The sequence below is a fragment of the Denticeps clupeoides genome, chromosome 18 (genome assembly GCF_900700375.1).
Source record: "Denticeps clupeoides chromosome 18, fDenClu1.1, whole genome shotgun sequence".
NCBI lineage: Eukaryota > Metazoa > Chordata > Actinopteri > Clupeiformes > Denticipitidae > Denticeps > Denticeps clupeoides.
This window is the reverse complement of record NC_041724.1, coordinates 11,451,609-11,523,697: the sequence shown is the minus strand read 5'-3', so window position 1 is coordinate 11,523,697 and position 72,089 is coordinate 11,451,609. Positions and strand designations below refer to the sequence as shown.

At 42.1% G+C, this 72,089-nt stretch overlaps 1 protein-coding gene and 1 long non-coding RNA gene across 4 annotated transcripts; both read left to right on the top strand.

The window, feature by feature from the left end:
* Nucleotides 1-38,992: 38,992 nt before the first annotated feature.
* Nucleotides 38,993-43,895, top strand: LOC114768504 (uncharacterized). Its single transcript, XR_003743069.1, has 3 exons — nt 38,993-39,100; nt 43,490-43,636; nt 43,831-43,895. It is a non-coding gene; the product is annotated as an uncharacterized LOC114768504 (long non-coding RNA).
* Nucleotides 43,896-45,122: 1,227 nt separating this feature from the next.
* On the top strand, nt 45,123-58,698 carry slc7a11 (solute carrier family 7 member 11). 3 transcript variants are annotated; one of them, XM_028960835.1, is made up of 13 exons: nt 45,123-45,141; nt 48,397-48,661; nt 50,250-50,376; nt 50,640-50,755; nt 52,202-52,327; nt 52,842-52,941; nt 53,354-53,398; nt 53,506-53,629; nt 55,592-55,695; nt 56,365-56,461; nt 56,936-57,085; nt 57,603-57,780; nt 58,167-58,698. In XM_028960835.1, exons 2-13 carry the CDS (start codon nt 48,421-48,423, stop codon nt 58,220-58,222), a joined length of 1,464 nt encoding a protein of 487 aa, XP_028816668.1. In that variant the 5' UTR covers nt 45,123-45,141; nt 48,397-48,420; the 3' UTR covers nt 58,223-58,698. The 3 variants fall into 3 exon arrangements, with proteins under 3 accessions (XP_028816668.1, XP_028816667.1, XP_028816669.1); XM_028960834.1 differs by lacking the exon at nt 45,123-45,141 and adding an exon at nt 45,222-47,043; XM_028960836.1 differs by lacking the exon at nt 45,123-45,141 and having other exon boundaries at nt 48,530-48,819.
* Nucleotides 58,699-72,089: the final 13,391 nt, after the last annotated feature.

Genomic DNA, 72,089 nt, shown 5'->3' with positions numbered 1-72,089 from the left:
AAGGTTGCTGGTTCGAATCCCGATCCGCCAAGGTGCCACTGAGCAAAGCACCGTCCCCACACACTGCTCCCCGGGCGCCTGTCATGGCTACCCACTGTTCACTCAGGGTGATGGGTTAAATGCAGAGGACAAATTTCATTGTGTGCACTGTGTGCTGTGTATCACATGTGACAATCACTTTTTTTTTTTTTTTTTACCTATCAGCTCTGTCACTTGCCCGCAAACCATTTTAGAAAAAATGCTGGCTTTTGAATTTGAAAATGCTTGTGATGTTCCTTTCGTGCTAATAATAAGATGGTAGGGGAAGTGACTAATCGTCGCTTTTTGGCCTCATTGAATAGATGCACTTACGTCTGCATCTGAGAGCCACACTTGTGTGGATGTGGCTAAACTCATTTTCTTTGCAGATGAGGCACTAGATCATACTGCTTAGAGGAGATAAGAATAAACAGACAGTGAGTTGGATAACATCCTGTATTGGCCAGAAATTTCCACAGTAAATAAATATAATATTTATGTTTGTTTAGTTGGGTTTTCTTTATCTACTACTTTTAAGACTCAAGGTCATGCTTATGAGGCTGTATAGAGTTTTCTTTACAGAAATACTTGAAATATATATGGTGTCACCTTACAGTACTTGCAGATGGCACCAGACATGATACTGTATAACAAGTGTTTTGATTCGTCTTTAAATGGTGACTGTCTTAAATTTGGGGGTCACCTAGGTAAATAAATTAATGAAATGATCCCTGATACAGCAAATCACAAAAGAAATTGTGATTTTTTTTAATGTGGCCCAATCCACTTCAGAATGGAGAAGAGCTGCATATCAGCCCTTCACACCTTAGTCCATCAAGCTACAGGGCCATGGCATTCAGAGCTCTGCTAATTAATTGCTTGTTGTTGAGGACGAAATGAGTGAGAATGTTAAAACAAGGGGCTCGATAGTCATTTGTTGGGGGTTTAACTGAAGAGCCATCCCTACACAGGTTCTCAAAGGAACTGACAGGAACTGAGCTTTTAGACATGTACAGTTGGATCCAAAAGTTTACATACGCATAAAGGTACATATACCTTTTTTTTCTTACTGTCTCATATTAAATCTGTCAGGATTGACTACAGCTGTGCTTATCACCGGTGGCCAATCCTGACAGCGCTTAAATACCCTAGTTTTCCGCCCCTTCAGGAGGGACGGCATTTTCGTGGATGCTGAGCACGAACTTCATTTTCTGTTTGGTATTTGAGTTCTGGCAATCGCCACACGCCTGCGGGCAAGTTTATGTTCTTTATTTAAGTTAATTTGTTTTCGGCCACTGCGCCATTGTTTCTTTGTGTTTAGTGTTTGTTTATTAATAAAACCCCATTCCCAGCATGTCCTACTTCTGCGCTTCCTTCCCCCGTAAGTCCGCAGACGTGACAGAATGCCGTCCCTCTCAACAAAAGCGCAGAGGAAAAAAGCAGAGGAGAAGAAACGCCGCGAAGGACGCAGCCCGGCGCGACGGACGCGGGCGCCAGGGGAGAGACACGCCGCCCGTTCTGGTAGAGCGATTTCTCCCCGATAAGCCGTGGTACGCGGCGCCGCGTGATGACGTCACCCCCGGGAGACTCCGCGAAACCCGGAAGCGACAACGTCGGCGGGTGAGTGGCCGGAGCGAAGACGTTGGCGTGGACAGCAACGAGGAAGTGACGTGGGCAGAGGATGCGACCCCCACGATCTTCGGCATGTCGAGCCAGGAACTCTGTGCTCTGCTGGCCAGGCTCCCCTTGGACTGGGACGACACGGACGATGACGACGAAAGCACGGGAGAGGCGAGTTGGTCTCCGCCCATCGCACCCGTCCACGATCGTCGCGAGGTCCGTGGGGACCCACGTCACATCCAGGGGGGTGAGCGACGACCACAGCGGCGTTCCTCCAGTGAGGAGATGGGCAGGCTCCAGCCCGAATGGCCAGAGTACTGCCCATGGGAACTGATCGCGCCATGGGTCCAGCGCAGCACCAGCGCCCCCCACCTGCTGGAGAAGACGTCCACCCGCCTCCACACCACACACCCACCACCATCTCCAGCGACGTGCCCAGCCCCGTGTGGGACAGCCCAATGGCCCTGGGATCCTTCAGTGGGGCAGCAGACACTGATGAGATCAACACCATCCTCACGTGTCTGCTTGGGTCAGCATGGGGCTCCCTCTGGCAGCAGGGAGAGACAGACGGAAGGAGTTTTCCGGACTTCCTGCCGAGAATGAGGGCGGAGATTGATCGGCCAGAGCCTGAGCCAGGGATCGAACTCTGCCCCTCCACCACGTCCAGCGCCAGTCAGGATCCGGGGCAAGAAGACCCAGCATTGGTGGGCGATGAGAAGGTCGCTCCTCCAGAGATCCTGGCTGTGCCCCCTGAGGAGGTCCCGGAGAACCCAGAGAGGGAGCCAGACGACCCTCTCTTCTGTCTGTCTCTGTGTGTGTGTGTGTGTGTGTGTGGTATATGTGTCCGTATGTCGCCCCCACTTCCCCTCTTTGTGTCCACCAGATGGCGACCCAGCAGCGGAGCCGAACCCCAACGAGGGAGTTCCTAACCTGACTGCACTGGTCCAAGACGAGGTGGACAAGCCCCAAGGTACCCCTAAGTTCAGCCGGGGGGGGGTGCTCCCCCAATGAATTTTTTGGGGGGTGTAGTTTGGGTTGGGGGATCCTCCTGAGGGGAGGGTAGGTGGGGAAGCGATGGCGCTGGGTCCTCCTGTAGCCGGTGAGGAGGGTGGGCCAGGCATGGGCCTGTGTCCGCCTCCAGAGGGGTGGAGCGCCATAGAGCCCCCTGGTAGGCATGAGGACCCAGCTGGGACAGGCAGGAAGAGGGCCTGCTTGTCCCAACGGACGCAGAAGGGCTAGCCGGATGGTCTGGCAATGCCCCCCCCTTGGCACCAGGGGCGTGCAGTGAGAGGGGCTGCACGTGCCGAGAAGGCATCAGCCTGGGGTGCCTGGAACAGTCACCGGAGGCTCCGGGACAATCTCCCTGCGCGGTGCAGGGGGTGACACAAGATGTCAGAGGGGACGTGTGGAGACAGGTACGAGAGTCCGGGGCAGCCATGCGGGACCATGCCGGGGAGCCAGGCCGAGGGTCCGGGGCAGCCATGCGGAACCACGCCGGGGAGCCAGGCCTAGGGACCGGGTCCTCCGCGTTTATGTTTGTTTATTGTTTGTTATAATAAAACCCCTTCCCAGCATGTCAGACCTCTGCGCTTCCTTCCCCCGTAAGTCCGTAGTCGTGACAAAATCATACAAAACTCTTTCAGTTTTAGGCCCATTTGGATTCCCAAAATAATTTCTATTTGCTACATGTCAAAATAATGTGTGAATTTTTTTGAGATTTTTTTTTATTACTTTCTTCAAAGTCAAAAGTTTACATTAAGGTTATTATGCCTTTTGAACTATTTGGGAAAGCCCATATGATGTCATGGATTTGAAAGCGTCTGATAGGTATGTATTTAAAGTCACACCTGAACATACTGCTTACTTTTGTGACACCATGGAAATGTCTAAAGAAATCTGCCAAGACATCAGGAAGAGAATTGTGGATCTCCACAAGACTGGTTCATCCAGCAATTTCCAGATGCCTGAAGGTGCCACGTTCATCTGTTCAAACAATTATATGCAAGTAGCATGGGAATGTCCAGCCATCATACCACTCAGGAAGAGTCCAAGAGATGAACGTGTTCTGGTGTGGAATGTGCGTATCACTCCCAGAACAAAAGCAAAAGACCTTGTGAAGATGCTGGCTGAAGCTCATAAGAGTGTATCACTATCCATTGTGTACTGTCCTGGAGGCTACTCCATTACTCCAAATCGACATAAAAAAATTCCGCTTGAGTCAAATCATTCAGTTTAAAGGCAATTGTAACAAATACTAAGCAATTGTATGTAAACATTTGACTTTGAAGCAAGTAATAAAAACATCTAAAAAAAATTCTTACACATTATTTTGACATTTAGCTAATATAAATTATTTTGGAAATCCAAACGGGCCTAGAACACTACCAGTCAAACGTTCAGACGAACCAACTCATATATGTGAGGTTATGTTATAATTTTTGGTTCTACATAGTCTTACAAGCAAGCAAAAAGTTGATTGAAAAACGTTGATTATTTGAGGATTATTAATGGCAGCAGTTCACTCATACAGGGTGTGATGCCTAGCAGCTTCTATAGCCAGGTGCCACCCATTCACAGGTGTGACAGGTCCTATTCACCCACAGGTGGTACACAGTTTATACATACAAAAAAAAGTCAACATTTCAACTTGGCCTTGAATCAGGCTTGCAATGGTAGTCTAGTGGTTAACACACTTGCCTATGACCCTGAAGACAACAGTCAAAGGTTCAAACACCACTTATTATTATTATGTCCCTGAGAAAGACACTGAAGCCTGTAACTTCTGATTGTAGTCACTCTGGGTAAGGGTGTCTGCTTATTGCCAATGTAAAATGTAAATGTAAATATTCCCTGCTACAGAGAAGATTCGTTCTGAAGGGGTAGGTGTTGCAAGAATGCCCCAAAACAAGATCTTGCCAGGTTCGACAGTGTGGGAAAATGCTTTTTGTTTTCTGTTAACCATCTGAGAGGGCTTTCTGTTTGGACATTGCTGGCTCTGAGAATAACATCTTAACTTATTTTCTCACCATTTTGATGTCGCAAATAGTTCTTTACTTTGCCTTTTTGGCCTTTAATATGTGATGATATATGATTTGTGGCCACCATTTGTCTACCTGTTGCTTAATACTGTTGTGATATTGGTGCACTAAAGTGGATGGCAGTAGATCTGCACAGGCAGAATGGAAGGAAAGTGTCTCGAGCCGATTACAGACCGAATGCTGCAAGCATGTTGAATTCATCTGAAGCGCAACCTATCTCCTACAGTACAGAGCTAAAATTTACCAAGAAAGTTGCAAGATGTCGCTATATGACAACACATACTAATTTGCATTTAAATGATGTCATTCTGCCAAAAACTTTCTGTTGAGTAAGTTTGATCGTGAGAGTGGTACACAGAGATGGCGTTAACCACTGAACCCCATGACTACTGAACCCCATGGCAAGAACGATGCTTTAACAGGTCTGAGAGCAGAAGCACAAACTCTGCAATGATCAAATAGCATGCTTGGTTTGATATAACACCAAATTTCCACCAGTTCTGACTTTTGATTGATAGTGTATGTCTCGATGGGATGGGCTTAAACAGATCCTTACAGACGATACCCCACTGAAAACATAGATCCATTAGACCACCCATCTAAGATTGACAGCCCTGACCTGGTAAGATATGGGCTCTAATGGACCTTTGAAGGTAATACCTTTGTGGTATCTAGAGAAGCCCTTCTGTTGGATCAGACAGTACAGATCAGCCTGTGCTGCACACATGCATATGTGAGCCATGGCCATTTCCCACCTGGGACCACTTTTGGTAGGTCATTGGACAATTCAGCTCACAGGGTCATCCCAGAAGACCTGCAGTTCTAGTGATAGTATCAACCATCTGTTCAGAGACACTCAGATCCTTACACATCAGTTTAAAGGACAAAATGGTCACTTGTTACCTAATTCATCCCACCCAGTGCTAGGTGCCATTGTTACAAGATAATCAATGTTATTCACTTTACCTGTGAGTGGTGATAATGTTATTGCTCATGGGTGTATATATTAGAGTGCTCATGCCGTCTCCTCATTAAACAGTGCAGCGTCAGGCAGTTGTACTTCCAGTCTGCCACAAATGCCGACTGGGCGACAACACATAGCAACATTTGATGTCATGCCTAGTGTGGATGCGTATTATCTCTCCCGTTCTGTTGTTTCACGTCTTCAGCAGACACAGACATGCTGACACAGTGCGGAGGATTCTTTTTCCCCCCTCTCAGACACAGGTTCTTGCAGAGCCTTGCCGAGCTGGCTGCCACCTCTTTTAAGCCACGCTCTTTGAGATGCGTCTGGCTTCCAACACAGTCATCAGTCATCTGCTAATCCCACAGCAAAAAAATTCCGCTTTTATTTGATCCTGCTAAGCTCCTGTCAGAAACAAAACAAACAACGCAGCACCCCGACACCCCCACCCATCCCACCCCCCCTTAAAAAGTGAAGAAAACACAAGGGGCTTAAGGCATATGATTGAAAAGCTATGACATGCTAAAGACGTCTTCATATTCTCTTTGTTGGCATGCCACCACTCACAACACGAGGCTCGCTGCCTGTTCCAGTAAGAAAAAAGAAAGTGGCTTGGGCCCATTAGTCTTCAAATCTCCACCCTGGTCATGAGCAACCTGCAATCAGCAAAGAAAATGTCATGATTTACCCGTCACCCCAATCTGGATTTGGCAACAAAGACTGCCTGTGACGCAGGTCTGACCCAGTTAAATGAAGTTTTGCACTAGAATCTCATGTCTTCATGACCATGTTTACAGAAGGATCACTGGGAATATTGAATGGGATGATGACACTTTGACCAATCAAATGACTGCTAAGTGGAGCAAGCTGCTGTAAGGGGGCAATTTGACTGCCAGCATTTTGTTCCACTGTCAGTTTTGATTTGACACATTCATTCTTCTGAAGGTGGCACCAGGCAGACTGTCATCTGCCTACATTGCAGCTCAATTGCCTCATTGGATAAGATATCTGTGCATCCAGTGTCCCAGGATGGGAGTCTCAGAGAGGATCAAAGCTATCCTTACTGACCACAGAATACAGACTACCAAAATACAATCAACTGTCTGATGTGAATTGTCAGGTTTCTACTGTTTGTTGTTGAAAATGTGTGCATGTAAGGGTGCATATCGTCTCCATAGGAGGCCATTAGCAATCTTTTGACTTAAATCAGCCGCACCACTAGGTTCCAACTGGAGGCCACATTGATGAAGGGCATCATGCCTCCAGGCTGTGTACTTGGCAGGAGAATGAAAGAAATGTGCAGCAGCTGTGAGCAGAGCCAAGTTCAGCCCACTGGTGCCAAGTGTTTCTAAAAAAAATAAAAAACGTGCTTCCAGCTTCATTCAGACACTCTGTGGGTGAGAGCAAAGAAGTGACCAGCCATTATTCCAGACAGCTCTTCTCCGTTCCGAGGATCAAGCTTGATATCTCCTCTTGTAGGAAAATACAGGCCGACACCTTTGGACACCTGTCGCCTCTGGGTGGAGAGGTGTCTGGACGTTGCGGCCAAACGACTTGAGGGGGAAAAACTGCTCCCTTTCCCCTCACATCTCCACTTGCTCAGGGGAACATGAGGGGAGATTGAGATGTCTGCCTCCGGAAAGCTCTTAGGAGGAAAATCCAATCGGATTCCAATCCATCTCCCGCTTCCACTCTCTCCTTCTTGTACACCTCACGAGACGTCAGGAAGCCTTGGGGTGCGTTTGCAGCAATTCACTCACTTCACACACTGGCCCCTTCTGTCAGCTCGGCTGGCAAGTAGTAAAAATGTTTCAGGTGGAGGACTGTGATGATGTCAGTGTCTTTTTGGACAGGTTGTCTGGTTTTAAGGCATGGTAAATCTTTTATGCCGCTGGGCTTGTGTTGGGCAGAGAACAAACAAACAGGTCTATCTGAGTGAATTCAGTGTGTTTGTGTGTGTATGAATGGGACATACAGTGGACATCTAGTATTTACAATGACTCTAATCAGCCAATTCCCAGGATATTAAGCATTATCTCTAGCCGGCAATGCTATATATCATGACATCAGAGAAAAATAAAGAAACAAGCAGAACACAAATGCTGAAAAATGCATGGCATCTTAAAGAAAAAAAATGTATACTATATTTGACTCTGTACATTTTATATAGTCCAGATCATTTTTTTTTGGATTTTTGACTGATAAGGAATTCCAACAATTTCAAAGCAATTATCAGGGACTATTAACATTATCTCACCATAGCGCCAAGAAAACATTTCAGTTGTTGGATTTTATTTTTTTCCACACTGGCTGCAAAACCTCTTTATCAGAGAGTGTAAGACATGTTGTAAATAAACCACTTTGAGGTGTTTTTTTTACCGGACATTTTGTCCTTGAATACAATGCTACAAAATACCTTCTCCTTAAGATACTTCAACAACAAACTTTTGACTTTTGACTTCATATTCAACAGTTGAATAATATGTGAGGGTAGGTAGTCCTCAGTGCGACATGTTGTATCATGATGTACACACAAACATTGAAAGTGAGTTGTTTGTCATTGTAGTAAACACAGCCCACATTGCACACACAAGATGATACTATTGGGCAAAGATTTGACTGGCCAATGGCAATTCAGTATACCATCAATGGACAAGATGAACAGACCCAAACAACTACCTAGGCAATCAGATCCTAGACTGTCTACTAGTGACCAATGTGTTTGATGGGTAATGGGTGAGGACTGAGTCATTTTATATGTATGTACCCCTGTGGACTAAAAGTTACTTTGTTCTCCACCTGAATCACCATCCAGCACTGTTCTATAGTTGATCCCTGTACTACTGAACACAGGTCCTATTTTGTGTTTATCCTTTACCTTCAATCGACTACGTACATTTAATCATAATTTGAATTGCATTTATTGGCCAAGTATGTGAGCAAACAAATACATATACAAAATAAAACCTCAACAATATAGAATATTGTCTATTATCTTACATACAGAAAATACAAATATTGCAGCAATAATACATCCACCTATGTGCAGTTCTGCAAGGCTCAAACCTCGTACTAAATATTACTGTTAAAAGGTTTGTAGATTTTGTCTTTCTTTTTTTCTTTGTGCAATAACAATAACATGCTGAAACAGACCTGTTCATGAAATGGTTGACAGACTATTTATTTGTCAAAGTTTTGACCACACTTTTCAATTGTCTCATGAGGAGTTCATACTTCAGCTACTCATTGGCTGGCTGTGTTTTGAATTCATTCCAAACATTATTATACTGCCTTTAGGCAAGATTACTCTAGATCTATTGCACAGTCTAGTTCAGAATCTTGAAATCATCATATATCACCCAAAAACCAAATAATTTTATGTAGATCACTGATCACTGAACCATGTTGAGAGGCACATACAATTGGTGACCCAGCCTATTATGTCTTAAACAATCCTGGAGAGCTGTGCATATTTTGCACTTTTTGAATGCACCCTTGGACTTGGACCATGGAAATGGACAGGTGTAAGGACACCAAATGAATGCAAATTGCAACACTGGTATCAAAACAGATCCAGCACATTGTGACCATCTGTGCACATTTTTGGAACTACTTTAATTATTCCAGCAATTTTGATGCAATTACAATGTGCTCCAGATGCACCAAATTATTAGGTTAGAAGGACTTAAATCAACTCTGCTTGTCACAAATTGAGGTGGGCAAAAAAAGGTTGGTTCCTGCTCTCAGTAAACTCCAATGAGTTAAAAATGCCACTGCAATAATTCTAACTCGAACAAGAAGCTTTGAACAATTGACACAGATTCTATTCTCTCTGCATTGAACACACGTAGAACACATAGAACACACTTTGAACACATGACTGATTCCGTTCTCACTGCATTGGCTACTGGTAAAATTTCACTGACTATAAAATTATTTTATTAACATACAAAGCTCAACATATAGCACAGGATATTCCTATGGCTACCATTGTTTTTACATATTTTATATAATTATATTTCACTCTCAAGTACCTTGTATAGTTGTGTACAGCAGTCAAAAAAAGTAGGTTAAACAATGAAAGAACAATGACAGTCATCATATTCATATTGGTGCTGTAATCAGATGGGAGAGGAGATACAACATCGAGTACAGTCATCACGGGCCATGTTGGAGCACTGCATTGGACCAGCTGGAGGAACTTTGCTCTATAAGCATGAAAAAAGTGTGTGACATAATTTTGTGCTGTTCTGAGCAATGTAGCGCTGGACAACCAGGTTCCATTTGATACTCAGCAGCATGATGAGCTGATGCCGAGAGAGCTTCGTTAGACAGAGACAGGACATTAATTGGCATGTGTGCTATTTAAAATGAGACAAAAGGTTTGTGCACACTTAGTTCATGTTTTGTCAGTAGTTTATCTCTGCTAAGCATAGTGAAGCATAGTGGAGTCCTGCAAAAAGTATCTGCGTTATGTAAATAAATTAGAGGTAAATGTATTGCATTAAAATATGTTTGATCTAAGATGCCATCAGTGCTTTGAAGCTTTTACGAGTTCCAACACAATCCTTTTCCACATATTTTGTCTTTAGACTATGTGTTCTGGTTTTTCATCAAAGTGCAGAACAAGATACGCCTCAATTCTGCGTAGTCACACACCATCCACTGACAAAATTTGAACACCACTCAAGGGTTAACTATATTTCTACGCTTGAATCAGCTCAATTAGATCTGGTAGGGGTGCTTACCCAACTTGGGTAAATTTCCCCATGACAGGTCAAATAAAAAAAATGCATTTACTCATACACACACATTCTAACTTAGCTCTGATATCATGGTTGCCATACTAAAGAAGAACAAGTCCTCAGTTATTAGCACAATGGAGCTATGTGTGGCTTATGACAGGTGTAAGTGTTTTATAAGAGTGAAGAAAGACCCCCTTGTATGTTGCTGTGTGAGTTTCTGGTCAGTTGGGTGCCAACAGTGCTTTTTGAGTTGTTCCAGACAAGTTCATTTTTTTTTATGTGTTTCTACCATGCCGTACTGACCCAGATATTTTATGATGGTGGAGAACACATGGTGTTTCTGAGAGCTCACTGGAAATTGAATTTATTTTTTTAAGGGGCATGCCTTATACCCACAGGAGTCTACTGTCTGTAAATCAGAGCAGGCCCACATTTAGACACCACTATACCTACATAGACTTGTTCTGCTGGGTACAGGTCTCTGTGACTTAGGAGACTGTTGTGGGCATCTGTCATGGCTAGTTTTTTTTTTTCCACCAGCTGCATGTGGTGAGGTATTGTTGGCAAGCTGTGGTCTAATTTCACATGAATCAGCATTTGTGGTCACCATGGTCATGGACTCAACATCCAGTTGTGTCTCCTTGTGGCCCAGTTTACATTTACTACCCATACTGGAAATTAGGACCTTTTTTTCTGTAGGAATTGTAGGTTCTGACCTATGATTTGGTCACCAAAACATCTGTTGAAACACCATACATGTAGGAAACACTGTACATGGCTAAACAGAAGTTTTGGGCAAAATGATGTTGCTAGCTGTTTATTTAGCACTTATTTTTTCTAGATTCAATAATTCTAATCACTAATGTAGAAAGAGGCAGTCAAAGAAGCATTGAAGAAAAAGAAACATGACTGCACATTTTGCCTTTGAACAGAATTAATTGCAGATGTTAAGCAGCTCCGCAGTTCTGTGGGAATCAATACAAACCAGATCAGCGTCTGGCAACCACTCACTCTCCAAAACTTCGGGATCCGGCTTGCAATGTCAGAAATCAGTGAGGTATGTTGATCTGGAGAGGGAAGGGAAGGAGAGGGATAGATGCAGAGAAAGAAATACTGGGGAACAAACAGAATGGATGTTTGAGCTAAAGTGAGAATCAAATAACATGGAAGATAAACTTTGACTGAAGAGATAGCAATAAAGCATAGGAATAGCAATTGGTCACAGCAAGGTGTGTGTGTGTGTGTGTTTGTCTTTGTGTGCGTGTGTGTCGGGGGTACGTAACTTCACTCCTGTCTTTATTTAGAGAATCAATAGCGATGCCAGTGAAAGCTTACGCACTGTCGTCCCTGTAATTCCGCACTAAGTCCTCATCTGCAGAGGATAACCAGTAATTACTGCAACATAACAACTCTGAAATTGAGCGATTTCTCAAACAACCCATCAATTAACATTCTAGCACAAAGTATTTAAAAACTCTCCAGAGTTTTCTAACTTGACATGGCACAACTGCATGTTTACTTCTGTCTAGTGGATTATGAAGAAGCTCCACTTGCCAATTAAAGACCAAGTAAGTTTTGTAGATGACCCCTTACTGTAGGGTGCAAAAAAAAGGAAATGGAAATTCTTTCATAATATAATGAATGTTTTGATCAAAGGGAAAATGGGCTTTTTCAAAGCATCTTCAGCTGCAAAGCTGGAACAACCACAAGACACTGGTGAACACCACAAATCTGAAAAATGCTGAAGAGAACAGATGATTGAGGAGAACCAAGGGTTTTATCGGTTTAACATGTAATGGTGAATGTGGGTATTTTCAAATAAATGTGAGCACTATTTACATCCTCAATAGGATGCTCACATTAGACAGTCTTAATGTTATAGCAGAGTCTGGCACACACACACCAGGCAGCCAATCACATTAACTGCAAACTTAATTACCCCAGCCGAGGTCCATATTTGTGAAAGCCTTCTTTGAATAAAATAATAGTAATAATCTTCTGAAAGTTTCCGACTGCCAGAAATGACCCTTCCTTTCTGACTTCTCTACCTTGTTTCACAAAGCCTGTGTGAGTTCTGCATGCACAACTAGACAAAAGAAAATCTGCAATAAGATTTCTCCATTAAAACCTATTCACTGGGCTCGGCCCTGTGTAAGAATTAAAGAGCTGAATGCCTCCCTGGAGGAAGTGAAGTATGCTTTGGTTTTCATTAGCATGTAATCTTGCGCTTTTTCGAGTGCTCTTACACAATTCCTAATTTTCTCTATGAAATTTGCATTCATTACAGTCGAGGAGAGTCCATTTTTCACCCTGCAAGGCCGCATGGTTGTTTTTAACAAATCTTTTTTAATAGGTTACAGTTACAGCCAACGCATTTAAAAAAGATGCACACAGTATGTTTGGACTATTCTTTAAAACATTGTTCATCATGCTGATATTTAGTCTCTTTTTTTTAGCTTTCTAAGTAGCATTTCCATATATTTTGCTTTAGGGTGTAAAATAAAATTGCACAAACAACCTTTATGTTGCTGTAGAACTTTTTAATTATCTTTTATGCTGATTCCCACCACCAAGCCTTCAGGAGCTTCGTAAAAAACAATTACAAGTTTGTTTGTGTTATTCTTATCATTGGCACGGAGGAGCCTCTGGGGCCATCAAGCACTCATCCACTTCTCCCACTCTTCAAACCCCCTCACCCACCCCAACCACTGCATCTTCCTGAGGAGATAGCTGCTCATAATAATTGTCCTTCAGAGATATGTAAAGAGGTCGTTCATTGCGTAATTAACCCAGTGATTTGAACATGAGTGTTCATGATACTTTAGCAGGCATCTATACACTAGCTCAAAACCCGGTCAACTCGTAAAACCCGTCCGGATGAAATTCACAGTCCTGGAAATGTAAGTTTGTGTTGTAGTAGCCTAGTGGGTAACACACTCGCCAGAAGTCCCGGGTTCAAATCCCACTTACTACCATTGTGTCCCTGAGCAAGACACTTAACCCTAAGTGGCTCCAGGGAGACTGTCCCTGTAACTGATTGTAAGTCGCTCTGGATAAGGGCGTCTGATAAATGCTGTAAATGTGTGTACTACACCTGGGCTGGTAGTAGCCTAGTTGGTAAGGCACTCACCTGTGAGCCAGAAGACCCAGCTTCAAATCTGTTTGAAAAAAAAAAAAAAAAAAAAAAAAAAAATGTGCTGCGTTAACGTGACTCTTATCGACGATAAAAAAAATATCGCTGTTAATCTATTCACAAAGTTGGGTTGGGAGCTGGGTCTATACTACGCAAGCTATTGTGCCGGAGTCAAATGGTTACACTAGATTTATAAGTATATTTCTTTTTTCTTGTGTATTTTAGTTTCTTATTTCCTAAAGACCTTTATTTTTTATTTTGTATACCTAGCGCAGATGTATACCTAGCGGATGTATACCTGCACTGTAGGGGGGGAGAACGAGTCTTCGAACTGTGAAATTACTAGAGCTGTACTACTCGGATCCTTTTTAGGATTCGGCTCCCTCTGAGTCACTCACTAAACTGATCCGGGTGTGTGAGTCACTTGAGTCACTTGAGTGGAGCGCTATCCTGCTCTCTGATCCGGGGGCGTGAGTCACTTGAGTCAGTACGCACCCGGATCAGAGAGCGGGTTAGCGCTCCTGGCGGTTAACTTCCTCTACAACCGGACTCATGTAAGACAATATATTGGAGTTTACAATTTAGACATGGTGTAGTTAGGACTCAAAGGATTCGGTTCAATGGAGACCTCAGATTCGTGACTCATGAGTCATTTAAAGGATCCGGGTAATTAACCCGGGTGAGACATGAATCACACAGCTCTAGAAATGACCACATCACGTGTCGTGGAAACATGGATGCAGCTATTCCCTGCTTCAGGGAAAATTTATTTTTAATATTAATCTAGATTAATTTAGATTGCTATAGATTAATCTAGATTAATTCCAAACCTACAGTGAGATTAATCTAGATTAAGAAAATTAATCTATGCCCACCTCTAATATATATGTGTATATATATATACACACACACACACACACACACGCACACATGCACACACATATTTATTTTATTTTTTTTTTCAAACAGATTTTGAATATAGAACCATCATTAATTTAGCAAAAAGTTAAACCGTCACCTTAGACCATGTATTTTTATAGATCCTTATTAAGTCATCAAATTTTTATCATGTTTTTGAAAACTGATACAGTATCGCAAAAAAACTGCCTCAGTATTTTTTCTCATATCCCCAATTTTACGAACAAAACTTTTATAATCCAATACCTAAATCCTTTCTTTGGATCATTCTGCCTAGTGCAGAGCATTGGAATTGTGGTCCACATAAAGATGTGCACACAACTGTGTAAGTAGAACAGTGGCGTTCACACACTGTGATTCATTTCATGCGTACTTGTGAATCAGAGCACTTCAGCATAACAGGTCTTTTGAAGAGTATATTATCCAGGCTGTATCAACTGCGTGCGCACACACACACATAATGTTATGATTGTATGCATGTTGTGTCCTTGAGAGACACAAAGGACATTTTTCTAGTGTTGCGAACATACAATTTAAAATTGCAACCTACAATACTGCATGCGACATACGTGGGCTGGACATGTGTTTGCCCTAGTGTGTGCGTGTTTGAGTGTTTGAGTGCTTTAATGACAGCTCCCTCCACGTGGCTGCTGGCGGAGGTGCTCTTTTAGCCTTGGGCTATTTAGCGGAGTGCCGGGGTTGAGAGCAAAAGCCTGAAGTCCTGGAAAAAAAAGAAAGAAAGAAAGAAAGAAAGAAAAAACAGCCAATGAGAGGGGCAAAAAGCAATTAAAGCTCTCCAGCGCAGGAGCGATCGTGCCCCGGGCTTACATTTACCACTGAGACCGCGTGTGGGTGTAGTGAATTAGACGGATACACATGTACTCGGTCGGCAGCGTGTGCCATCTTCAAATTCCATTTCAGAGCACAATCCCTTTCATGTCGTGCTGGCCCAGCTACTGAAACGCTACTGCCTTTTTGAATTGCTTTTGGCCTTACTCCTCTTGTGACCCCCCCAATAAAAAAAAGACCTTGACTTTTTCTGTAGTGTTCCCTGAACATTTCCACTAGATTTCGCTTCTTGACTGCTTCAGAAATTATTAAAACAAAGATGCAGATGAGAAGTGAGAGTCACGTTCCCATCATGATGTGCTATGACGCTTGGGGTGAGGTGGGCAGGCAGCAAGGTGGTGGGGGGTAGTCCTCTCGCTGGAGTGACAGTCCAGGGGGGCGCTCAGCAGCGGTGGGAAAAGCACACGGTGATACAGCAATGATTGTTATTACTGTGGCGTGCTTGCAGCAAGAGGCGGTGTGCAGTAGAGTGGTCAGACGGCTCGGGTTGGCAACATCGATGGCGGATGAATCAGAAGGCAAGGCTGAACAATAATCCAGGGATGGGCGATCAGTCGGCAACATCGGGCTTCAAAAAGGAAGGCAAGCGAGGTTCAATCAAGTTTTTAGGAAGCCTTAGCAAAGAGATTAAATCTAAAATGAGCGACCACAGGTCTCGCTGTGGGCCTGGTGGTTGAACGGCGGCAGTGACATTATAAACACTGATGTTGTCAAGCGCTCGCATCCTTTCATCATCCAAACGCCAAATCTGGTTTCCTGCACCGCAGACAATGCCTACTGCTCTAGGTCCAGAGAGAGTCACAAAATAAAAAAAAAAATTTGTTCCTGGCATTGAAATCTGAAACAAAACCACTCACTTACTCACTTTCCTCAACTACCCAGACCCCGGATGGTGCATTGAACAAAAAATGAAGGAGAATGCATGGGGAAGGGTTTGGGAGGGAAGGACCTTGCGCTTAGTGTTACCAGATTTGGGAATTCATGTTATCGTATTGACCTGAGGAGTTTTATATCAGAGGATCACCCCGAATGAAAAAGAAAGGAAAAAGAAGAGGCTCGCATGATCCCATCCACATCAATGGGATGACTGTGGAGCCTGTTACATCCTTCAAGTTCCTGGGGACCCACATCTCAGAGGACCTGTCCTGGAGCATTAACACCTCCAGCCTGGTCAAGAAGGCTCACCAGCGCCTCTTCTTCTTGAGAACATTAAAAAAGAACCAGCTACCCACTACCATCCTGTTGAACTTTTACCGCTCTACAATAGAGAGCATCCTTACCAGCTGTCTCACAGTGTGGTATGGAAGCTGCACTGTTGCTGAGCGTAAGGCGATGCAGCGGGTGGTGAAAACTGCCCAGCGCATCACAGGGACTCCACTTCCATCCATTGAGGAAATCCAGAGGAAGCACTGTCTGCGTCGAGCTCGCAGTATTCTTAAGGACTCCTCCCACCCGGCCCATGAACTGTTCTCTCTCCTGCCTTCAGGCAGACCATGGACAAGAACCAGCAGACTTAGGAACAGCTTTTTTCCCAGAGTTGTTTCCTTGCTGAACTCCTCTGCCCCCCCCCATACACTCTTGATAATCACTGCACTGCACATATCACTTTGTACTGCACATATCACTTTGTACTGCACATATCACTTTATGTATATATATACAACTTAACTTATTTGAACTGTATCCTGCACTTGCTGCTTATTGCACTTCTGGTTAGACCTAAACTACATTTCGTTGCCCTGTACTTGTACATGTGTAATGACAATAAAGTTGAATCTAATCTAATCTAATCTATGGGCTCCTCCCAGTTTAAACTTTGTTCACAAAATCATTATTAAAGTTTATTTAGTTTATTTTTATCTATGTGACAGAAATAATGACAATACAAGAAATGGCAGGGTTGAGCAAGCAAGCATTATTTTTCTGTATGTTTTATTTCTTTAAATAAAATATTCTGGAACGAATGCTTGATGTGACAGTAGTGAACATGCCCCAAGCGCTATGTCATTTAAAGTGATTTAAAATTGGAAAACTCTCATAGACTCACACTCAAACCCACACCTACTTTTTTCATAACATTGCCATTAACCACTGCAGTCCACCAGTCCATAGATAAATGAAATGATCGTTGTAAGTTTCCTTTGACCTGGCATTGCTTCTTCAAGATATGGAATAAAACTCTACGCCCATTTAACATTTCCTTTCACGCAAAGACTCGTTCTTTTGAGAGTCTATTTTTGCAGTATAGTGATATGTTGTTGATCTTATTTAATTTGTAAATACAAAATCCTTGGTATTACTATGTAATGTGGCGGCTGTGCGTAGCAACATGTGTTCACGCAGTCCTCAAATATGAAATCACGTGGAGAGACGAGGCTGTGAAAGATAGAAAAAGGGGCTATGAGACGTATTGAATGTAATTTCATCACGTCTCATCCGCTGTATATTGCTCTTGCCAATAGAGACGAACTCAATAATCAGCTTTTGACTTGTTCGCTCGCTTGCTCTCTTTTTTCTGCATTAACTCTTGTTGGCAAAAAAGAAAGAAGAAAAAGAGAATGTACTTACTGAGAGATGGATGGTAATGGCTTTTAAAGGGTTATTATTGCAACATTTTACATCATTGGAAAGAGATGAAAAGTTTCTCCCCCGACAAAACTTTAAATTGTAACTGGGGTTAAAGTCAAAATGCACACAAAATATGCATCATCCACGCTGCTAAGCTGCTGTTTCAGAATTTAATATTGAAGTGGTTTTGCTAAATGCTGCACTGGGACATGAAAGACTGGTCATTGTTATTGTTTTTGTCTCTTTCTCCCCCTCTCTCTCTCTCTCTCTCTCTCTCTCTCACTCACTCCCTTCTCTCTCAACCCCATCAGCCTTGTCCAATCATTAACCTCCCCTTCCATTCAGTGTTAACCAAACGGGCCCAAAACAACACATGCCACTGCACCTTCTGAGCCGCTATTACTGGTGCCTCTATTAGCACATAGCCTTAAAAAGTACTCTCCTTAGTTAACTTTGAGATGTACAATGCAATTTTTTTTAATATAATTTTGGCTCATATAACAAATTTTTTTTAGAAAAGGATGAAACAGTTTTGTAAAAACGTGCATCCCCAGTTAGGGAGAAAAGGCCCAACTGGCACGCTGTCAGAAATGCTGTCCTCCCTTGTTCATCTGACATTAGTTGCTATTAATTGCAATTAATAATTGCACATAAATGACTGGCCAATTTATTGGTATGGGTTTGTGTGGGTAGAGTTTGCGTGCTCTCATCATGTTGCCATAGGTTTCCTCTGGGTTCTCCTCTCACCTGGATTCGAAGCCACAACCTCAGAGGTGTTAGGTCAAAGCCCTACATATTGCTTCACCAGTTGGCCGTTTTTTTTTTTTTTTTTTGCAGCAGAGTGGCACAGCAGTAGTGTACTGGGCCCATAAACCAGAGGTTGATGCATCGAAATGCTAGTTTCAGTGGTGGGGCAGTGGTGGCTTAGCGGTTAAGGAAGTGGCCCCGTAATCAAAAGGTTTCCTGTTCGAATCCCGAGCTGCCACCGTCCCCACACCCTGCTCCGCCTGTCATGGCTGCCCACTGCTCACTAAGGGTAATGGTTAAAAGCAGAGTGCTCTGCTGCAGTGTTTCACAATGACAATATTTATTTTATTATTGTCCTGTGTATGAATATTTAGTCCAGTCCTCCCTCATGTCCCTGCTGTCATGATCCAGTCCAGAAGGGGCTACTCATGAGTTTCACGTTTGTCCTGTGTAATGTTTCCTGATTGTGTTCACCTGTGTCTGATTGTATAAAGCTGCCCTGTTCATGTCTGTTCACTGTGGGGTCATTGTTACATGTTACCTGTTCACCTCTCACCGGATGTCTCCCCTGTCCTGTTCATCACGGATGAAAACCCCTGTTTCGAATGTGTCCTTCATCGTCGAGTCTTGTCATCATTTCAGATCACCTGCCTCACCAAACAGCCGTGACACCTTGTTATGCTTCTTTTAAGTGTTGCTTGTGTCTTTTTTTACCGACCATTATGCCATGTTTGCTTTTTTTTTTTTAATTCAGTGAACTTCTCTCTATGGTGTGGCATCAATGAACTGCATTTCAGAGCAGTTCCACACAGAACTCTTCTAGCCTTTTAGTAACCCTCTGACCAGCAGGTTATATGCTTTATGATATATACGAATGTGTTTTAACTTGTGTGCTGGAAAAAAAATCAAAGAGCTGGCAACTAAACACTGGGTCATTTCAAAAGAACAGACCAGCTGCAGCTGGTGGTGCTGATCTGAGGGGAAGGCAGGAAAGGGAACAGTCTTGTTCCAGTCATGTCCTCTATTCATGGAGTTTCTTTGGCTTGCCTTTGCGCAGCCGCCTCACACAGGACCCCCGATCGTGGGATCCAACTGGGGGGGCAAAGGCACTGAAGAGATTTAACTGTAGGAGGAAAAAGCGCGTCTCATCCATCACCCCACAATCAGTCTCTTTTAGGCATGAGTGATGAGCTGCGTGCAGGTTCTACAGAGAGGAGAGAGAGGCGGGGTGGGGCTGGAGTAAGAGATGAAAGAGAGGAAGACGCAACTCGCTGATGATGATCATATGTCCATGCATACGCACACACACACATACACACACAAACACCACACAAAACATGGGAGAAGGAGCATTCGCTGCTGGCATCAAAGCTGGTCAGTAGGATTTAGTTTCTGGAGTTTTACACACTCCCCCCTACACTCACATACACACAAGCCATCAGTAATTTATTATCTGGCTGCTAAAAAGCTGCTGATGCTCAGCTATCTTCTGTGTGCCGTGATTACTTTTCACACACACACACACGCACACACACACACACACACACACACACATGCTGACTGCCATCTCAAGCGTGTCCCTTAAATCACACTGTCATGGATATTTTGCCTCCTTCTGTTTCTTGGCTTCTTCTGATGACCGCCCCCTCTTTCATGCAAACCCTCAACACTGTCCAATTCATACACATTACCGCGCCCGCTGACACCACGGCTAATTGTTCATCTCTCCATTCGCTGGGACTGAGTATGCCTGCCATGTTCCCCTGCCAGCGCCTGTGTACTCGCATACGGGGGAATGGGGGGTTGGGGACGCATGTACTATGCCGGGCGACATGGTTTGTTTGTGACACTAGGTGGCACTGTGGTATTAGACAACAATCCTGTGCCTCTGTTGCCATCCTTGGCAAACTCTGCGGGTGTGTGTTTTTCGGCGTATATATAGACAGATACACATCTATCTATCTATCTATCTATCTATCTATCTATCTATCTATCTATCTATCTATCTATCTATCTATCTATCTATCTATCTATCTATCTATCTATCTATCTATACACACACACAATACAGGCCAGTTATTTTCTGTTATTTCACTTTTTTTTTTTGTTAAGTACATAACTCATAGTTAAGTACATAATTTCATAGTTTTGATGCCTTCAGTGAGAATCTACCAATGTAAATTGTAATGAAAATAAAGGAAACGCATTGAATGAGAAGGTGTGTCCAAACTTTTGCCCTGTTCTAATATATATATCAACATCATATATATCATCATCCACATCATAATATATATCCACATCATGTTCTACACCTCTATCTCTCTATCTCTCTTTCTCTCTCATATAGAGAGAGGTGGAGAAAATGATGTGGATGAAAGGGGTAAAAAGGGTTTTTTAAAGAAGGGAGCAGATGAGGAGCAAGGCAAATAGATAAACACAGTCATCACACAGGCTTAGTAAACTACAAAATAGCAGCACCTACAGAGCCTTGTACTGTACTTTCCTCTTTTAAACAAAGCAAAAAACTGCATTGTACTAGCAGCTGCTATGGCCAGTGTGAACAACAGATGGTTGCTGTGTGCTTTTGGTACTTAGTTTGAGTACAAAAACTGTGAGTGATTGTGCGCTGTGCAGTGTACCTGATGAACTCATGAAAAATGTCTCCGTCACGAGGTTTGTCTTCACTGCGCATGTGCAAAGGTTGCATCTTCGCATTCAATTACGTTGTACAGTTCGAGCCAGCGGATCATTCGGTCTGGCTGTCGGCACGGCAAGTATTTTACTGACTCAACCCTCCCTATTTCTTGGGACCGGAAACAAGAAATACACCAACACATGCATCCTGGTAATGCTTTCAACATTAATCCTATGAAATAATTTCAAATCACACTGTGTAGTGTAGTACTGATTTAATAAACATGGGTGAGAATCGTATGAAGACCGTATGAAGGTTAAATTTCAAGGTATGTAGACTTTAGGATGGCGACGCCCACTGAATCGTTGGCTATGACACAAGATACTATGGAAGAACAAGACATCATCGGCATGTGCCAGCATGTGGGAACGTAATGCAATTAATTGCACTTGTTCTTTTAATTACAAGCATTTCCCTTCCCCTTCATTGCTATTCTGTGTATCACTATTCCATAATTTGGGTTTTGCATGCTCTGCCGTTTCATGTTGCATTTTAACTGGCTAGTCAGGTAACACGCGGCCTAGTGGGTGAGGAAGCGGCCCCGTAATCAGAAGGTTGCCGGTTGGAGTCCTGAACCCCCAAGGTGCCACTGAGGCGCCACTGAGCAAAAGTACCAACCCCTCACACTGCTCCCCGGGTGCCTTTCATGGCTGCCCACTGCTCATCTAGGGTGATGGGTTAAAAGCAGTGTACTTATATTGCCCCCCTTGCAAATTGGGACTACAGTGGGAACACAAACTAGCTGGTGCCCCATCTCGACCAGTTTTACCATCTTAAGCAGGTCATGGTGAGATTTTTTTCTCCAGGAGAATATGGACCGCTACTAATAATCATTGGGGGGATTTAAAAAAAGATTCTGTTCAGCTGGCGCCACCGAAGTGAGATGTCTGGCAATACGTATCACTGCTGCGACACAGTGATTTGGCGCGGCATGTGAAATTTATAATCCCTCGTACTCTATGTGCCTGATTCAATTATTCATACCACAGCTGCTAATAAACACAGATTAACTCCCACAAAGGGACAGCGTTCGTAGGCAGGTTGCACACCAGGTCATTTATCAAATGTCTTATTTGATGCGCTGCATAACAGTTTATGACCTGTTCTGCTCACCTGGAGAATTATATGTGATGTTGTGGAGGTTTACAGGTGGAAGGTTTCCACATCCAGACCATAAGAAACCAGGCTGATATTGCTGTGTATAGGCAGTGTTTAACATTGTAACATTATTACATCATAATTTACATATATTTATATATGCTTGGCCATGGCATATCCAAGTAATACCATTTAATTCAATGAAAACATTATTTGTCCCAGGGGGGCAATTTAAAAGGCATGGAGCAGCTCACACATACAGTCCCTGTCAAAAGTCTTGTCGCTTGTGTACAAATAGACCTCAAGTGCCACTGAAATATAATTTTTTAATGGCTCATTCTATTCCCAACAGCTTTTGTAATAATGTTTCAGTGTAAAACTAAACTGTCAAAGTATTCTAATATTCAAAGCTTGGTAAAGCCCATCGAGTCAATTTTTTCAAATACATAAGTGTTGTCACCTTGTCATATGAGTGTCACCTGTGACTAATAATGGATGAATTAGGTGTCAGGTGTGTATAAAAAGAACCCCAGAACACTAGACCTTCACATCAACTGCAACTAGACCTCTGCAAACATGCCTTAGATTCACCCTGAGACTAAAGTGTTGATTATCAAGAGGCTGAAGACAAGATCCACTGCTAATGACCTTCCATGTGTCTCAGCGTCAAGTACAGAGGATAAAAAAAATTTGAAGAGACTGGAGACATTTTTGACAAGCCCATGTCAAGCAGACCCCACAAAACAACTACTCAAGATGACCGTTTGTTGGCTCGAAAATCCAAGGCCAGCCCATTTTCCACTGCAGCAGAGCTCACTGAGACCTGGTCATCTGAAATAGCCTCAATGGTTTAATCAGTGCCCAGAAGCCAAACACTGAAAGATCGTGGGAAATTTGCCAAGGACCACAGCCTGCTAAAAGGATGGACGCTGGAAATGTGGCAGAAGGTGGATTTTTCAGATTAATTTTCTGTTGAATTAAATATTGCAGGAGATCTCCTGGAGCCCGCATGGATCCGAGATTATCCCAGACAACAGTGAAGTTGGTGGAAAAATCATGGTCTGGGGTTACATCCAGTATGGGGGTGTGCGAGAGATCTGCAGGGTGGAATGCAACATAATTAGTCTGAAATACCAAGAAATCTTAGCTACCTTTTATATTCCCAACCATAAAAGAGGCCAAATTCTGCAGCAGGATGGTGCTCCATCACATACTTCCATCTCCACAAAGTTCCTCAGGCAAAGAAGATCAAGATGGGCTGGCCAGGATTGGCCAGCTCAGTCACCAGACATGAACAATATTGAGCATGTGTGGGGTAGGATGAAAGACTAAGCATGGAAGATGAAACCAAAGAATATTGATGAACTCTGGGAGGCATGCAAGACTGCTTTCTTTGCTATTCCTGATGACTTCATCAATAAATTGTATGAATCCTTGCCAAACCACATGGATGCAGTCCTTCAAGCTCATGGAAGTCATACAAGATATTAAATTTTTATCTCACAGTACCACTACTTCATTTGCTGACATATTTTTGTATTTGCAGTAAATTTGTTCAATTTCTGTATAGGCGACAAAACGTTTGTCTTGCCAAAATTTGACCTTTCTGTCTTTGTTAAATGATGAATCTATTTTTCAGTGAAACTAATTCATTTCAATGCATTAAACATCATTTGGTTGGGTTTTAGCTTTTCATATGAGCTTTTTTTTAACACCAATTGATTAATTAAAAGTCAGATTAATAGCATAATAGTGTTTCTACAAAATAAATAAGCGACAAGACTTTTGTCAGGGACTGTATAACAGTTGTTACATTAGACTCAACATATGAAACACAGTAGCAATTTTATGTATATTGCACTATGAACTATGACGTATATAATAAAGCTTTAAAGGGGTGTTGTAATGTGGTAGTAGCCTTTACTTTCTGTGTGACTTTACTTTCTAGACCTGCATGCAACAGAAAAACTGCCCCCCTGATAGTAGCAGCATGAGCAGTTTTGATTTGGGTTGAGAGGAGGTTGCTCAACCGGTGAATTCACTTCCACTGGCTCTGTGACCCCACACATCCAAGCCTTTGACAGAAATCATCATCACTTGCATCACTCAATATCACTGAGGATGGGGGTGAGGAAACTAACATCTTAATGCCTGGAATTGACCAAAACACCTAGATGACATATATATTTTGGGACTTCCAGAACAGAGCAGCTTTACATTTACCAGGCTTGATCAAAATGGGCATTTGCTATGTGGCAATTTTTTTCTGTCCTACCGGACGCCTCACATCCAATATTCCGGCCACAATCACCCTGCACTTATCTCATTGTCGTTTTAGCATGGTAAGCTCCGGGAGATGGAAAACAGATCAGGACTATCTCAGAATGTGCTTCTTTCTCCCATGTGTTACAGTGGTGCCCTGTTTCCAGAAGGCCTTGTTGCCTATGGTCACTCGTACTAAAATCCTTGCAAGTGATGCTGGTGGTTTATTCCTAATTGTGTTACTTGATCTTCTCATTAGGGAGTCTCCAGAAAATAAACAATTATTTTGTGAGCAGATCTCGTCTGAGGAGACAGAACTAAAGAGAACAGTTTAATTAAGTCTAATTAATTGATCGAGTCTGTGTGAGGTAGTTTGGGCCCAGGGTGCTGTTTCTCGTGACGGTGGCAGCGCTGCACAGACTGTGCAGCCGTGGGGGTCTGATTCCCTCAAAGGGCCTGCGGTAGAGTGTGTGGGTGTGTGTGTGTGTGAGTGTATGTTTGTGTCTGTGTGTGTAATGTAATAATTAAATGTGTGTTGTTGCTAATACTCATTCATGTGGCTTATGTTAACATACACAAGAAACGTTTTCAATTTCGTTTACAATTCTGAATTTGTTCTATGCGTCGCATTTGAAATGAGCAATTTTGGGACAGTTTGGGAAAGTGTGTCTTTGTATAAAGAGGTCATATTTTTAAGAATAGAGTAACAGCACATAATGAGGAGTAATTGCAAATTAAGCCAGTACTACACTTTTCATACAATTTATTATGCAATTCCATGAAATTCTAATGAAGATTTTGTGTGTGTGAGGGGGTTGTTTTATGATTTTCCACTGCTCGGACGAGTTCATCAGATGCAGTGCAAAGCCCACAGACATCCCACCCGGACTTGCGGTGTTAATGTGCAGTAATGAGCAGCCCACTCACTCACCAATTAAAACTGCGCTAATGAAAGAGTTCACCATTACAGCTTTATAAATGATGTCCTGAGAGCCAGAACCTCCCAACCAGTATCATTTATTAATTAAACCATCTAGCTCAGCATGGCTGCTTGTGTTGTGTTGTGTGTGTGTGTGTGCGCGCGAGGTAATTTACATCAAAGTCAGTGCTGAGGACAAAGCAGTGTGTTTTATACTTTATTATTCACCAGTCAAAAAAAAAAAAACGCTGCGCAGAAATTAACCTTTTTAACTTCTCCATGTTGTCAAAGTTGTTGTATTTACACTTTCTTTTATCATTCCACGAAATAAAAATTACTCTAAATTGTGAGTAATTTACAGAAAACAAGCATAGTGGATATATGTCACATTCAATTTTGTGGCTGAACATCAAAGAAAGACTACCTAAATCAACCTCTATCTTTACTTTACTTTACTTTACTTTACTACAAGGAGAAGACACCAGCATTTCGTTTTCCATTTCTATCTACTTTGTAAAGAACCTTTTCCAGCAATAGGCAATGGATTATGAATATTCAGGCATTTTGTTAAGGCAACATGTACTAATTACTCATTGATTATTAGCACATATAAACTTTGCACCGGATGCATGAAACAACTGCTGGCATCATATATAATGGAGGCAGTGGCAAATAGAATATCTTTTATTTATCTCTTCTTCTCTGCTTGCACCTGGTGTGATGTTTGTTCTTACATTCATCAAATATTAAAGATTCTATTCTTGTGCAATTGTATATACAAGTTATAATATGAACTGCAAGCAGTTGTTTTTTCTTTTTGCTATTTTTGCTTTTAGGTATGTTCCATAGCCCGCACTGGTTCTTATTTATTTATCTGTCTGTCTGTCTTTCTATACCACATAAGCGGAGGGAAATTTGTACTTTTGCTACCTTTGGTGCACTCACCACACATCAGTTATGAGGTGTACAGGCAAGATGTTTTGTGAAAGGACCATAGCGACCATAGCATAACACATTTTGTTATGTTACAGCCTTATTCCAAAATGGAGTAATCCCTTTTTCCTCACCATAACGACAGCGTGAAAAAAGTTTACTTGAGGCTTCAGGCACCCGGCAGACCAGGTCCTGGGCCTGGCGACCCAGAGACCCAAGGACCCCCATCCCCCGCCAGGGACCAAACAGAGCCTGGAGAACCAGGACCCGCCAAGTAGCCCTAGTTTACTACTGGGCAGCCAGCACCAGATAATGAGAACCACCAATGCACAGGCAGTTGGGGCATCATCCACCAACAGCAAGTATGTGTGTGTTTGGGGGGGGGGGGTACAAGCATACGTTCCCACCCTCATCCACCACATATGCAAATATTCATACATTCACCCCACATGGAGACACAGAAAAAGAATGTATACACATTCACACTCACAGTCTCTCAGATCCAGGGACCACCACCCCCAGAGGGGCAGTTTACTCTAGACCCTGGAAATGGTCTCCCTTCATCCTGGGGTGGAAGCAAGAAGACCCAGCCCCAGGCGGTGAACAGAGACCGAGGGTGGTGTTGCTGAGTCTTGTTCTATAATGCTTACATATGTGATTGCACTTCAGGCAGGTTGATCAATGATGGAATTTAGAAATAAGATGTATTTACAATTCAAATAACCAACACTGGTATTGACGCTGATCTGACATGGTCAGGGTTCATCGGCATGGCAATAGTCTGGCCAGGGTTTTTAAAATTCGACCCTAGGGCAGCGCTGGCGAGAGCTCTTTTCCGGCTGTTTATTTGTGTGTGCGTTGCTGCGCCAGGAAAGCTCGGCCCAGGAGAGGAACCTGGGAGTGAGAGTCAGGGTTAAGAACAGGTTAGTGCTCTGCCACCCCATCCTCAGGCATCTCCAGGGATTGGCAGAGATGTCGATTTCCCCTCCGGCAGACGTGTGCTTCAGTCTGGCAGGGTCTGTTCAATACTCCTCAGCATTTAAGCTAACACTTTTCAACCATGAACCTGGTTGAAAAGTACTGGTTGAGAGTCAAAGAGAGTCAAAAAAGTGCTCTTGACAGCATGCAAATATGGCTCCATTAATTTTTCACTGAGGGGAGGTGAAAAGAATTGAAACCCACCCTTTTCTCTTCCATTATGAGAACCTCCAGACAGCCCTGTTCATACACTGACAGAGGGCAGTGACGATGATGGGGACAGACAGCTCAACCTACACACTTCAAGGTTCAGCAGCATCTCTCAGGCCTTTGACGTGTCCCACATTGCACTTCCCCGCTCCATTCTGTCCCACAACGTTTTTGAGCTGCCGAGGCCTGAGAGAGAGACTGTCCCTCTGCTGTCACCACCATCTGTGTGTGTTTGTAGGTGCTTCTCAGCAGGGACGCGACCTCTTCAACCCAAGCAGCTTGATGGCCACAGGGATCCAGGCATCTACCAGAATGCTGACTAACACCACAGACTCAAAACAAGAAGTTAAGTTTTGGGGGGGAAATAGAAAAACATGAGATCTGGCTGCTGGGCCCTGCTGAAACTCTCTTTTCATCCTGAGAAAATGCCAATAACTCTAAATGTTACTCTGGAATGTTCAGCTGCAAGTGGATTGTTACAATATGTGTATACCTGTTGTTGCTCAAATTAAATTCAAGTTAATAATGTTTGCCTATTTAATGAACTCTGTTGAACACAAGGGCTTATATACCATCCTGGCCACTGACCACTGCGTTCCTCCATGGAAGGTTGTCTGCAATTTGACATGCATAAATAAAAATAAAATAGGTCCACTAAAGTCATGTCCAGACATTCCTCATTTTTCAAAAAGTAAAATTAATTTGCTAATTTTGTATTTGGAATTTTGACCTTTTTCAAAATAAAGGTGACTTTGTTTCAAGTCCCAAAACTCAATAAACAGTTTTTAAAAATTGAAAGTGAAGTGATTGTTGTTGTGATACACATCAGAGCACAAGGTGACACAACAAAATGTGTCCTCTGCTTTTAACCATCACCCTTTGTGAGCAGTGGGCAGCCATGACAGATGCCCCCGGAGCAGGACGGTGCTTGGTTCAGTGGCAGCTCGGCGGATCGGGATTCAAACCGGCAACCTTCTGATTACGGGGCCGCTAGGCCACCACTGCCCCAAATGCATGTTTACTAGAGGGTTTATAGAGACCTGCATTCAATCAAATGAACTGGACTGTCATGAGAGACTAGCTGTTATTGGAGACTCTGCCCCTATTAGAAGTTATTTGAAATAAAATAATAGAAGAAAAGTGATTACATGCTATTGCTATTAACTAATGTTTATTAACTCTCTCTCTCCAAGACCGCTCCGTTCCTTGCAGCAGACAACAGAACACAGGGGATTACAGAAAATGAACTGATAAGTAAACATAATGCAGGACGAAATCCATCTCCATTTGTTTTTATCCTCACAAAGGCCTTAAGTAGAGGGACTCATCTGTTAAAGCCCATTGTCATTTGGGCAATGTAATAAGTAAATGCTGCTGGTGCTCTAAATGTATGAGTTTAGCTTTATTTGCTGACTTGTCCTCTTATCACCACCGGTTTTGGTGGATGTTATGAATATTTTGTCATTTCATGTGGCCTCCAGCTGGGTGGTGAATTATTGTGTGTGCTGGCCTCTGTCCCCGATTATAGCTGCCGAATCAGCCTTAAGCGCTGAGAATAAAAGGACAGTGTGCGAGCAGATTTCTCAGAGTTTCTTAAAATATGTTTAATTTAATCTACTTATGTTTTAAATAGCTGTCCAAAAAAGCCTACTTTTTCCTCACTGAACAAAACAGCCCCCCTCTCTCACACACACAAACACACTTACTGGTCTGCATGATATCCCTCAGCATGTTCCATTTGTCCTCGATAGAAGCATCTGGAAAGGCCATGCTCCCCGATAAACTTGTGACCTTGGCCTCAGGGTTTCACATCTGCAGAATGCTTACAAGCTGAAACATCTTTTGGAAAACTGTGTCTTTTTTTATTTTTTTTTACAAAAGTTACAAACGTCCCAAAACTATGCAGATTAAACGTTGTAACAATAAATAATCTGTCAGCCTTTAGTCAGGTCAGGCTCTCACATATGAAACCATCTTCACAAGGTGGGGACTTTTGTCCTACAACCCCAAATGTGTATTTCAGTCACAAATAAGGGGCACAAATGCCTGTGCCACAATCCCTAGTCAAGTTCAAGTTCTCACTTTTAATGTTGGCCCTGAAACCAAACAGCACACTTATTCTGTCTTTGTCATGTTGTTTGTGTTCAATTTGAAATCTATTATTGCTGAGCCCATGGGAGGTTATAATAAATGATCAGTAAACCAGAGTTTACTTCAGCCTGTCCACAAAATAAACCAGGCAAAAGATGTTAGCCAGCTAGCTAGCTAGCCAGCTACTAAAGTATAATGAAACAAACATTTAAACCTTTGGAAACCCTGGGAATACATGTAAACCTTTAGAAACAAGTAATTGCCTGTTTGCCACTTTTGAGTTTTCGTTGTGAACTTTAACTTAGAGGTTTTGTTTACCTGCCACTACTTGCTTCTTCTTCAGCTAGCTCTTAGCACTATGCTAATGCTCACGGTGTAACACTCAAACTGAGAATACTTCAGGTGGCCTGGAAACAGTTCAAAAACATTACTTGGAGAGTGGTTATAATAATAATGTGCGTTGGCTTTATTTTAATCAATTTTGTTTCATTACTGTAAATAGAAAGCATTACAAATTTAAGAAATATAGATGCATAACATGCACTGAACACAATTGTAAATTTACAGCAAAGTTATTTTAGGTCACACTCAGGTTTGACCTTGATGCATGGTTTGGCATTTTTAATCATTTCTGTGCATTGAAAATAGTCTAACACTGGTGGTTTGTAGTATTCAAGTGGAACAGACACACACAGACAAATTGCACAGCTATAAGATTTCCTGTTCATTCATTGTTCATTTATTCTATTGAGCAACTTTATAAACTTTTTCCTTTCTGTGTGAACACTCGCATTGCAGCAGTTTGACATCGAATGAAAACCAGAGATGACATTATAGTATCGATTTCTTTACAGAGGGATAAAGGATTTCTCCAGTCTGTGACAAACCAATAAAGGAGAAACATGATGACAAACGCACACCCATTCACAGGGGATGAAGATGCAGATTAGAAATGTTGTGATCTTTTCTCTGTGCACCTGGGGCAAATCAATACAAAACCTTGCTGAGATAAACTGAGTAATCACTCCAAATGCAAAGATGCACTAACAGGACACAAACAGTGGGGGCAATGGAACAGTGGTCAAGGAAGCAGCTCGGTAATCAGAAGGTTGCCGGTTCGAATCCCAAACCGCCAAGGTGCCACTGAGCAAAGTAGCGTCCCCACACGCTGATCCCCGGTCACCATGTGATGTGCTGCAGTGTTTCACAATGTCAATCAATTCACTTTCAAATTTTCACTTTCAAATAAATAGATGCTATGCCCACTCTACCACAGCATGGAGTTGAAAGATACCTTTGGAAAATACCAAAGATACCTGAAAATCTATGGAAAGTTAGTTCAGGTTCTGATTCAAATGCTTTTGAACTGAGAGAGCATCGCAATTAATTTAATATGGGTGTCTAGGGATCCATGCTAACCAATATCAACAACCAATGGCACCTACAACTTGCACATAAGCATCATCCTAGTTTTCTTTTACATGTGGATGGCCAGGTGAGTGTGCCTGTGGAAGTCATGGCACCAGGATACATGGATATGAGGAAGGAGACATTCTGGTTGAGGCCAAGTGATGCTTTAGGTCCTGCATTGATGTGGATGTTGCCTAAACAATTACACCCCTTTTTGGAAATTATTTAGCCTCTTTCATAGGGCAAACATGTTCAAGAAAGGTTTAAGGCATTGGCTTCTGAATTCTCCAGATCTCAGTCCAGACGTCCATCTGTAGGACGTCTGACATTCAGGAGTCTACTGGAGTTCGCGTCTTGACGCTTTGAGGGGACATAATCAATTTGAGGCTGCTGGTGTCCATGTTCTGCCTGATTAGAGTAAATATTCTTATATTTTGAGTTTGGAGGTTGGTAAGGGTCCCTATTAACACCAAGCTCATCATCAGTGTTGTTCATACTCATCAATCAGTGTCACGCAGAATCACAGCACAAAATGTTACAAATACAACATGGATTAATTGCGCTTAAATGTCTCCACCATTTGTATATTATAACATTACCATTTCTTCAGCCTCCAGCTTAAGTGACTGCTTTCCTTCGAGAGAAAACCCATTGTGACTAAAGCAGAATCAAATCATGTGAGGATACCTTCCATTTTAAAATGAGAAAATAGGTGAAGACAGCCAGAGAGGAAGAGGAGAGAGCCAGGGAGGGAGCGAAACCTCGAGGGGACAGCAGCGAGCGGCGAGTGTTATTATCATTCTCGTCCTCTTTAATCTCAGGCTCCCTCTGCCTCCCTCCGTTTTTAAGCAATCCTGCCCCGTCACAACTACATCCTCTACGGACCACTGCCAGCCATTTCAATTAAATGTTAGAGGGGGTGGGGGGGTGGGTTCATAAATCAGAGGCTGTCGTTTACCATGGGCCTCCGTACTTTCTTTTAAGCCGACTCCAGTCACTCTATGAGAATGAAGGCAGGCTTTTCTGAGGGGGTTGGTGGCATGATGGCCTGCACGGCACTTTCCGACTCCGACATTTGTGGCAGTGTCTCGAGAGGACGACTTGGTCTTCTGCCAACAGGACAGATATCAGTGAACTCAATGATGAGCAAAGATGGGCTTTCTGAGGAAATGGCATCGGTCGTGTCGGGGCGTCTCAGGTGTTCCTACGGTACATGGCAGCAGTGCTGCAATAATGGCATATACTTTAAATGTCTTCACACACGGGGCACATTGGCAGATGTCATGTGGAATTATTATTATTATTTTTTTTTAGCACTGATTCCAATAAATGGGCTTTGTAGGTAGCAATTCTGGGTCACACTTTATTTACATTTATACATGGTAAGCACACAAAAGCACAATGCTTGGCTGTCCATTTAGCACTATTATTATGACTGGCATAAAGAACAGAAACACATAGGACTAGATTGCACAGGTAGTAATTTTTTGGTCCCAATGTAGATATTGTTTGTTGTTGACTGTAAATTATTGTCAAGATTACTGTCAAACATAACCAGTTAGAATATTAACTTTATTACACTAAAGATTTGAAGAATAACAACTATACTGCATTTAAACAATCACTAGCTGTGAACCTGGAGCATTCCACAAGAGCTGCAGATGCAGAGATGCTATTAACCAGCCTTCTGGCCAATAAAAATTGGTCCTTGTCAATGTCACTCCATATGTTATACTTGCCCATATTTTCGGCATCCAACATGTCAACTTCACAGAAAAAACATATCCCACCTGCTGCCAGGTGCCATAACCAATGTTATTCACTTTACCACAATGTTCTGGCTGATCAGTGTAAATAAATAAATAAATGCTGCCTTTTGCCATATGAATTTCCATTTGGCTCTTCTCAGCCGTGTGTCTGTGCTGAGCCGAAAAAAATGTTTTATTCATGCTATCAGAAGGTCTCTTTCTCTCCATCCTTACTTTCGTTCTCTCTCTCTCTCTCTCGCCCCCTTTCTACCTTCTGAAATACGAGTTTGCTTTTCATATTTACAGCAATTTCTACTGAGCTGGCCTGTGCAGGCTGGGCCAGTGGCCTTGGTGTCATTGTACATTTGGGCTGAAGCACCAGCGCTGCCTCATTTTCCTCTGTCCGTCTGGCTCTCATATGCACTCGCTGCCTCCAACAATACCGCCTCATCTCCAGAGTGGAAATAGGCTTTTCTAATCCTTACTGAATAATTGCGCTTCTCCCTCTCACCCCTCTCCTCTTTTCTCCCTGGCCCGCCATCTTTGTCGTCTTTGCCATCCGTCTCTTTTCGAATTCGACTTCTGTTTTGCCTTTTTGTTCCAGTCTCTGGCTGTCTCCATAGGGCTGAATATTGGTTTGGAGGGAACTGCTCTCTGCGGTCCAGTCTACACAGCAGCTTCCGAATGCATCGACACTCTGAGCAGGTTCGGTGTGCAGGAGGCAGGCGGATGCAGCAGATTGGTAGATCTTTGCATAAAAATGTGAGTTGTGTTTTATCAGGCCACTATATATGGTGCTGTTACTAAGTGCATGGTCAAATTTAGACACATTTTTAGGTATTCTGCTACCGTGTTGGAGCCAAAGTTCTTTCATTTGGCAAAGGAGAGTACTGCTCAGTTTGGTTTCACTGATGTTCACTCAAACGGCACTGTGACACAGTGGTAAGTGCTGCTAATTAGCAATTGCTCTGTGTTGGCATAGGTTTCTTTTAGGTAATTGACTTGCATTCCATATTTTAAATTGACCCATGCTGGTTAGAGAAACTGTGGGTTTAAAAAGATGGAAGGATTGGTAAGTTGGACCAGCATAGACATGCAAGTCATTGTGCATTTAGTAGTCTTGTCTTTGAAAAGATTACCCTCACTCTTCAAGGTCTCTCTAAAAAAATTATAGGCTGTGTGAATTGACCTCAAATCAATATCATAATTAATTTATCTTCATTAAGATTACGAAATTATTATTTTAGTTCTTTGCCCACATAGTTCACTGAAACCATTGCATATCTTTTTAACAAACAAATGAATGGTTTATCAAATTTTTGGTGCAACTTACATCAAAACAATGGGATTCTACAGTCTGATTTTGCTGCTTCAGCATTTTAGATCTTAATTGGATTAAGTTTTCCTGGCCATGGACCCAAACTTAGTTATCACTGTGGCCTTATGGCACGGTGCTCCATCATGCTGGAAAAGGCTTCGTTCTTCACCAAACTGGATGGTTGGGAGAAGTTGCTGTTGGTCACCTGCCTGCTGCCATTCCTGAGCAAGCTCTGCACTGGTGGCCCCCTGATCCCGCAGCTGAATCGTCTTTAGGAGATGTTCCTGGTGCTTGCAGGACTCTCTTTGGCACCCTCCTGCACAACACTTCAGCCTCTCTACTCGGCTTTTCCTTGCAGGTATTTCAAACATCGCCCTCATTTTAAAGCATCCAGTCTGCTATTCTAACTAAAAGAATAGGATCATTGACATGATCTCAGCAGGTACTTTTGTGGCAGGGCTAAAATGCACTTGAAATTGATTTTTCGTGAAGTAAATTTTTATGGCAAAGAGGGACTTTTAATTTAATCTGATCACTGTTAACATTATAGTATTTGCAAATTGCAGCAAACTTTGTGAAAAAAGTGTATTTGTGTCATTCTCAAAACCTTTGGCCTCAACTGTACACTATTCCAAATATACGTATACACCGACACTGACAGTGTGACCCCACAGTAAGCCTGTTGAAGTTTCTGAGAATTCAATGGCTCAATTTCATTCACAGCATTGTAACTCTGAAGGGTTTTGATATTCAGCAGCAACGTTTGAAAAGGTGTTGTTTTGCTGAGCTCTAGAAATGCTCTACAATTTCTTCTGCTCCTAGGCCTCTCTCTCTGCATCCTTCTCCCTTACCAGTTTAACCCTGGAATAACAATACACGCTGCCAGAACACTCTCTAACAAATACATCATACATTTTTAAAATTAAATATTTCCATTATGTATATGTCAATAATGCCATTTAGACCTTTTTTTGTTGGACTGCAATTCATACAGAAACTCACCACCTGCTCAAGGCTAGCATACTCTCTTCCTCCTCTGCCGGTCAAGGGAATGTGCATCTTCATGCAAATTTATTCAGAATGATAATGAGGCTTGGATGCATACATAAGATAAATGGCAAAGGGGCTTTTACAGCTTGAGTGTGACAAAGCACTTCTAATAAGGAGATTCTGACATCTCGAGTACACAGAGGCTGCCCAGTGGAGCATCGACCCTTAACCTTACGCAAATGTCGGCATTTTAAAATACAGGATGCAGGAACATGGTAAGCAGATGAGATGGTGACATGCTGTAAAGGTTCTGTAATGTGTCAGCTAATGATAAATCGATTATGGTCTCACCAAATGCTGACCTTCAAGGAAAACCTGTAACTCTGTTGTATTGGGTTTGTTGGAAGGTTGTTATTTAAATATATGAATAAATCAAGTGTAATGTAACCTCCATACCAGCCTATGATAAATTGTCCCCAATTAATCCCCCCTTTAGAATGACAAAGAATGATAAATAAGTTTCATGACAGTTTATTGTAAAAAGTAAAATTAATTTAAAAAAATTAATATTTATGTGATATTAGTAACACAGAAGGAACTGCTAAATGAACACAAAAAATAGCCAGTTCAACAAAACAAATAGCAACTATGGGATGCCCAGGAGTTGCTGGGCACACACAGCCAGTACCAATGCACCAGATTATGTAGTCATGATCAATTCAAGCTTAAACCAATTAAGTTTCATTGATCAGGACTCCATAAGACTAGTCAGGCGGCATTAATGTGGACTGACCGTTACTCACCTTGTGTTTGTTTTGCTTCAGTTCCATGCCTTTGGGTCCATTTTTGTTCCTTTTTGGCCTTTGCGCCAGGTTTTGGTTTGTGTTTAATAAATCCCTTTTTGACAGATGTCCTGCTTCTGTCCCTCAGTCAGAATAGGTTATTATAAATAATCTATATGTTTTTAATCAGCATACCAAAAAATGATATATTATCATATTATCAAAATATCATGAAAGAAAAACAATCTGTACATAAAAAACACATATATTCAGACCAGTATTGAACTATGTAAAATGATTACAAATATTGTCAACTAAAACTGCATTAAATACTCATAATAATTATAATAAACCAATAGTAACTCAAAGTTAGTGTTTCCATCTTGTGGAGTGAGCTGGTACTACAGAGCATGTTCCAATGCTGTCCGTTGAATTGGCATTGCCTCAGAATTTGTGTGTCTGTGTGTGGAAGTTACGTATGTCTGTGTGCATTTTTGCTTAGTGAAGCTGATGCCTTTCAGACCTCACACATCTCCAGAGCGGCGCCTACTCCATCTGACAGACCCACTCACACATGTAAAACCACGGCATGCATTTTTAAGGCCCTGTCCCTATCATGTTTGTCAGTCAGCAGGATTCTGTCCCCTCTAAGAAGCAGCGTGTGCTTGGCTGCGAGCGTGTGTGCTTGTGCACAGTTCGATGTATATCAGAGTGTGAGGAGACTCTGTGTACTAGATCTCAGGTGTGTTATTACCTAGAGTAAACAGGTCTGTGTGAACAGTAGGATGGAGGCGAGCTACTGCACTTCAGAGACGTGTAAGTAGGTGTGTTTTTGGTGCGGCTGTGAATCGCCGCTTCTGTCAAGAGGCAGGTGGGCTTGGGGAGCGGGGAAAGAGACGTGTGTGGGGTTCATAGGTGCTGTTTTCCCTCACACCTGCACTTTCTTTTGGAAAAGAAACACTTTCCCTACCTCCGGCTCAAGGACCTGATAAATGATGATGCTGAACAAAGGGATAAACAGAGGGGTAAACTAATGGCGGTGAAGGAGCAAGGAACTAGGAATGGAATCCGCATATAGTCCAAGCATCTCGATTTGGCATTTCTGAGCCTTAATGATAATAAATGAACTCACTGTTATGTCTTAAAATTGCAGAATCCCACTTCTCCCTCTTCTCTAACTTCATATTGACCCCCCACCCCCTGCCTCAGAACCATGTTTCGGATGCTCATTAGGAGGAGAAGTTACAGAGAGGCTGCCAGGGATGTTCAAATCCTCCCGTGTTTTAACTCATTAACTTCGGCTGCGACGGAATAATGGAAACAAACGGAAGCGCACATAGTTCAAACTTCTCATTTTTCACACTTTACCATATGCTCTGTGTGATCCGCGATGAGAAAACGCATTGATCAATGACGAGCTTTCTCTCTGCGCCGCAGCAGTCTCGAACGACCGTCGTTTAATGAGCGTCGAGCTGCAATAAATCCTGCCGATCTTCGGCTAAGATGCATATTGCTGGGCCATCCGCAATCAAAGGACATCGGAATTGGCTCATTAGTCATGATTCTCTTTGTGGCCTCACTCCACATTTCATCAGTGTCCACCGGGAAATGCACTTAGGATCAGTCGAAGGGGCAGCTGGATCCTACGCGTTTATGATCTTCCACGGCGCTGCACCTTCCCAGGTTTGTCAGTGATGGGTCATCAGTAATGTTATTGTCTCAGATGAGTGGGCAAGCACCACTCCACATCTCTGTCTTGGCTCCTTCTGCATGGCCAAGCTTGAATAAGCGAGGTGGTATTAGTTCGGGTAATGAGGCCAGAGTGGGCCCAGAGCCTGTAGCTTTAATAGAGCCATGTTGTCATAATGCGTCGGCGCTCGTCGCGTCTCGCCGCGTCTCACCCCGTACGTCTGGCGAATGAGAACGAGCTCCGCAGCTTTGCTCTTGCCCTTAAAGAATGTTACGGGCAGTGGCTGATGTAAATGCAGTGGCTCGTACTCGCGACCGGCAACGCTTTCATCCTCTCACTGTGCTCCCACTCTACAGGCTACTCCACAGCCATGTATCCATGGCAATTCGGGAAATTCAATTTACTTGAGTGGCTTTCGTTTAATCGCCAGGGATGATGTCTTTCTTAACGGACTTTTCATGGCTGGTTTGCATGTGATGTCTCCAGATCACAGATATTGTCATTAACCTAGAGCATCGATGTTTCAGATGAATTCTGGGGTAATTTAACTGTTTTAAAAACGATGGCAATACCAGAGCAAATAAGACTGAATAAGATATTGTCATGATCAACTTAGATGTTCAAAGACTTTCAAAGAGCACAGAAAAAATTGCAAACATTTTGAGAAATTCAGGAAATACCAGATATATATATAAAAATTCTTATTCATTCTTATTCATGTTTTCTATGATTACTTGAGTATCCTACGTGAGTTGGTTAAATTCGAGAAATGCCTGTTAAAACATCGTTCTTTTACACAGAGCCAGAATGATCTTGATGTTAATTTGGAATAGTGTAGCCCTAGATCGCAATCGGAAAAACAGACAGAGATGTGCAACCGAATGAATCAACCACATTGCATCTCATGTTAGACAAGCTCTAAATCCCCGGCGAGCCACTGGTCAACGTGTAATGATGCAGTTTTAAGAGGCAATGAAGAAGTGAGAGTATTTACACCAGGGCCAACATACCAGATGAATAAGTGGAAGAAAAAAAAACAACAGAGAAACATAAAAGCTATAACGGGCTACCAGAGGCGTTGTAAGAAAATGTATAACAGTTTGTAGAATTTTTACCTGGACGCTGCTAGAACATTACTTTATTTCATAAAGCTCAGCAGTTAAAGCTGGTGGAGCAGACAGGATTAAGAAGTACTTTTTTTTGTCATATTGAAAAGTTTTCCCATACAAAATGTGTCCACGTGGCCACCAAACGTCCACAATGCTGATCTATCTCTGAAGACAAGATGAGTGCTGCACCCCTCCCTTTCTCTCCCTCTTCCGTTAATCTGCCGGACTGATGCATCACTTCAGGAGTGAAATGAAAGCCCAATCGCTGTAAGTCCCGATTTCATTTCTAACATATGAAACAAAAATCAAATAAAATGTGTCTTCAATTAAAGTGGAATCAAGGCTGCATTTTCAGTCTGGGCTTTATGCGGATTAGGGCCGAGTTTGCCCGTCTCTTTCTCTCTTGTGGACGTGTAATGGCATTACGTGAGCAGAATACCCAGCGGAGAACACAGTTTTTGAGGATTTTTGCTCGGTTATCCTGCCGAGCCGAGACCACCCCCTCCCTCCTTCCCCCGCCTCATTTTCTCAGTCTCATCGATGGCGACAGTGAAAGCGCTAATTCTCTGGGATAATTCAGTCTTTGCCCCGGCCCAGTGTGCGGTGAGTTACAACATCCCCATCATAATGATTTTCCCTCCTTTTAAAATTGAGTGCCGATGAGCGTACGCTGAGGCAAGCATGGCATTAGCAGGATTTTGCGCTGAGATCGGTGTGTAATGGTGGAGTCTCCTGTCCCGGGGCCACTGGACTGGGTTGAATGTCTCCAGACCTGTGCCATTTTTGGTTTGCTGTGCATTTGGATGAAGGAACAGATCTGGGCATCCATGAGCCTAGAAACGGTAAAACCTATGCCTTCCAAGTACTTAAACAGCCATATTGGAAGACAAATCCCGTGGTCCTGAATAAGATGTAACTGTATTTCAGAACTCTTGGATCAAGCAAGTAAAACAAATAAGATGATCTATGGAATTGGTTCTGAATCGGCCAAGACATTAATACAAGTTGTAAGGATCTCAGCAGAAAAGTTGTGATTGGAAAACAATCTTGTATGATTGTGATCAGAGTCATTTTAAATGTTTATTGAAGTGAAATTGTAGAAAATTGACAGCTGAACTCACAGCTCTATTTAATGCTGAAAGTAAAAGTATGAAATTTAGATGATTGGGATTAAACAGGTCTGTGGTTATAAAAATGGCTTCAGTTTGCTAGGAAGCACATTCTGGATTAATGCAAAAGGGTCATGTGATCCAATGAATCTGTATTTAATGCTGGGATCATCAATGTAAGAATGGAAGTGAATGAAGCGATGCACCCACAATGCATTGTCCTTACTGTACAAGCATGTGGGAACAGTTGCTTCAGTTGGTCATGTCTGGGTTTATCAACATTATTCCATAGATGGAATTTTCTCCTGATATTTCAAAGCATATTTCAAGATGTCAATGTCATGATTCATCAGGCGCTGTGAAAAAATGGTTGATGGAAAAAGAGTCATACATTTTTTACATGGTTTGCCCACCAAAGAGTCTTGACTTTAAGCCTATTGAGAATGTTCTGAATCAAAATCTACTTCAAGGTCTGGGTACCTCATAGGCTGTGTGACCAATCAGAATCAGTAAATCCCTGGATTTGGATTCAATGTCCAAACTGGAACTCTGTTTTAGAGTGTCCAACTTTTTTGGCCATTGTTCATTGCATTCAGACCTCTGTTGATTATTTCACATACATGCAGACTTTTTATTCACACACATACACAACAGAATTACAGAATTAAACCCCCATCTGCACCCAGTCAGATGTGGAGAAGTAGTAGCACATCATGCGGTCTTCCCCATCTCCTCCCTGGGCCCAAAGGATTCCTCCTTCCAGCACAAGTTGGAAAAAAAGAGAAGCTGTAGCTCTGTCAGAACACGGCTACAATTCCTCACATAATCCGCACCTCGGGTGAGATCTCAGCAGCCTTCTCCATGGCTCTGAGTCTTTACTGCAGATGTCGAGAAAGCGTTCTTGCACTTATCTTATCATTACAGTCTTCTTTATTCGTACGGGACGGGGAGGGAATGATGGAGGCCGAGGCAAAAGGGGGGACGGGAGCTCCTGCAGCTCAGGAAGAAGGGCATTGCGTGAGAGGCTAATGATTTCCTCTTATATAAACACGATACAGGGATTAACGCTGGACCCTTCCTACATGTATAAACTCACATCTGCCTGAAGACAGCTTATAGCTGAGCATGCTGCAGTTCTCCTCAATAACCACTAATGCATTCAAAACATAAAACTCCAAAATATTAAATTTGAGGATAAACCGCACATCGTCCTTGTACATGAAATCCACTTGCCTAATATTGTGTGGATCCAGTTCATGCAACTCTGATCCATTCTGGTGTAGACTCTAAAGACCTCAGAAATTGTCCTCTGTGGTATCTGGTATCAAGGCATCAGCAGCATACCTTGTAAATCATGTATATAATTGCAAGGTGGGTCCCCCATGGATCCTACATGTCCGGCATATACTCAATCATGCTGAGATCTTTGCAAATATAGAGATCATGTGAACACCTTGAACTCTTTGTCATGTTCCTCAGAACACGTTTTGCTTGGTGAAAAAGGACGCGGCAACCAGGGAAAATTGCAACTTGTCTGTAGCCTGCTGTAATCTTTACTGGAACTTGTCAAGTAACAGCACGCTGCCTCCACTTGCTTGTCTTCTCCCAGTTGTGCATCCTGCTGTCATGTCTTTCGCTGGTGAACAATGAACACACACCTGCCCGTCCACATGGAAAAAAACAACATAAAATACACCACCTAATTCCATTGCTCTACAATGTTCTATTTCAGCCGATTTGTCTGGTGGACAAGGACTTGCATATTATTACAAAATGACAAAAAAAGCTCTCTTTACATATTTTGTGTCGTATGAATAACTGAAACCTTCTAAGTAGGTCCAGGATTCGCTCTTTCAATCACTCACTTACATTCAGAGTTTAAGACGTCCATATGTTAAATGCAATGAAATCTAACTGCTTCAATTAGATATAGTGGGAAATGTTGTGATATGATATCATAGTATGATATCATTATGGCCATATAAACATATTTGATCTGTCTGCATGAATGGAAAACTGTTCCCTCATATATCCCATGCTAGGAATCATTATAAATAGATTGTCAGTGCTATTCACCTCACCCAGCAGTGGTTTTAATGTTGTGGCATGTTGTTGAAAATGGAGGAAGATCCATGTCAACCAGGATGCTGAAAAAAGGACCAATCATATCCATAAATTCTCCTTTTGCAAGCAGAATGATATAAGAAGCCTAATGCCTCACACTAACTGCTAAAGTGATCAGGTAATTGCTTATTAATTATCAATCCACGGACCATTAGCCGCAAATAAGCACTTGTGTGCACAGCTTCCTGTTGTAGGGATGAGGTGGAGCGGCTGTCAGCCCTGAGTCTTCCTCTCGGCTGGCGTCAGGAGAAGCGGGAGCCTCGCTCTTCGCCGTCACCGGCTGCCCGTCGGACTCGCTGCCTTAATGGCGTTGTGCAGCGGAGCGGGCAGTCATTAAATTTACCACGGCCCCCGCTGCCCCCGCCCAATCCCCTCTCATTAATCCCGCAAACACCAGGGCCGGAGATCAGCGTGGCGAACCCACCTCGAAAGTAAACAGCTGTCCGGTCCGCTTAGATTTCCCTTCACCAGAAGGCCGTAAATACTCCCCACCACTAACGGGACACGCGGGCCCACACAACACAACGATGTGTTTGAGGAGTTAAGGAGCGAGAGAAGTGATTTTAGCCCATGCACCATGATTCAACTGGTGGTAAGAATCACTTGTGAAATGCTGTTGCAGGTGAAAAATGGTGAATTGCAAAGAACTGATCTGCAAAAAGCTGGTCTGACGAAGCAACGATTCAATAAGATCCGCCTTCCCCTGCAAGTTTTAATTTGCAAACTGGCTCCTGAGTCACGGGCACAGAGAATCCAATAAGGCGAGACATAATTGAGGTCAATAAATATTTCGCCGGATGAGCACCTAGGAAAAAAAAATGATTTCATTCTTCAGCTTTAATGATTTGTTTTTTGACAACTTAGTGTAAGGGCTGATCGATGTCGGATGCTCCACAAATCCCGATGCCCACTTTAGAGTTCCAAACAAACATTGTTAAAATAATGGTTGCAAAAACATCCGATAGATGGTATTATAATGCAAGTTTAACATTAAGAACAAACAGTTATTAAAAATATTATATGACCGGTTATACATGGTAGCCCAACATTAATTTGATTTTACCTGAATGGCCTGCTATCAACTATTATTCACTTTTCCATCAGTATTCCAAGTGTAGTAGCATCATAAAGGGTAAACCACACTGGCCTCATGAATCATGTTGCACTGCTATTTGTTTTTAGTGGCAGCGAAACTATTCGTAAATGCTTCCTACCATTCATTAAAATATACAGTGGATGATGTCGAGGCCAAAATGTTTCACTCCGGAGGCACTGGTGTCACCTGACAGATGGAAGTGAATAATATAGTCATCTGTCGTGCCACATATACTGAAAATGGGGAAGAGAAGAATCGAATCAAAAAGTCAAAAAAACTTCCCTTCTGCCTGGTGTGTGTGTCTCGTCTGTTGTACATATTTTATAGGTGAAGAGTTCAGCTGGGAAATGGGCTTCATGCTGGGAGTCTTGCCCTTGGCGACTGCCGGCTGATGCTGAAACTGGGGCCTTTGCATTGACGTGCAGTTCAATAATTAAACAACTGCAACAGCAAACAGGAAAAGGGTGGAAAAAGGTAAACCTAGCAATTCCTGAAAAGACTGCTGACTGCTGGAACATTTCTTTTGTAGTTTTGTAATGAATTATTTATTTTTTTTCATCATTATTATTTTCTGTACTCTGAAGATTTCTGTGCCGGCAGGTATTTTGAATAATGAATTCTATCACTGATCAGATTTGTAATAATCCCATTGTTTATTCAATTTCCAGATGGAGAGCTGTCTAAAACTAGAAAATCTGCATTTACCACAGACCATCACCCATCTGTTTAGCAGGCTAGTTACAAGTACAGTATGTGAAAGTGAAAGTGAAGTGATTGACATTGTGAAACACTGCAGCACAGCTCCCGGTGACACAACAAAATGTGTCCTCTGCTTTTAACCATCCCCCCGAGTGAGCTGTGGGCAGCCATGACAGGCGCCCGGGGAGCAGTGTGTGGGGACGGTGCTTTGCTCAGTGGCACCTCAGTGGAACCTTGGCGGATCAGGATTCGAACCGGCAACCTTCTGATTATAAGTAGATATAAATAGATTTATTATTGTCATTGTTAATCCCATAACACTTGCGATTAAATCTGGATTGGTGGGGATTCCTGGGAACAGGGACCAACCCAACATGTGTTTTGGATGCCGTTAAAAACCCACTGGGACCCACATTTGCATTAAAAACTAAATGGGGCAGTGGTGGCCTAGCGGTTAAGGAAGCGGCCCCGTAATCAGAAGGTTGCCGGTTCGAATCCCGATCCGCCAAGGTACCACTGAGGTGCCACTGAGCAAAGCACCGTCCCCACACACTGCTCCCCGGGTGCCGGTCATGGCTGCCCACTGCTCACTCAGGGTGATGGGTTAAATGCAGAGGACAAATTTCACTGTGTGCACCGTGTGCTGTGCTGCTGTGTATCACATGTGACAATCGCTTCACTTAAATAAAGTGTCTCGTGATGAATTGCACGTGTTAATTTTGACATTGGCAATGTAATGTTCTACAATGTATTGTGATGTCATCGCGAAAGCCATTAACACCATACAGTATCATGTCCATGAGATGGTGCAGCGCTTCCGAAATATCTGAAAAGCTGCCCTTTTTGCTGGTGTTCAGGAAGCATGGCAGTTGTGTAAATATGATTTGATAGCTTACTTACTCCATCTCCATGAGAGTCTATTAAAGCCACCCTGCTTCACTTTTTGGTAAATCCTTTCATGCAGTTAGCATGCTACCAGACATAAAGCCCGTAAAGACCTTTTTTGTGCTGTTTTTCTGAAGTCTGATGGGCTGCTAGCCTGGAGAGTCGGAAGCCCACAGGAGCCGGAACCGGTGTCAGGCTGGCGAATATGGTGACAGTAATAACACAACAGCTGTCCTGACCCTGCGAGTGAGGCTCTGATGGTGCCATTATATTTATAGGGTCTGCTGGACACTCCGGCCCTCGTGGTGAATAATTCAGGCCCGGGTGAGCTCAGAGGCCTGGCAGAGAGCGTGTTTGACTGACAGCAGCCATCATCATCACAAATAGCGGAGGTGGTGAGTGCTTTCAGGGCTGTCTGTGCAAATAGACCGAGTATGTGTGTATAGAGTATATACACAGTGGATATAAAAAGTGTACACACCCTTGTTAAAATGTCAGTTATTTTTGTGATGTAAAAAAAGATAATAATTTGTGTGTGAATTTTTTTTAGCTGTGTGTGAATGCAACATATAGGGATCTCCACCCACAAAGATATTCACAATGGCTACAAACACACAAGTTTTACTGCATTTTGGGGGGTTTTGATTACTGTTACTCATATGACATCTTCGCAGAAAATAGGTTGACAGTTGGAAAAAAAAATTGAGCAAATATAAAATTGTATATATATATAAAATGTATATACATACAAGCCAGGTGGAGAGGAAACACGGATGGTTTAAAAGATATGAAGACGGAGAGACAGACAAAACAAAAGGAAAAAAAAAACTGAGACTAACCTCCGCCCCACATCTCATACGTATGCTTTACCAGCTTCACTGAAAACACATTAGAGCTCATGCACACAGATTACAGGGCGACGTACCACTCTCTGCATCTCAGGGTTAATGCTCCAGGGGAGGGTTGGGTCCATCTTCTGTTTGAACCTTCAGAGCCTCCATTTCCTCCCTCCTCTCCATTCGCGGCCGCCCCAGGGCTGTGCTGCCTGACCTCCGATGTGGTCTTTTGTTTTCACTTGAGTCTTGAGTCAAATGCTGGTCTTGTACTGAAAACCATTTACAGTCTTATCAGGAGACATCTTGCAAAGAAAGTGGCCAAAAAAAGACTTTAAATATAAATTAGATATCTTTATAACTAATTCTTTTGTTGTTTTGTCAGTAAGATTTGGCATTTCACTTATTGTTATAAAATCTGAATAAAGTTGAATTTCAGATATCAATGAATATCAATGAATAAATGAATATCAGATAAATACACGGACACACGCACACCCCCACACTAAATGCACACGCAACCTGATGTCACAAACTCTTCATGGCGTAGTAATGATGTAATAATTTCAACACTTTTTCAGAAATTTCCTGATTCACTGACATGAGTAGTTGCCCATTCATGTTGGTGCTGCCAGTTCCGGGAATGAATTTCTTTACTTCCACTTTAGCATTTTTCACACGTGGTCAGATTCAGATTTTGTCATTCAAAAACCACCCACGCTGTGATGTGTCTATGACCATATATTTTCCATAAATGTCTTTAGTGCGTTCTACTATTCCTCTCTGTTCCTCTGGTTTCCCCTGCGTAGACTTCCGAGAAAACAGGAGGAAGTGCAATGATAGTGATTAAGTTCTGTGCCTGCCTGTTGTCACCGCTTCTAGGCATTCGACTTTAATTAGGGATGGAAGCAAGAATTCAGCTTTAAGACCCTCCCAGTTGCCTGGTTATGAGAAATCGCTGAAGATTATGCTTGTTTCAGATTTCCTGTTGGTCCTCTTTTTTCATGTACGCACTCATTCAAGCAGCTGTTAAGCTGTTCAAATTAAATGTGAGAATTCTTCTTATATATTTTTATTAATTGTCTCCTTTTATCTTGAAAGAAGTCCATTTTATTCAGTATTTAAAAATGTTTAGGTAGGTGCTACGTGTCCAAATAACATCTATATCAATGCAGGACTCAAGGATCCTCAGCAGAATTATGGCTAAACAATCACCCTTCTTCTATCACCTTATCTTCGTCACACACTGATCTCTAAACTCACACCTGGCAGTCCACGTGACCTCAAAAACCCCCCATTGCTCCATATTCCCTCTTTGGTGCTTTGGAAAAGGGGTCAGCATTCTTGCCTGTACACCAGGAACAGCCCAGTCGCTGCTTGAGATATGCACCAGATAAGTGTTCTGGTGAGTCCTGGCTGATAGGAGTAAATCAGCATTACAGAACAAACTGTTTCCAAGCAAGGGTAAGATACCACAAAAGACAACATAATGTTTTATTTATGGGACATCATGCATTATAAATGTGCTTGTGACGCATGACTAAGGGGTAATCAGTTTTAAACCAATGCATGTCGCTGTCAGCATGGATATTGTCAGCGTATCGGAATTTTATAAAAGCTGAATCGACGCCTCACCCCACCTTTCACTGCCTCACCATTTGTCTCCGAGTTCTCTCCCTTGTTGAGCTTTCTGTCTGGAGCAGGCGTTGCATCAGTCAAAAGACGTGACAGGCAGGAAGGAAATACAGCAAGACAATGTGTCGGGTCTGATGCCGGAGGGGAGCTGGTGGGCACGTTTCTTCATCATTCGGCACAGTGGCGGGAATAAATTATCTTAAAAAAAAAAAAAAACTCCATTCCGATCGCGCTTCCTATTTGTTCTCTCTCTCGCTCTCTCACTCAGGTCTCATGTGCACACGCAGGTCTCCTGCCAACTCCCATGAGAGACTTGCATTATCATGGTGACGGCAGCATTTAGTGTTGTTGCCATAGCAATGTACACTGACACTCCCATTATCACATAAAAAAGGCAGAGGATGTCGTATATAGCTTTACTGCATTTGCTAAAGTTTAACAATGTATAATATTCAATATAAAATTCTATGTTGTTATGTTATATGGAACTTTTTTCCAAATCGGTTGCTATTTCACATAACTCCCCACACTCTTACCTCTGGTTATTTTTATACTTCTTTTTTATGGTTGACTTTTGCTTCCTGTTCTTGTCCTCCCCCTGCCTCACTCACTGAAGACTTTTTACACAACTCATGCTGAAACACCTTCACAAACAAGCGCCCGTGGTGCAAGGCAATTTTGGCTGCCGACCTGAAAGCACCTGGTCAGCCAAAACTTGTCAGATCTTGTGTTTTAGGGCATGAGTTGGTGCAACAGGTGTTTCTGCCTTTTGGAAACCATTGAGCCATTAGTTACCAGCAGAGGAGAAAGCAGCTTTTTACTGACTTTTTACGGTCTTGACAGTCACCAGTGTTACAGGGAGGCAAGGAGGTGAAAAGCACAGAGGCTGAGGGAGAGAGAAGAGAAGAGAAGAGGGAGAAAATTGGCAGAAGGAGGAGGGTGAAACTATTCAAATGAGTATTAGTTGTGACTCACTGTAACGTAGCGGAAGTTTTCAGAGCGGCAGGAGCACCACGCAACTCGTGGCTCGAGGTCACACAAGCTCAGCCGGCCAACTGATACACACACCGGTGCTGTGGCAGAGACAGAGACTTACACACGTTTATGGTGAAGTGACTGAAGAGATATTCCAATTTAGTGTGTGTGTGCGTGTGTGTGTGTGTGTGTGTGTGTGTGTTGTAGTTATTGTGTGTGTGTGGGATTAAAATGCATAAAAGGACTTTTAGTCCCTCTGGAAACACTGGGACTCAGGATGGGTGGAAGAATGTCCCCGAGGGAAAGGTGGAACTGCGGAAGAAGGTGACACTGCTCCGGGGAATCTCCATTATCATTGGGACCATCATAGGAGCAGGAATCTTCATCTCCCCAAAGGGCATCATTAAAAACTCCGGCAGCGTGGGAATGTCGCTGGTGGTTTGGATTGCCTGCGGAGTGCTGTCTTTGTTTGGTGAGTTGCCACACACACATACACACGCACCCATTCAGTTCTGTCTGCCTGTAGATCCGTGTCAGGACTACAAAGCTCAGGGTCAGCACGCACTGAATGTTTATTCAAAAATATGAACATTGAGTACAACAGGACATTTAAGCCGTGCAGAATCCAGGGTGAGTGGGTCTCCCGATCCAGTCAGCTTCATTAAAGTGTTCTATTCTATGCTAAGGTGAATAGAGTCATTTTATCAGAAAGAAAAAGAACAAGTTAAGTGTCTCACAGGAAGCGTGTGCCTTTATGAGCACAGGAAAAAAATACAAGCTTCCTTTGATCAGCGGTGTGAACGATTCTTAAGAATGTATGATTAAATGAACACGGATATAGAACTGAAAGAGAGAAAAGGAAATATGCAACTGAGCTGTAACTGGCTCGCACAATGCATGCTGGGTCTGAACATTCTCATTTGTAGTTGTGTCACTGGTCAGCGTAGATTGATAGAATGAGAGTTAAATGGCTGTAATCTGCTCACATGGTGTGAAGTAAACTGACCTGCCCTGATTTGTCAGCCAGTCAGCCTGATATGTAAAAGGCCCATAAACAGAAACATAGTCTTGCATTATAACACAGTTAGCAAATGTGCATATTTTGTTGTCTTATACAGATCCCTTAACCACACCTTCCCTGAACTATACATTTACATCATCTACTGCGGTAACGAACTATGGAGCTACTGACATGTAAAGCCTGCCATTGTCCTCCAGAGTGACACACTTAACCCTATGTTGCTGTAGAGTGTTTCACCATTCATACCTGATTCAGCTCATACAACCTAGGTGGTATTAAGAGAGGTTGTCCTCCAAGACTAGGGTTGGAGAGACCAGCTCTAGATAGAAGATAAGTGAAAGAGATACACAGGAAGCATAGCACACAATGCACACAACAAAATGTGTCTATTACCCTTAGTGAGCAATGGGCAGACATGAAAAGCCACCAGGGGACAGTGTGTAAGTATCTTCTCAGTAGCACCTTGGCGGTTTGGGATTTGAACCCACAACCCTACTACTATAGATGCAAATGTTCAAATACGGAGGGTCCTGAATACATAACAAATAAATTACACATAGTAACATAGAATTCAAATTCTGTATAAACACTGTCATTTAAGTCAATCAGATTCATGTTCTCAGTCATTGGGACTATAATTTGCGTATTCTTCAAATCATGTTTTTTGATGGAATTATTGCTGCATTTAGGGAGACATTATATCAAACTTATATGACATTTCAAGAAATGTATTAAAATGTGTCTACTTTAGTGTGTATGAGAACAGTAGGTCACACTTTTTGTTGCACTTATTTGCATTTAAGAGCACAATGTAATATGTGTGCAAACCCAATGAGTCTTTGAAATAAGGTATTGTGTATGCATGTTTATGTATACCCAACTGGAGAGCTGTTGTACTTACTGTGCGGTCAATCTAACTACTGTGGGATATCTCTGAATATCCTAAACTCTTTACAGCATCTCAACTCTCCTTTCATTTATCTTCTTGCTGTCTCAACATGTCCTGTTGTACTAAAATACTCATATCTTTTCCCCCTAGGTGCTCTTTCGTATGCTGAGCTGGGCACCAGCATTAAGAAGTCTGGGGGCCATTACACGTATATTCTGGAGGCATTCGGGCCATTGGCAGCTTTTGTTCAGCTTTGGGCTGACCTGATCGCAATAAGGTTTGTAAAGCCCAGATCACTTGGTGACCCATCTCTGACTCTGACTCCACAATAAGGGCTGAATCAGGTTTAAAGGGGGATTTCCTCAGAAGCCAAATGAAACTATGCCAAAACAAACAGGATTTATGCTATCGGACATCCAAGGCTATGAACAGTTATTGGACTGTTCTCAGCAACCTAGAGTTACACACAACATGGCAGAAAAAAAAAAACTCTTGCATGCATTCAATTAATTATCCTTTGTCTCCTATCTCTAATCTCAGACCCGCAGGTTTGGCAGTGATATCTCTGGCGTTCGGACGTTACATTTTAGAACCCATCTTCATGCCCTGTGGCGTTCCAGAGCTGGCGATCAAACTCACCACAACTCTCGGAATAAGTACGTCAGTGCATCAAAAGGGCCACCTCTTCAGCTAAAATCCATCGCATGATCACACATGCTTAACTTTGGTCTTTGAATTGGGAAAATGTGGCTAAAATTCCTGAACTAACATTTGCATTGTTGGTAGGCTGTTTTGACAGCTACAGAGCCCCCTAGGGGTCATATGGCAGAAAAAAAAAAAACATGATGGAAACAGAAATTAGGTGAGGTGGTAGAATAAAAATCGACGCAGTAGGAAATAAATTAGTTGAGGTGGTAGAAAACAAACAAACAAAAAAAAAATCAAGAGACCTCTGTTGGATATGATGCACAAGCAAGATGTTCTCCAACAGCTGTACCATAAGTAGACCTTATATAGGACTTAGCATGTTGATAATGCATTCCTGTGTAATAATGGATGTTGATAATGCATTCCTGGTTCCTGACTGTGGTGGCTATGCTAATAAAATTACACCCCAAATTAAAATATTGCAATAATCTAATTTTCCTACAACAACCTCAACTAATTTTCCTACCACTTTTCAACCTAAATGTTTTTTTCTACTACATGTCTCCAAATATTACTGTTTTGGTTTTGTGACAGCTATTGAAATATATGAATGTGTGCTAATGCTAATTAATACATATGCATAGTTAAGTACTGATTGGTAACAAAATAAAGGATAAAAGCATCTCCACTGGGTTTTGGGTAGCAGTATTACAGTAATAACTACACCACTTTTCCCAGACTTGATTCCTCTTCTGAAGGGACCATTAGACAATCCTTGATTTGGTGCTTTAATATTTGGTGCATTCAGGCCATTATTTTAATACTGGTGTTAAGCTATGTGTTAAGCATGTGGCATGAATGCTACTGAGGTCATGGGCATCTGCAGGAATTACATAAATAGATAAAATAAGACAGAACTGCTTGATGTCACAACCATGCGGGCATGACGAGGCAGGTGAACGGAGAGGTGACGAGGAAGGACGCAATCGCTGACATCACGAAACCGGGGTTTAATGGGTGAAGGACAAGACAGGACAGACATCCGAACATGGAACATAACTTCAAAGACCTGACAGCGAACAGAACCGACAGGGCAGCTTTATACAATTGACACAGGTGAAAACGATTAAGGAACATTTCACAGGACAACAGTGAAACTCCGGTCTGGATCCCGGACCGGAGTAACCCCTTTCGGACCGGATCATGACACTTGATAGTTAACAGTATCTTGAAGAAGACCTTACCTTAGTGAAGAATCCCACCTTTAGTTCTGTGCATAGCATTAGTGTGAAGACAGTGCCATAAGCTGTGAGGTTACTATCCGCCCTAAATTTCATTTAGCAAAATTTAGTTCAACAGGTATTATTTTGATACTAATTTTCAATTGTTTTTTGCTATTTACCTGATGTATGTTGATGTATTCTGATTTTCTCGTTATCTTCATTGTGCCACAGCTTCAGTGATCTATCTCAACAGCATGAGTGTGAGCTGGACAGCCCGGCTTCAGATCTTCCTCACCGGCTGTAAACTGCTGGCGGTGGGCATCATCATCGTACCTGGCCTCTACCAGCTGTTCAAAGGTAGAACGGCTGCTGCTGCTGCTTTTCAAAAATGATCTTCAAATTCATTTTCTTTTCTATTGAGCAATTACCATTTTTTTCAAGCGTGCAATGATTAAAGAAAAAGAGACAGCTGATCCTGCTGCACCTGCCACATATATAAAGAGCAGATGTGAGCTTCCACATGCTTCCTCGGGTGCTTTAGTCATCCTCATTAGTATCTACAGTCCCATGAAAAAAGCATTTCCCTTGTCTGATTTTATGCTTTTGTTCACTGTGAATTCCATAACAGGTCTTGTTACTGGTAATAATGGTATTAATTAGTAAAATCCAGTGTTTGGTTGGAAAAAATCATCATGTGGAAGTAGTTAGCATATTCATGTGCTCATTTCCCAAGACAGAATGGGCAATTTGTACTCATGTGGTATGTATTCTATGTTGTGATGTTTCGAATAGCGACATCATTTTTATAATGGTCAAAATAATTCTTGGGAAATGTACATATTTTGCATGTTTGTTTTCTGTGTGCTCAAAGGTGAGACCAAAAACTTCCAGAATGCATTCGAGCTACAGAGCGTCGATCTGGCTGGGTTTCCGCTGGCTTTCTACTCAGGGATGTATGCCTACGCTGGCTGGTGAGCTTTCCAGGGTCTCCTCTGCTCAGCCAGAACGAGTCCATTTCAATTCACAAAGTTAATTAATTAAGCAACATTGCAGGAGTGGGAGTGCTGCGTGTCAGTCGGCCATAGGCACCAAGCCATATAACAGTGAAACAGCAGAGTTGAATGTGTGCTATGAGGTATGGCTCTGTACGCAAGGCCATTAATCATGTAATGCTAAGTTGAGAAAACGTAGTGATTGTTCCTTCATTCCTTACACAAGATTTACAGGTACTAAAAAATGCGTACAATGTGCGAGTTAGCCAAACATCCCAGTGGTGTTTTTTTCTGTATGTTAACGCCTCTAATTTGTTCACATTATTCAGGAAACTATTTGATTTGCTGAATAATGTGAATAATTTCTCACACATCTTTGATCACTTGACAGGTTTTACTTGAATTTTGTAACAGAAGAAGTGGAGAATCCTGAAAGGTTGGTATAACATAAAATATATGGGTAATGTGGGACATTTCTGAGTTCATTGCTGGCTCTGCCTGTCACATTTCCCTTCGCTGACTTGCTTGTGGCTTATCTTCTAGGACTGTTCCTCTGGCCATTTGTATCTCTATGACAATCGTGACCTTGTGCTACGTCCTGACCAATGTAGCCTATTACACAGTGATGTCAGCTGAGGAGCTGCTGGCCTCCAGCGCGGTGGCTGTGGTGAGTGACACTATGTCGCATTATGCCACCTAGAAAGGCCCTGGGGAGAAAGAACGATGATAGGAAATGGTCTGGCCGCTTGCCAGTCGATACATTGTTTTCCTCAACCAATGTATTCTCTGTGACTTTATCAATAGCAATTATTTTGTGAGCTGCACCATGCATCAATGATTACACGTATTTTATTCACACACATATGAATAAATAAAAAATAAATAGTAACAGCAAATAGACAAACTTTTACCCAGTTATAATAAAAGCTGTGAAGGGGACTGCTAGCTAAATAACGTCTTTGGTTAAAAAAAAAGGCCAGGATTTATCTGTATTTTGGAGAAGAAGAACTTTCAACCCATCCAGCCCTATTTGTTTGAATGTGATTATTTCCATCACACACAATTAATGTTAATGTTGTATTATATAAAAAATGTGAAGAGGTTGTGGTTGTAACGTCCTGTCGAGAGAATGAGACACAGGCGCTTGACATTGTGAAGTGACAAATTCATTTAAAAAATGGAACCACAGGCAGCATCACAAGTATCCAACTATGGCAAGTAGGTTAATGCACGACAGTAAGCTAATGACATAGGTTCACTTTTAAATGGTCCTGATCAGCCAAGTCTAATAGGTGGCACTCGTGGGTGATAAGGACCCAGGACACATGTGAAGAGCTTCCCCCTGGCAAGGCCAGGTGCACAGAGGCATCACACACGCAGGAATATAGGTGAAGCCATGCTTAATAAATAGAATCATCCAATTTCAAAGCTCCCGATATGTCTTCTTCATTCCCTTCGATTTTTGTTCTGCTCATAATAGCACTTATTCAGAGTTCCATCAGCCGATATCACAAACATCATCTCAGGACCACGTCCACAACCAGACCAAATATGCAGAAACATTATCAAAGCTTAAATTTAACAAACAAGTAAATCTGTCATGTGTGAACATTCCCAGCATGCTACGCCACAAAAATGTCCCCCTTATCAGCATTCAGCATCATTTAATGAAGCACCACTGGAGCACATTTGGAGCTGCCTGACTGTGAACGTGCAAATGAGTTGGCAGACGAGCACGGTAATTTAGCACACTTAGGCCTGTAAATTTTCCATCACCACGTTGTGCTCTCCCAAAGCTTTCATGCCAGACTACATTAAATGGGATTGAATTCATTGGAAAGCATATTTATGTATGCATCTCCTATTGCCACACTTTGATGCATCAGTGCCTGAGAAACATGGCAGGATCCTGTTTGTGAAATTCCAGGTGTAACAGTATACTCTCTGTATTGCAAAGCATGCCGGAGTGTTTTGCGGAGGATTTGCCAGTTTACCCCGTCTTTTCAATACCGCGTGCTCCCTGAAATCAGGTTTTCAGAATCCACAGGAGCATTGATGTTTTACCCACTCTGCTCTCCCTCACATCATCATATCATGTTTGTCAACTAATTCCATTTGGCCGCAAGGTGCAAACCGTGGCTAATGCCTGTTCACCGGCACTCTTAGCTACCGTTAGCACATCATCAGTCGGCACCTTCTCTCTCAGTTAAAGAAAAAAGAACGTAATGTAATACGCCGGCTCCTCTAAATGGCTCTCTTGGTGAGTAATCATATTTCCGTCAGTTTAAATGACAGCACCTGAATAAGTGAGCGCAGAGATTTGCTGCCATTCGGTGAGACAGGCTGAAAGGTTTCTCATCTGATTAGACCCTTCTAATGGAATCATTTACCACTTTTGTTTCGAGCATCCAGTCATCTTACACAGCCTCTTTGATGGAAAGTAAAAAAAAAAAGCCCTTTGTCGAACAATAATATATTAAGGGCGTTTTGACCCCAATAGTGAATGAGTGATAGCTTTTTTTTTATTGGCTTTCGTGAAGTTGAATCAAGTTTGCCTGCTCTTATGCCTTTATTTTTATTATTTTTTATTTCCTTATTGCTTCCCTCTCCTGCCCTGTCCCTTGTGCAGACATTTGCTGAGAGGCTGATGGGGAAGTTTTCGATGGCCGTCCCCATATTCGTGTCCTTGTCTTGCTTCGGGTCCATGAATGGATGCCTGTTTGCTTTCTCCAGGTGAGTGTCAGGGCCTGCCGTTCCTGTTCCTGCTTAACTTTGTTACATAGGTTTTAACAGTTTAATAACCCTCAAGATTACTTTTTGTAAGACTTTGGAAAAATATTTGGTCTGGTCTCCACCACTGATTCATATCTGATTAATAAACTTTATTAAAAACTAAACAAAACATAGCAGTGACATATTAACCATCCTCTACAAAAAACTTGCAGTGGTGGCCTAGCGGTTAAGGAAGCGGCCCCGTAATCAGAAGGCCACTGAGGTGCCACTGAACAAAGCACCGTCCCCACACACTGCTCCCCGGGCGCCTGTCATGGCTACCCACTGCTCACTCAGGGTGATGGGTTAAATGCAAATTTCACCGTGTGAACCGTGTGCTGTGCTGCTGTGTATCACATGTGACAATCTCTTCACTTTATTTGCAATGTAATAATAAGCAACTAATTTATTCATCTATTAAAATATTTTTTTAAGCTAAATAAATCAGGATGGAGCAGCATATGCTGTTGTACATGCAGGATAAGACCTAAACTGAAACATTTATTTTAGACATCTAATGGAATACTATCAAAAAAATAAGTTCTTCAACTGTGAAATTTAGCAATTTTGATGTATTATTTAAATTTTTATTTCATGACTAATGCGAATATTGTGGTGTTGCTTTTTTAGAATGTTCTTTGCAGCATCTCGTGAGGGTCATCTGCCAGAGGTTTTGTCCATGATTCACATCCGCAGACATACGCCTGTACCGGCAGTTATTGTACTGGTGAGAGCAAAAACATGCATCTAAATTCTATACTTATATTGTTCTGATAAGACACATTTTTATTTTTTAACTCATTTTAGCCAAGAAGTTCAACTAATTGCAAAAACCTTCTTAAGATACTCTGGGTGCTTTTGCTGCTGTCCTCCCACTTCCTCACTAATGATTTCTCTAATTAGTTGAACTTCTTGGCTTCGTTAGAAACAAACACCTATATATATATATATATATATATATATATATATATATATATATATATATATCCTGTACTAAAACTTTCCAAATTTACAAATGTACAAAAAGTAAATTAATATGTATGTGTTAGTGTGTATGTATTAATTAGTAAGTTGAGTCTTACTGAGACATGAATTGGTACACTAAGATGTTCCACAATACCTCACCTGTCTTTACATCATCTGATCTCAATGCAGCCTTTTGTGCTCTGACCTGATCTCCCTGCTTTCTGCTCCTCTGCAGTACCCTTTGACGTTAGTCCTGCTCTTCTCAGGGGACATCTACAGTCTGCTGAACTTCATGAGCTTCCTGCGGTGGCTCTTCATTGGTGTGGCTGTGCTGGGCCTCATCTACATGCGCTACACTCGCCCAGAGCTGCACCGCCCCTTTAAGGTCAGCCGCTGTGTCTGCTGCATCCTGTAAAAAGTGCAGTCAATAAAGTGGCTGAGTCAGTATATTGTCCTCAACATTGAGGTCCATCGGCTATGAAATCACATTCATTTAAATTCAGGACGTGATAAACCTTCCCTCATCATGAAAAGAATGAGTAAGAAATGCATTCTCTCTAAAATATGATAACACTTTGCTTGCTGTCTAATGATGAAAAGGTTTGGTCAAAATTCATTCAAAAAGCAACATTTTGGACCGTACTTCAATGCGCAATGATGGGAACGGTGGTACTGTGTGGCTTGCCTAAAAATGAGCGCTTTACACCCAGTGACATGACCAACTACTCTTCCATTCGTAGGCTATTAGTGATATCCAAAGTATCATTAAGCTCTTAAAAGTGTGGTTGGAAATTCAGAAGCCTTAAAGCTTGAGATCATTGAGGAATAGCGAACTTGTTGAATGACGTCACACCTCAACGTCATCTGCCCCACCTTCGACAAACTCCCTCTGTTTCTTCCAGGTGCCAATCTTCATCCCTGCCGTTTTCTCCTTCACCTGTTTCTTCATGGTGTTCCTCTCCCTGTACTCTGACCTCGTCACCACAGGGATCGGCTTCGCCATCTCCCTCACTGGCATCCCGGCCTACTACATATTCATAGTTTTTGACAGAAAACCAAAATGGCTGCTAAAGCTCTCAGGTACGATGACATGGAGGAAGCTGCCATTTTTATGTTTTATGCCTTCCACTATTTTGTGATGAACTCTTCAGCCATTTATTATCAATACTCTAAAGCTATTAATTAACTGGTTTTATATGCTAATGCTACTTCCTTACATGACTTCCACTATTTTGTGATGAACTCTTCAGCCATTTATTATCAAAACCCACAATCTTCATTATATATAGGGGTTGGTTATTATAGATTAAAAGAAAATACATGTGATGAGATGCATTACTTAACAATAGCAATTGTTATGTATTTCCTAATTTGCTGAATGCGTATGTCATATTGTTTCCTTTCTTCCTACTTCAGTAATGCAATAACTCTCAACGCGTGTGTGTCTTGCTTTCCTGTTCCTACAGATTCCATAAACCGATCCCTACAGATCATTATGGAGGTGGTCCCACCAGAACATTGACATCGCTTCCGGACGTATTTTTCTTGTCGCTCTCACTGGAGACAGGCTGTATTTGAGAGTGAAAATGAATCACATTGCTGCAGATGGCCAACCCTAGAGAGGCTTAGCCCGTGCTCGCATTTCATATGATCAGTTTACTTTCCAGTGGTATTTTCATACTGGAAAAATTGAAAGAAAAGTGCCTTCACTGAGACATTTAACACACTAAACCTGTGTGGGAATTATGGGTTATCTTTCTCTGTAACCTCCACTCCGTGTGGCTGGGATACAGCATGCACATTCACATTATCGCCCACACCGTGAACTGGTATTCTTTTATGGTTCACGCTGCTGGCGTGGATGTTCGATCACACATCTTCAGCTGCTAAACAAAGTCCCTGCTGATGTTCCTGGCAGGGGATTGAACCTGTGATTTATGTGATAAATGGACAAAAAAAAAAAAATCCACTGACTGATTTGAATGGACCTTTTGTACGTCTGACAGAACTGAATAAAAAGTGCTTTATTGAACTTTAATGGGCTTTTTATTGTGTCTTGTTAAAATATATTCACAGGTCATAATATTCCCATAGTCACCACACCATATAAAATGACTTTTTATTGTTCAACTACTGCATTTCATTAATGCAGTAACTACATTGGACAACGACATCCAGTGGGTATCCGGTTTCACAACTGTGTTTTAGAGATGTTAAGAGGTTCCAGGTATGAGGCAGCAAACATGACTTTATAATAAATTGTATTTACGTTGCTTTTGCAAATTTACCCAGAAACTACAAATGGCTGCATGGCGGGTGTTATCACTTACTTTGTGAAAGTGAGAAGTAAAAGGTGCAAGCATGTGAACTGGGCTGACATGATGCTTCTCCAGGCATCTTAAGTGATGAGCTTAATTCTCATTCACCTAGATTTCAGCACGGTCTGGTGCCCTGGCCCACTCTGTAAACTGATAGTTGTAAGAAGGGGTCAGATGGTCAGTCTGTGAATGAAGGCTAATGCCATGCACTGACCCCTCCTTAGCAAACCCCTCAGCTCTCAAGGCCATGATCAATGAAAAGGAGACAAAACTGTCGATAAATTTACACAAAGGAATTTCCGGTAATGTGTGTGTATGAGTGTATGGGGCATGCTGTGTTAAAAGGGTTCAGGGCTGGGAGATTGATCCCCTCTGCAAGGGTGATTCCATTACCTTGTAATGCCTAAACGCCCACTGTGATTTCCTGCTAGTTGGGACACAGAGACCCACAGTCAGGTAGAAAGAGGGATCAAAATTTGTTTCTCTGACTTTATCATCCGGGGTCATTCATCTTCATCTGTGTGGAGTAGTCGTGTCTGTGTGTATGTGTGTGTGTGTGCGCATGTTTGTGCTTCTCTCCCTGTGTAATACAATTGATTCACTCAGATGTAACTGAAGTGCCAAAACCCCTCCCACTTGAGTAAAACCTCACTACTATCTAGTGTGTTACTTTACAAGCTGATCGGAAGGCGGATGGGTTCCTATTGTGCTATGTTTTCATTTGATTTCTGTATATAGATGCATTTTAAAAACAAATGGCAGTACTCTAAAGTGTAACCAGGGGGCGATATAGTGCAGCACAACAGAAATGCATGCTGATCCCTTGCTGTAAAAAGAATTCACTTCACTTTCCATTCTGAGCCTGTAGGTTAAACTTCTCTTCATACATTTTTTACAACATGCAGTTGTATCAGAATATATGCAGATGTATGTACTTGTTGCAGGTGTGTGAGCGTTAGATGTGCCAAAGGAGCTGTGGCACATTCAAACTATATCTTATTTTTATTTTTAATGTGGGAACAATAAGTGCTGCTCAAGAAACTACAATGCAAATTATAAAACACACCTTAAAAAAGTAACAACAATGAAACACACAATAAAATTAAGAGCGAGGATAAAAAAAACTCCATAAAGTGTCAAAGGTCAGACGCAAAAAGATTAGTGTTCAAGGGTAGAGTGTCCATGTGTGCCCAAGCTATACGTGAGCAGTGTGCAGAAACAAGTGTGTGTCAGGGGGAGGCTAGCGGTGGCGAGTGTGTAGTGTGAGTCAGGGCAAGTCAGTCCTGTTGGGCCTGTGAGACGAATCGGCGTCTGAATCAGACTCCTGACTGATGGATTATCCTGTTTAAATTGACCTGGGGACGTTTTCTGTGTGTGAATGTGTGTGTGTGTGTGTGTGTTCAGACGCTTAAGGAACCTGAAAATGAATCACTTTGTTCATTCCCGAAATATTTGAGATCACGTGGATGTGTGTGGTTTTCACGTGTGTGTGTTTCCTGTCACTGATTGACAGACAGGGAGAGCAACATTACTTCCACCCCATTTCTCCCCGAATGATTCACGTCCATCTGACATTTCAGCCAAGCGAGTGTATGAGTGAGTCACCTGATTATCTCAGCATGGGACGCACATGCATACACACTCACGCGCACAACGCATTAAATGCCAGAACACACTTTGACCCTTATTAGCCTTGAGAGTTCGACCCATTTAGAGCAATTTTCCCAATTAACAGGACCGAGCATTGTCCTTGCTGAGATTTCTCCGAAAGTCTGTTTTGCCCTCCGCACTGTGAGTTCAGAATGATGAGTGAACGATTCTGACTCGCTTAGACTCATTTCTCTTACGAATTAGAATTTTGTAGCTAGCTGACGTTGGCTCCAGACGTGGCAAAATCTTCATCCCATGAGGTTCAAACTTAGCTGTCTAACACCACAGTGGTCTCTGGCAAATGTGTGTGTTCTTGTAATGGTGGTTCCTGCAGGGTCTGCCTCGTGACTCACTGCTGTTGCCTGGCGATAGCAGCACTGCTTATTTGTGATCAGAAGGACCGGACTGGAAGAAAGACATTCAGTCTGCATGCACACACACACACACACACACACACACACACACACACACACACACACACAGACACTCCTGTGACAGACTGCGTAACCTAGGACCTCAAACTCAGGCAACATTTCCTAACCTCGCTGAATTTCCTTCATAATGCAGTTAGAATGCATAATAACGTTTCTGAATCATTATGTGCTATATGCTGATGTTACAAAGACTTGTAATGCAGGGTCAGATGGGAAATATTTAATGTCCCACATATTTCTATTATTAAAGAGTACAAACTAAAATTGGAAATAGAAAATAGGTCTAATGGAAACACATCATGTATTGAAAAACTTTTCACATTTATAGATCACATGACATAAAACACATTATGTAGTATGTCAATGGAAAATGCAATAGTCATTTTGCATAACAAAAATACTGCTTCAGTTTTGTGCATCTCTGTACGGTAAAAATCAGCTGTTGGGAGTAGAGAAGGAAGTGCCACACCCCCCGGGCCTGGTTCACTCGATCATAAACATCAGCAGCCACTCCCAGGCCACATTCTCCAAAACTGCAGTTCACAGTTCATCCAGACCCTCAACCTCCCCATATGTGACCCTCGTGTAAACTCGAGTTTATAATCTGCACTACGTCTTGGATGCAGACATTCGATACTGGTGTGTCACTTCCACTTGAACTTGGTTCTGTTGTCTTGTTGCTCACAGGAACATGGCAGAGGCGTGAAAGCTGTCAAGGCCCAACATCCAACATCAGGAATGCAGCATGACAGCAAAAACTGAGCAAATCTGGTGAAGCAAAAACAGGATTCAAGGTGACTTATTGTCTTCAGCAGCTAAGAACATGTATGTAGTGATGCATATTTCTTGGGCCTGTCATGGTGCAATGTATAGTGACATAAAGAAAAAAACCAACAGGGCTAGAGTGCAACAGCCAGCACAGCAATTTAATATTGTAGTGAGAATTGAAGATAATGTGAGATAATGTGTGCATGAGGTGGTTAGCATCTGAATTTACAACAAAGTGCAGGACATGACATGATAATGCATTGCAATAAATAGGCAGTACAATAAAATAAGAAAAAATATACAGATGGAGAGTGAAAATGTATAAACTTCAATGGCTGATATTGCTCATGGAAATGACAGTTAATTGCACAGAGTGATGGAATTTAAATGGAATTTAATGTTATGAGCTAACTGCCATAAATGTATGATGCACATAACGAAAATATTTAGCATGTTTAACAATGTTTAACAATTCCGAAAAGCTGAATTGTGTATTGTGTAAAAGTGTGTCAAAAACATCAATGCATTTTATATACATTGTAATGTAATTACGTTAGCATGCTATTGGCAATTGGCATAGTTATACAAAATTTGACACACTGCACATTTGTGACGTCCAGGGGCCGTTGGACGTCCACAGATTGGCTCACCCCATGGGCCTGACGAGGACTCCTGATTGGTCACAGAACCCGGTCTGATCAATCAGGGCACCGTAAAGAAAGAGAGGCAGGCCCTGGGTTAATGCGGCAGCTTTAATGTGCTCTTGGAGACGTACCTTGTTCCCCTGTGTTTGGCCATCATGCATTTTCTATTGTGTTTGTTAGGAAATCCCTTTATTCCTGATGTCCTGTGCCTGCGCTTCATTCCCCCTCTGACCCCCAGTCACACAGTTCGACCATGAGTCTACATAGGTGAGTCTACACTGAGGCCCATTGAGGATTATCAGTGATTCGGTTTGAAATGTTATTATTTTATTAGGTGGATTTTAAATGTATTAAACTGATCACATTGGTGGACTGATCACATCCATGTCATTTCTTTATAGCACTCACATACACACAAGCAGAACGGCAAAATGAACGCTCGTGCTGGCATGGTCCAGCTACGGGCGCTGGCCAGGAAGGACGACCACCAGGAGTGTTCACCTGTCAGTGCAGCTCAGCCTCAACCTGAGACCTATCCCGAAGACCCGAGGGCATTACTCAGCCTCTGTGTGCTGTGTTTGTGTGTGTGTGTGTTTCTTCTGCTGTCACTGCGGGTCCCGGTGGTCCTCGGCAGAATAGGAAAATGTGAGACCCCCAGCCCTGACTGACATCACAGGGTAAAAGGTTTCTCACAAAAGCAGAGCTAAAAGCTAAAAGAGACACTTCACTTTGTCTTCAAGGGACTGCTGGACTTAAAAGCTTTTATATACCATGTATACACGAGCACACTGACAAACACACATATTTACAGTACCTTTTAATATACGTGCACATTGTCATTATCCATACTATAAATTGTATTTGTTTTCTTAATTTTATGTCGATATCATTGAAATGTATTAAATGAAAGTCAAGTGATCATGCGAAATGTGTCCTCTGCATTTAACCCATCACATTTACTGCATTTATCGCCTTAGTGGGCTGCCATGAAAGGTGTCCGAGGATCAGAGTGTGGGGTCGCCATTTTGCTCAAGGGGATCTCTGTGGCACCTTGGCAGTTCAGGATTTGAACTGGCACCCTTCCGATTACGGGTCCACTTCCTTATCCGCTAAGCCACCACTGCCCCAATAAAGAAATGTCAATATACAGTTATCAGTTTTTAATTCATGCTTTTTAGAACAGCTAAACATTTTTCTTTGTATTTTCATGTAATGAACACATAATGAATAATTTTTGTGGTGTCTGAAACCGTGTTTGTTTTTTTGGCGTTAATGTGATTTTCTGGGTAGAAGCTGTTTGCAATTTAACTCCATCCAGCATTAGCAGTCATTGTTGTCGCTGCGTTCAGCAATTCGGTAGAGTCACACACACACAAAAGCTCTTCCTTTCTGTGCTTTGTGTGATTCCCTGTCTGTGTTTTTCTGTTGTATTTTCTGGTGAAGACGGCATTGTTCAGACTTCGTCATGTCTCGTTCACATATTCATGGGAAGTGTGTATTCAGTCTGTGTTTACTGTAATCCTGGTAAGCGTCTTAGTTGTGTGTCGGTGTTTTCTGCCCCCTCACTCGGCCCCAAATGCAGTTAGACATGGTTTCAGTGGGGTCTGTAATCTCTGTGTGACAGGTAGGCCACAGGGGGAGGGGGGTGGGTCGCTCTTCAGCTCAGATTGACACATTAACGCTTCATGGATTCAGCACCCAGGCTTTGGAGAGCCGAGTTACATGTGAGAACCATGTAGGTGCTGCTGCTGTCCAATCAACGATCGGGAGTGGCAGTGGAAGCAATCACATTGAATACTGGTTAGATATCATATCTCATCCACATTCTTTACACACACATAAGTAAGGTACGCATTTCACTAAAAAAGAACATTACATTTATAGCACAGAGAGAGAGCGGAGAGCACATTTGCTCTGCACCCTCTATGGGTTCTAACTTTGCAATTCTACAGTTCCTTCCACAATATTCAATACAAATGAAAGTATAGAGGTGAGTATAAAAGTCCTCTTTTGACTGAATATTAAGCTTATATATACTACATAAAAAGTTTGGACGCACATAGTCATTTGTGGGTCTTGCATTTTTCACAATATAAAGCAGAACTGAGGACAACGATCTATGAAATAACATGGTTGAGGCGATGAATTACACACACATGCAAAAAAAAAAATCCAAAAGTTGAAGATTATTTGCCATTTGACAGTTTCCAACAGTCCTGAAGGTTTATACTGAACACTTTCTTATCATTCAAGCGGCTTTGATGATGACAATAGTGAATAAAGCCGCCATGAAGGTTTAAAGAGGCGACTCTGAAAAACTGATTCATCAAACACACTTCTCCTGATACAAAACATACTAAATATGTTTCTTGCATTGGATCCTTTAAAATGACCTCCATCTTAGTCTCCATAACAACCACAGAGTAGATGCATCCAAACTTTTGACTGCTCATCTGTAGCCTTCCAGAATAAATGGACCACCTCAGTACACTTGAGTTTCTGATGTCGTTGCCTAGAAAAGCTGCAACAAGGAGATGTTGGTCTCACATGCGCCCCCTGCAGTTCGGCGTGGTACTGTGTTCCATCATGTGCTTTTCATAGCAATATTATGTTGATTCAGTCAGACTAAACATGTCACACACATCCATAGGTTCATAATAAACATGTCTGCAAACATTACACTGCCGACATACAGCTACACACACGCGCCACATGCTTGCATAAGCCCACGCTGACCGGGATGTGTGCAAAATTCATGCAGAAAACAGATTTCAGAGGAGCTTTCAGTCTGAATGTGGACATGATCTCTTGTTTCATTATGTTGTCTTTAATCAAGTGCACTCAAGGCCACTGATGGGTTTGGACGCTCAGATGACCAGAGGTCAGCCTCGCATCTCAGCTCCTGCAGAACAATTTTCCTCTGTCCTGTGAAAAGTCCTCACTCATCTCAGAGTCTGATCTATTAGGCCCCGCTGCCCTGTCAGGATGAGGGATGGCAGACAGAGAGGGGGGTCGTGAGCTCAGGTGATTTGTTTGCATGGATTAAATGTCAGACAGGAAATATGTTATTATAAAGATGGCCCCTGGAGAACAACCTTATGCACTGAGGTATACACTTCCGCACACACATATTGTATGCATAACTTCATAACTTACTTTAATACATGAATTCCATGGAGTAGCATAGAATTTTAGCATATACATTTATATTTGCAATACACTTTTATTTTCCAATTTTTTTTATTGTTTGTATAGTGTATTTTTTTTTACATTTTTTTGGAGACAATGTATACTGTACTTTTGCTATCGTTTTATTCTATTAAAGAATTATTATCTTATATAATTTTATCTTATTTTCTAGTGGGCGCTATATAGTGCTACAGAGTGTATCCTCAAATGCTCCATAAAACACACACACACCAGGACTTGTCTGCAGGCATTAGTGCAGCTTCAGTGATGCTGGACAGGTTCAGGTCCTCTTATGCTACCTGCCACACCGACTCACCCACGCTGGGCCATCGGAGTGGCATTTAAACAAACAGACAGGCCGTCCGCCCTCATTCATAATGAAAGAGCGGTCAGGGAGAGTACCCCGGTAAAGCCGGCCAGGGATAAAGCCACCCCACCCCAACAATTGAGTCATCTCAGCCCGCCACTCGCTCATATGCTCTACTTTCAGACAAAGGAGGCAGTGAAAAGAAGTCTCTTGCAGCGAGAGCTAGCATTGGGAAATAGCGAGAGCGGGAGACGGAGACTGAGCCGTGAATGAAACAACTCCTCCAGCAGTGTGATTAACGCTGTAGGAGAGCAGGAGAGTGTAGCAGCGGGGCATTGATATTCATTTTCCTTCTGCTTTTCCATGCGAAAAGCTGTCCTCGCCCGGCAATGCCAATTTTTTTTTTTTTTTTCTGCTATTGAAATGGCGCGTTCGTATGTGTTTGCACATATTGGATTCTGCTTTACAGTTTTTCCCCTGGCAGATGTCTCTGTGTGTAAATAGTTTAAATACTGTGTGTGCCATGCATGTTATCATATTGCTGCTACTTGTCCGGCTGGTCTAGTTGTCTCGAACTGCACTGTTTTATGTCCCTTATCATGTTTTTGCATTGTGTGTAATTTCAATTTGCACCATTCTTTTTGTGAATCCCTGAAGCTTCGCAATATTGTCTCTGTGCACTTGAATATGGTTCACTTTGACTTTGACTTTGATGCCTCATGAGGTGAATGTGTGTGTTTGTTGGTGTTTATTAGCAGAGCACAGTGTTGGGGATAACCTTGGAATAATTAGACTCGTTTTAGGGGCAACAAAGTAAAAGCACATTCTTCAGAAAAAGATTCAATACAGATCCTCATTATCTATCTATAGCATAATCTGTAGCAGGGGCGCCCAACCTTGATAATGCCAAGACCCCTTAAGGGAAATCGTGACAATCATTAACCACATCACACATCATTTATTTGAATTGTTACCCTCTGGCAGATGATCTATAACAAATTTAACATAAAAATCCTCACTCAAATGCAATAATCATAATTAACAAACAAAGACAATAGCAACAGCTTTTAGTTTTTTCTTTTCTTTTTTGCATCTAGTTGCTTTCACAGTACTGTTTTATGTGCAACAAAGGCCTGTAACTCAATTTCAAATTAATTTCACAATTGTAATTCTATACTTTATGATTCATGAAATAACATACCATACCATATTTAATTATGAAGCACTTTAACACAACAAAGGAGCTGACCACAGTGTTGTACATTAAAATAAAATAAATACATTACCACAAACAGGACAGACATGGACAAAATGTTCATTAAAACCAAAGAATAAAATGTCATGATCTGGTCTGGCAAGGGCAACTCCGGATCCAGGATTCGGACCAGAGTTTCATGTTAGTTCTGTGTGCCAAGTTTCCTGATTGTCCTCACTTGTGTATTATTGTATAAAGCTGCCCTGTTCGTGTCCGTTCGCTGTCGGGTCATTGTTACATGTTACTTCCCTGTCCTGTCCACCATCGAATAAACCCCTGTTTCGTGACATTGTGCATATGCATCCTTCTTCCTCGCCATGTCCAGCCATCATTCCAGATCTACTGCCTCGCCATGTCAAACCAGCGTGACATATCATAAAAAGAAAACAGAGTAAAATAAAATAATAGAGATCATGCAACAATTAAAACAGGAGTTCAATACAACATAAAATGTTTAAGACAACATAATAAAAGAGTTAAGAAAGGACTGCATAAGAAACCACATAGAACACTGCATAAGCACACCGTATAAGAACCACCTCACACAGTGATTGATGGCGCCTGTCTGACACTGATTGGTAGGTCATTCCATAGACATGGGGCGGCCACTGCAAACGCCCTGTCACCTCTGAGCTTCTAATGTAACCGAGGAACAGACAATAGTCTCTGGTCTGAAGACCTGCGCGAATGGAATGGAGTGTAGGAATGGAGCAGGTCTGACAAATAGGCTGGAGCCGAGCCATTCAGTGACTTAAAAACAAGTAAAAACAAAGACTGTGAAGAAGACGCAATACATGTGTAGTACAGTTGCCTAATACTATTTTAATCTTAATGTAGAGTATGTACAGTACAATGATACAAATTCACAATTACTGACATTACAATATTTAGATTACAAGTGCCATACATGTTATGTAGATAGGTGCATTAAATGAAACTCAATGAAAAAGGGAAAAATAGGAATTGCAAACAAGTTAACATTTGAGTGTCTCTTGGCTTCTCTTGACCACCTGGGTTTTCCAAAAAGGTTTATGAAGGTTTATGCTGAAAACTTTCTTATCATTCACTTGTTTTTATAGGCATCTCATGAAGTGAATTTTGATGGTGACAATACTGAACAAAGCAGTCATGAAGGTAAAAAGAGGCGACTCATCAAATGATTCATCAAACATACTTCACTTTCTCCATCTAGTGTAGAGTACATTTGTTGTGCAAGATAAAGCAGTAACTAGTTTAACATAATTTTCTGTGCATGCTGAAAGTGTACAAATGTGTTTGTGTATCGTGAAGGAGCCTATGCAAAAGATTTAACTAGGATCATCCTGTCGTATCTGGTATGATCCGTGGAATCTGCAACCCGGGATCATCCCTAAGCAAAAAAGGCTACGGAATGCCTCTGCCAATAGGGTCAGCACACAGACCGGCAGAACTGCTGAGGACTGCGAAACCGCCTGGCGCCCACAGAGTCGAAGATGAGGTTTCTCCTCAGGCAGGGTGCATCTGAGGTATAACATAACGGGCCCTTTAGCTGAGGTCAGATGTCAAATGGACAGCTTCAAACAATCAATCAAAGATCAGAGAAAAAACATTGTGCGTAGTGGACCACAATCAAAATGCCTCAAAATGAAACACACTCTTTAAGATGAATGACTGAATATTCCCTAACATCCTAAAATGCATTTTAGTAAGACTCTGGCTGCATATTCAACCATCCATTGACTCATGCATCCATTTAGGGGCCAGTTAACACACACTCATTAATTCAGATTTTTCCAAAATACAGCATTTTCACAAATTAACAACACAAATACAGAGGGAACAGACAAATAATTTCTATAGTGTCTCAGTGTACATGGGTAGAGTAGGGTGAGAACAGAGGCAATGGTTGAGTTTGTGGTGTGGTTTAATCACTCGTTCAAGTAAGATAATACATTTTGCAGGAGGACCAGCATCCCTTTTGCCTGTTGGCTGGTTGTGGATGACCTCCTGAACTTTTTCTCTTTTTCTGAAGTTTAGTGTGTAAGTTGGGACACTGACCTCCTCAATTATATCAAAGCTTATTAATTTTTGAATTAAAAAATACATGATTTGTAGATCTAATCATCATTAGCTGCAAAACAGAACACAGACTTTTCCATCAATTCCATGTTTTTATTTTATGTAGTTACTGCATTAGACGCAGTTATTGAATAATGAAGACAGACTGTCTATTATGACAATCCACTGAATATTAAAGGCTTACAAAAGTGAACTTATTATTTTAGTTTTCATGACCACTGGTTTCCTTATTAGCAATTATTTGCAACTGTATTCCCTTTTTTTTACTTCATTGTAATGAAAGTGGAGTAAAAGGTAAGTGATTATCATTGTGAAGCACAGCAAGCACAGCACACGTGCACACAACAAAATGTATCCTCTGCTTTTAACCATCACCCTTGGTGAGCAGTGGGCAGCCATGACAGGTGCCCAGGGAGCAGTGTGTGGGGACGGTACCTTGAACGAGGAAACCTCAGTGGCACCCTGGCAGTTCAGGAGTCAAACTGGCAACATTCCAATCAGTAAATTTCCTTACCCACTAGGCCGTCCACTGCCCCGCCACTAGCATGACAAAGCCTAGTCATTTATAATTTCATAGATATTTCTGTGAAGACCACATAGTGTTTTGTATTCTAAAAGTCAGTAAAATTGCAATACCTCACCAATAATATGTAATCTTTTTTTAATTGGCTCTTTTAGTTAGAATGTGAGACCAAAAGCTTGCTAAACTTTGCAGTTTCAATCCGGAAATCCGGAAACAAACTCCACAGCATGGGTCTCAAGAATTTTTTAAAGCTTTAATCACAACCAATTGCAAAAAAGATTTTCATCTCACAACTTTCATTTATCCCTAATTCAGGGGTACGTTAAACTGTTGTGCTGTAACTGTGCACATTGTGGTCCTTGAGGGTCTTAGTGCAAGGTGAACCTGTCCTTTCTGCACTTGTAGCTTGTGGATCGGGATCAGAACTTCCAGTAAGGGAAAATTCAGTCATGTGGGGATTCAACTAAAAATAAATAATATACACTATATAAAAAAAAAACATTGACAAAAAAAAATCCCTTGTTCTTTTTAGGTTTCTTTTTTTTTATTATTAACATGAAAGAAGATCGGATGAGCTGGGGGCTCGGAGGAAGAGCGGAAGAACAGATGTGTTTTGAACGCGCACCTCAAATGAGGCAGTGCATTAGCCGCGGCGTGGCGAATAATGCGCAGGACGAACGGTCGTTCTGGCACCCTGGCAGCGGTAATTGAACTGAGGGCGTCTCCTGGAACTCGCAGGCAAAAGTCCGACACAATTACAAGTGCTCAGATCACAGGAGAAGCCTTGTCTCAGTGTTTTCTCGCTCTTTTTTTACTTCTGCATTTTTTTTTTTACCATCTGCCTTCTTTGATTCTGACACCAATTAAATTTGGAGAAAACATGAAAGTCTGTGCTGAGTACTCAGCAAGTCAAGAGTGTAAAATCGAAAAATGGAAGGCTAAAATAACAACACTATGCTAATAATGCTAATGCTAATAAAGCTACTAAAACTAATGCTAATAAAGATATTGCTAACGTTAATGCTAATAATAACAGTAATAACGATAAAAGTATCACATATCATTGTCAAAAACCTTTATCTTTGACAGATAAAACTCCCCAACTCTTCTTTTACTCTCCTGTTGAAATGTCACAAATCAATTCAGACGGTTCAAAGCCCTCAAGGCACCTGCGAGGAAGCCCCGAGTAAATGCAGCAGCGGCGAAGACTTCGGAGAGCACGCGAAGAGGCAAGCGTCTCCAGGATATGTACAAACCGAGAAAAGACTTCCAGCCTCCGCGCAGCCTTCGCTTCGTATGTTCACATCTGCCCCTGCGAGGGCTACGTCTGCGATACGCGCCACTAATTAGCGAACCTCAAAGGCGCAATCTGCCTTGACTGAACAAATCCGATCGATCGCAGTTACCTCACAAAAGGCCCTGCGCCTGTTTTTCTTTTCTTTTTCTTTTTTTTTTTTTTTGTGATAGTTGTTAACTTGAGTTGGGGGGAGGGAGGGGTGGCGCTTAATTAGCTGTCAGCGAGGACATAATTAGCGCCTAATACTGTTCTTTTCTCATTTAGTAAGCACTGAGCTGTGATGTGGTCCCACCTCGGGGTTCGTGTAACATTCTGACGGCCCCTGCTCAGCTGACATTTCCCATAAGCCCCCTCTTCTCAGATCGTTCTCCTTCGCTTGACTTTTCATGTTCTATCAGAGGGAGACTCCTCGTCCTTAAACACATAAGCGATTTACCAGCTGGGGTCCACCTGGTTGTCTGAGGCCTCATGTTGCCTGAATCTTCTCATGCCTCAGTAGGAACTGGTTACATTTATTTTCTACGCAGCAAATTACATGCAAAAACAACAGCAGGTTTACAGTTTCACATCACAGACAGGGACACGGAACTGAAACAAGATGCCTTTTATTGTCACCTTAAAAGTACAGTGAGACAGTAATTTGAAGGTAGCTTTGCTCAATGGCACCTCAGTGGCACCTTGGCGGATTGGGATTCAAACCAGCAACCTTCTGATTACAGGGCCGCTTCCATTACCACTAGGCCAACACTGCCCTGCTTTATATTATATTATACTCAGTTATAAGCATTATGCAAATTGTGATTTATCCATTACATTCCAATTCGTTTAGGGGCAGTGGGCTATTTTTACTATGAAATATAAGGTAGGTCCCGAGAAAGACTAAGCAGTTATGGAATATGAGTTAGTAAACTTTCACTTCGGAGCAGCCGTTCGGGGCTGCGACATT

Bases quoted from the DNA above. Each gene is read 5' to 3' on its own strand.
- slc7a11 (XM_028960835.1), top strand. From the start codon at position 48,421: ATGCATAAAAGGACTTTTAGTCCCTCTGGAAACACTGGGACTCAGGAT. The intron at 48,662-50,249 runs GTGAGTTGCCAC...TTTTCCCCCTAG, and splicing joins CGGAGTGCTGTCTTTGTTTG to GTGCTCTTTCGTATGCTGAG. The intron at 52,328-52,841 runs GTAGAACGGCTG...GTGTGCTCAAAG, and splicing joins CCTCTACCAGCTGTTCAAAG to GTGAGACCAAAAACTTCCAG.